The following is a 72,089-nucleotide window of genomic DNA, read 5'->3' on the forward strand; positions in this document are numbered from 1 at the left end:
TAAAAGAAATGTTCCAGTTCAAGAGGTAAATTTACAAATTATTTAGGCATGCTTTTGAATAACAAAGACATTCCATCCTTCCTGTAACCATTAAAAGCAATGAAATTAATGTTGTCCTGTAACCTTAGAATTTTTTGCATTCTGTCCTTCCCTCACCCTGCCCCCACCATCAATTAGCCTTAAACTCTAGAACATTAGATAAATAGGAATTTCTTTCTTTCTTTTCTTTTTAAAAATTAGATAAATGAAGATGTTTACAATATTTTTGAGAAAACCCAACTTTTATCATCATCCTACAAGCACTTAAATATACTATTACAAATATTTGCAAGCAGAATCCCAGGTTCCAATGTATTTACTTTAAAATTTATAAAATATTTGTCAAGAATGGGATTTACTTCTTTTTGAAATCATAGTTTTGTAGTCAAATGTAGCATCTTCCAGAGAAAAATATTTTTTAGTCAGTCTATAATCAGAACTAGTGGCTCTTTGAAAACATTGCTCTGATCATGAGATACTTATGAGATTCAAAATGCCTAAGTTTTAGATGACTATTTATTTGAATCCTGAATGATTTGGTCTAATAATCCATTCAGTTTTTGATTCAGTAAATGCTCTTGAGTGTCACTGTATCAGTCACTGTTAGTTTGCATTGATAGCAGTTCCTCACCTGCAATTGACTCTTATTTGCAATATCATTGACCCTCAGGTAGCTGCACAGTCAGATGTACAAGTATGCTATGTTGAAAATTTTCCCCATGCATAGATATCCAGATTTGCAAAACATTTCATTGAAATAATGACTGTTGGCAGTACCAAAGGATTATGAAAACACTTTGCAAAACTTTCTTTTCCAGGCAAGGTGTGAGATGATATTGACTATGGATTTTGTTACTTTGCAGTTAGTAATTTTAAAGAAATGATTACCCTTTGAAGCAGTGGTAAAATCAGATGAAAACACTGGGTATTCTCTATGATTTTTCCAAAGTATTACCTTCTTATATCATGTAAAATATAGAACTGTGTTCAGAATACATTGATAAAATAGTGTACATCTTATGAAATGAAATTTGGATCTCTTGTTTTGATTTATGAGGGATACCTGTTTTCATGGCTGTGTATTCTCTTTTCTCAGATTGCAGCTTACTGCTCCCAACAGAAATCAATTACAGGTTACCAGAATGTTAAGACCTGAAATATCCAACTTCACAGAAAAGATTTGCTGACTATATCATCGGAAATCCTGGTAAGTTCATGCTTAAAAATATTTTTAACAATCCTTTTTAATTTTTACTTAACTGTTGCTTTGTATTAGAGAATTGGGATAATTCTTAGGTGAGGGAAATTGTGCTAAAAAGCAACTACTTTACCACATTGTCAGTTACGTGGCCCATCTCTTAGGCTTCAGTATGTTATCTCATTCTTATCCTGGATATCATTATTTAATCTTCACTGAATCCATTCAAGCTTATTTATCTTTCTAGATTTCTCTTATCTCTTGGATATCAATTTCCAGTATTCTATCCAGCTCTGATTTCCTGAACAGTAATAAGTGGAAGTGCTCAGTTCTGCTAATGACTTATGTCTTTTACTGTATAGAATTAAGCTTCCTTTTGCAGGATGTTATTCTTTTATACAAGACTTTTTCTCTTTCTTTTGGTAATCAGGGATGGAAGAAAGAACACTACCCCTTTAATTAGAATACTTAATTTCAAATACTGTCTCTGACACTATATCTTACCTGTATAAACTTGGGCAAGTCATTTAACTTCCCTGGGCTTCAGTGTCCTCATCTGTTAAATGAGGCTATTTGACAAGATATTCTGTATGGTCCCTTTGACTTCAGTTTAATGAACATATTCCATTCTTTCCCTTCCTTTCTGATATTTAATGTCTTATCCTGTGTGATTTTGATTGGTGCTTTTTGGCACATGATCTAACTATTCCTTGTAGTATTATTTTTCTTTGACCCAGAATATTTGGAATTTGATAATCACATTTATTTGTATGTCAGATTTGACATTCTTTCTGTTTTCACTCTGTCTTGTGCCTTAAGAGGTACAAGGTACAGTAGTTCTAGGAAATTATCTTTGTTTTCTTAAAATATTGTATCCAGGTTTGTTTGCTTTTTAAATCCCTTTGCTTTGGGGGGAACTGAATAATGCTTAAATGGTCCTTATTATACTTTTCTCCAAGTCAGCTTAAAAATTAGTGATACCTTTTTGTTTTTATCTTGGCCATCATTACCTATAATTCCCTAGATCCCCTAGAATGAAATCTTTACTTGTGACAAAGAAATGAAGTTGAAAAAAATGATAGGGTGTCCAAGATAGTTGTTTTTAATAATAGACATCTGTTGTTATTCTTATTTTTAAGTTCTTTTGACTTTGCTCTAATCTTTCTTGTTTTGTTGTTCAAGTTTAAAGTTCTAAGTCCTCCCTCCAGCATAACTGCTTCTTTGGTAAGGCTTTCTGTTTTATGTTTTAAGCTTTTTATATGCTTTCTAAATTTTTCCTCAAGAACTCTAATTTTTCAAAAAAAAATTTTCTTCCTTTTTCTTAACTTATTTTAGTATGTCTTTTACACCCTCTTGGAATTCTTCTGACCAATTCATTGCTTTTTTTTTCTGGAGTGACACTTGTAATCATTACAGATTTATTCTTTTCTTTTTTTTTAAAAAGCAATAGGGGTTAAGTAACTTGCTCAAGGTTACACAGCCAGTTATTTCTGGGTGTGGTGCTAAGTATTTGAGCCCGGATTTGATCCAGGTCATCGCGACACTGGAGCCGGTGCTCTTACTTGCTGAACCACCTGGCCACCTGATTTATTCTTTTCTAATGGAGTTTTTTTCTGGGGTTCTTTTAACTCATACTTATTCATTTCATTTGAGATTTTCTTATGTTCCCTTATTTTTTTTTCAGGTTATCCTTCTTCCCTTTTGATATTTCTATGTAACTATGCTCTGCAATTGCTGGATTTTCTAGCATGCTGCATCTTCAGCACAGGAATCAAGATGTGAGTAGAGCTCTGATATCAGTCATGCAGAGCTATCAGTCTTTGGCCTAGATCAGAGCAGTCAGCAACTTCAGCTGATTTCCAGAGGTCTCCCCTCTGCACTAGCTAAGAGCAGGTTGGTAATAATTTGGCATTGCTAGTGTGGTCCATTGTTGTGTATGTGTGTGCAAGTGGGTGTGCATGTGACTGTGACTATTTCGGACAAAGCTTGGAAACTAAATAACTGTTTTTTTTGTTTTTGCTTTTTTTGGAGGGGTAAAGGTAGGGCAATTGGGATTAAGTGACTTGCCCAAGGTCACATGGCTAGTTTTGTGTTAAGTGTCTGAGGCCAGATTTGAACTCAGGTACTCCTGACTCCAGGGTTGGTGCTCTATTCAGTATGCCATCTAGCTGCCCCATACATTTTCAATTAATGCCTGAGTATTTGACAGTTACCACTGTTATAGAACTTTTGGGATGTGCATCTGATAATTGAGTACAATGAATGCCCTCTTGTTCCCAAAGACTTTTATGACCTAAGTTTAGTAATTAATATGAACACATTGAAACACAAAAGCATCTGTTCTTCTACACTTCTTTAAGTTTTTGTTGCTTTATTACTGGTCTTAATTTGTTAGTGGCTGCTTGGATTTTCCCTTGTCACTCTGCTACTTACATCTCAAAGGAGCAAATATGGACTTTAAATCACCTGTGGTTAGATTTTGCTTATGTTTTGGGCAGAGTAAAAGTGAGAAAAAATACTAGAGAGAAAGCATATCTGGGATGCTAGGAGAATTGTGCTGGAACCAGTTCAAATTGTCTTGTCAGGAGCAGTTGTTAAATTTTTGGTGTGATCACTTAAACTTGGAAATTTGACAAACACTACAATTTCACGGCTTGCTTTATTGTTTTTGATTGTTTCAACTTAAAAAAGTGATAGAATTTTAATAGTTCAGATTACACTTAAAAGTGTGTCAGTGGTACATATATTTCGAGAGTTGCTGATGATCAGCACACCCCTGGATGCTAGGGACACAACAATTTGTTTTTACTGATGTTCTTTAAGTGGAATCTGTTTCTATAGGCATAACTAAGTAGTCTTTTAGGACAGTATAATTTTTCAACTTTACAGAAATTGTGTAGTTTTGTAGCAAAAGTAACATGTTTTCTTTTCTCTTTTTGTACTGATGTTCGAAACATAGTCGTTTAATTATAAGGCTTATTGGAAAAGTTTCTCAATCACTGATCCCATCTTCCATAAGTTATTTTTTAGGACTTGATTTGGCTTTAGAGTAGAATTACAGCAGAAAGACTATATAGACTGTGTTCCAACTCTGAAACTGCTTGGGTAGGAATGCATATTACATAAATGTAACCAGGATATCTTGTTGTTCAGTTGTGTTTGACTCTTCATGACCCTATTTGAGGTTTTCTTGGAAAGAATACTATAGTGTTTTCCCATTTCCTTCTCCAGCCTGTTTCATAGATGAGGGAACTAAGGCAAACAGGATTAAGTGACTTGCCCAGGGTCACATAGTTAATAAGTGTGTGAGGCCAAATTTAAACTCAGATCTTCCTAATTCCAGGGCTGGCACCACCAAGCTGCCCCTGTGTATCTTCAGATCATAGAATGATAGATCTGGAACTAGATGCCTCCTAATCCATTGTTCTCATTTTATAGATGAAGAACCTGAAGCTCTGAGATGTGAAATGACTTGGCCAAAGTCACCCAGTAGCAGTTAGGAATTAAACTCAGTTATATGATGACAAGTTTAATGCCATGTTTACTGTCTTTCATACTGTTTGTACTTTCCTGAGACAGCATTGAGCAGGTTTCTGAGTTTGCTGAGCAGCCCACAATACTATTAAGTTCTTCCAGCTATCACCTTATCTTAAAGCCATGTAAACTCCCTTCTCATCTTTAACAGTCTCAAGACTTCCCCCCTTCAACATCCTTTCATTGTGAATACTGTCTTTTTTTCTTTAAAATCATATGAAAAACGCGTTTAGAGAGTTGACATGGAAGATGGGAATATAGGGTATTTCATACATAGGCCTTTTGCTGTTGGAGAAGCTCCATTTGATGGCAACCAAGATGGTAAAGAGACTTGGCAACATTTGACATGGTCCATTATAGGAACTAGGGATGTTTACTTTAGAAAAGAGAAGGCTTAGGAGGGAAGGGATAGGAGTACTCAGATATATGAAGAGGTGTTATATGGGAGGAAGGTCACCCTAGAGCCAGAATAATGATAGAAGTTGCAATGAAACAAGCTGAGACTTGATGGGAGTGGAAAACTGAAGTTCTTCAAGTGAAGTGTGGGTCATTACTTGTCATAAATGTTTTAGAGGGCAGTTCCTGTAGAGGTATGTCCTATACTGTGAGACCCCTGAGGTCCCTTCTGTCTCTGAGATTTTTTTTTAGTTTTTCACTTTTCATTACTGTAACTTATTCTTCCAAAATTAATTTGCATTTATTAAATGTTATTTTTGTGTAGACCAATGTACTAAAGATGTCATTAGAATGTAAATAGCATAGTATACATTTCAAACTCTTTAGTAGCTGAAATGATAACAGGAAAATGTAAACAAGCATATTTGAAGGACATATGTACAAAATAAGCAAAAGTACATTTATACAAACAAAAAACTATGTGTAGGCAGTCCTCAGTTTATGATGATTGACATGTATGGGGCTACCAAATGAAGCTGTATTATTGCTTAGTATGTTTTCACTGTTGTATCTTAAAATTGATACAGACCAATGAGGTATTGGTCGAGAAATTGGTGACCCAGTATGGGGTAAGAGCTGGATTTCAAGTACAGCAACTGTTGAAAACTCATTATTCTGGAGGATTTTTTTTCTCTGGAGCAATTTGCAATCTCTTATTTTATCTGTTGATAACAGTAAGCTGCTACTCAGTCCAGTTTTACTTGAGCTGTTTACTGATTGTAAATCTAGACCCTACAAATTCTATCAAGTCATTTTGGCTGGTAATATTCTATCTCAGAATAACTGAACACAACAGCCTCTATAGCAGCATTTTTGTTGTGTGGTCTCATTGGGCAAATAGAGATCTGACAATAACACACTTCAGCTCACTTCTAGAAGTCCTGGTTTATTCCTTGCCAACATGCTTGATTGTGTGGAAACACAGTCTGAAAGAGGGAAGGTACCAGATGGAGCATTTTGAATGTTATCCTTTCTATCATCCAAATGATTACTGGAAGACTCTGTAGAAAACAAGTGCAGTAACAATAGTTTCATAAATCTGCCTGATAAGGCCCCTAAAATAACACTAATTAGGCATCTCATGTGAATCCAATTTCATGGAGCTTATTATGTTTAGTATTTGTTTTCACATCTTTGTCTTTGTTCACTTAGAGTATCACATATTGAAATATTCAGAAACTGGGCCCCAAACTCCTCAGATATTGTGTTTTCTATTAGAATTATCCCTTATAGATTCGTTTATGAAGATAATTAGGTGGCATAATTCATGAATTGCTGAACTTGGAGCCAGGAAGACCTGAATGCAGATTCTGCTTCCAAGAGTTGTTAGCTGTGTGACCCTGGTCAAATTATTTAACTTATCTCAGGTTACATTTCCTCATCTTTAAAATGAGTGTAATAATAGTACTTCACAAGGTTTTTGTGAGGATCAAAAGTGGTAGTATATTCAAAATGCTTACAAATCTTAAAGTCTATATGAATGTTAGTTATTGTTTTTAACAATGAGGAATGTCATGTGTACAAATAGCTTAGGGTAGTGTATAGGTAATGCTGAATTACACTGGGCTGATTATTGTTTTTAGTTTCTTTTTTAAAAGTGGATTTTATTTTCAGTTCCAAATTCTCTCCCTTCCCCAACTTATTCCTCACCCATTGACAAGGCAATAAATAAAAAAATCCATTACAATTATGAAGTCATGCAAAACAAATTTCTGTATTAGCTGTGTTCTGGGGAGGCAGCGAAAGAAAAAAGAAAGAAAAAATATGCTTCAGTCTATTCTGAGTCTGTCAATTCTCTTTCTGGAGTTAGATAGCATGTTTTATCTAGTCCTCTGGAATTTTGGTGAGTCGTTAGATTGCTGATTAAAAGCCATCTTTGCCAACATATTATTTTTTTGTCAATGATCTCCTCCTTAAAAAAAACTTTCTTGGAAAGACAGTTGAGCTTAGGCATGAGTTTTTAGTTTAATAAGTAGAATGATCTTGAGAAAGATGTACAATATCAGATAAGGCAATATTAGCTTACTAATTAACTATTTTCATGCATCAGAATTCTATCTTTTTATAACTTCTTCAAAATTACTTATAATATGTAATTGACATAAAATAAACCTGTCTCATTTTACTAGTGTTCATTATAGAAAGACAATGCCTTCAGTAAATCAAAACATGACAGAATGAATTGTGTCCTATAAGGGATAGAATAATGTGAGACAAATCTACTGTTTTCAGCCTTACAAGCTAGTTGGGGTATTTACACATTAGTGGTTGCATGTACTCTCTCTTGTGAAATGCCTCCAAATAAAAGAGCAAGTTTTAATTTCCTTTAATTATATTTCACCTGTTTCTTCATTGACAAAATGTAGAAGATGGTTCAAATCCACATTTTGTAATGGAGAGAGAATATAATCGAGACTAGCTCCCTTAGAATTTGCAACACGTTTAGTGGTCACAGAAACTATATGTGATAGGCTGATGCCAGAGATCCTCTTATAGTAACTTGCCCTCTTAGTTTTCTCTCTCTTGCCATAGGAGAAAGTCTAGTTAGGGATTTATTTTGAGAGTTTATTTGCTAAGGAAATCTTACATCTTATAATACTATTCTGTGTCAAGGTTAACTAAACCTTAGTCCATTATTTCTTTTTTTAAATTAATTTGCTTTTAGTTTTCAGCATTCAATTTTATAATATTTTGAGTTTTAAAAATTTCCTACTTCTCTCCCCCTGGAAGACAACATGAAATCTGATGTAGGTTATACATATATAATCATATTAAACATATCTTCACATTAGTCATATTGTGAAAGAAGAACCAGAACAAAACAGGAAAACCATGAAAAAGAAAAAAGGAGAAAATAATATGCATTCAATCTGCATTCAGACTCCCAAGTTCTTTCTTTTTAAAAATTTTTTTGTCTTTTATTTGTTTACTTTTAGTTTACAAGATTCAGTTCCACAATTTCTTGAGTTTCAAATTTTCTCTCCCTCCCTCTCCTCCCCCCACCCATGGCAGCATACAATCAAGTATAGGATCTGCAAATACTTTCACATTAGACATTAGTCAGGTTATAAAGAAGGACTATATCAGATGGAATGAACAATGGTAAAGAGGAAACAAAACCAAACAGGAAAAAGAAAAAGAACATGTAGTTTGCTTCAGTCTGGATTCAAACTCAGTTCTTTCTCTGGGTGTAGACATCTCTCTCCATCATGAGTCTTTTGGGGTTGACTTATAACCCTGCATTGCTGAGAAGAGTCCAGTCTATCAAAGTTGGTTGTCACACATATGTTGTGTCTGTAATTGTGTACAAATTTCTTCTGGTTCTACTCTTCTCACTCAGCATCAGTTTGTATAAGCCTCTCCAGGTAAATATGAAGTCCATCTGCTCTTCGTTTCTTATAGCACATTAGCATTACATTATATGCATATACCACAACTTGTTCAGTCATTCCCCAATTGCTGGGCACCCCCTTAATTTCCAATTCTTTGCCACTACAAAAAGAGCTGCTATAAATATTTTTGTATATATGGGTTTTCTTCCCATTTCTATGATCTCATTCACATGCAACCCTAGAAGTGGTATTGCTGGGTCAAAGGGTATGAAATTATTTATAGCCCTTTGGGCATAATTCCAGATTGAACTCCAGAATGGTTGCATAAGTTCACAACTCCACCAGCAATGCATTAGTGTTCCAATTTTTCCATATCCTCTCCAGCATTTGTCATTTTCCTGTTTTGTTATCTTAGCCAATCTGACTGGTAAGATGTGGTACCTCCGAGTTGTTTTGATTTGCATTTCTCCAATCAATAGTGATTTAGAGCATTTTGTCATATGCTTACAGATATCTTTAATTTCATCCTCTGTAAACTGCCTGTTCATATCCTTTGGCTATTTATCAATTGAGCAATGACTTTTATTCTTATAGATGTGACTCAATTCTCTGTACATTTTAGAAATGAGTTCTTTATCAGAGACATAGGTTGTAAAAATTCTTTCCCAATTTTACACTTCCCTCTGTAATAGTAATGAAATTTAAAGATCCCCCTGTATTGGCTTGGTTTTTGGTTTGATTATGTTAAAACCAAGAGCTTGTGAATCCCACTTGTGGGATGGACTTGTTAACATGAAAAGAGAGGGCTGAACTGGGTGGAGCTGGTGACATAAATTTAGAGAGACACAAGAAAGAGAGAGGCAGAAGAACTTTTTGGAAGCAGCACCTTTGGAGGCAGAGAGAGATGGAGAGAATTGCTGAGGGCCACTTTGAATTGCCCAGGACTTTTGAGAGCTTCCACCCAGAGCTGCCAAGGACTGAGGAGACATGGCTGTTATGCTGGTACTTTGTCTGTCTGTTTTGATGTTGTTTTGCCAGATTTGTCCACTGGTGAAAGACAGTCCTGTTGTTGCAGAGGTCCTGGAGCCTTGCTGTTGGTTCAGAGCTACTGAGACTATTCTCCAGACAGAGAGTGAATTCTGTCCACTGGTGAAGGACAGTGCTGTTGTTGCAGAGGCTTTGGAACCTTGCTGTTGGTTCAGAAGCCCTGAAGAAGGATTTTATTTTTTTTTTTAAGCAATTGGGGTTAAGTAACTTGCTCAAGGTTACACGGCCAGGTGTTTCTGGGTGGGTGCTAAGTGTCTGAGCCCAGGATTTGATCTCCAGGTCTTCTCAACACTGGAGCCGGTGCTCTTACTTGCTGTGCTACCTGGCCGCCCCAAAGAAGGATTTTCTTGTTGTATGTTTACAGAAATCCTGGAAGAGGGTTTTGTTAATGTTTTTAGGGGTCCTAGGACTGTTCTGCACACAGGGAATGAATTAATGAAGACACTGACAATGTATCTTGTGGACTTGCTAAGCTTTGTCTCCCCTGGAACAAAGATTGCTGAGAACTTGCCTCATGTCAAGATGAAGAAAAGACCTCTCTTTGGGTATTAAATGCTGTGATTAATCTTGTTGTAACTCTGGGGTAGATTCAGTTGTGATCCAGGTGTGGGGAACTTTTGATTCTTTTGTGCTCTGTGATTAAACAAATGAATGTACTTTACTTATGACTGGAAACTAATCTCCATTTGAGAAGAGAGGCTTTGTGATGGACTAAATGAATGTACAGCCTAGGGGTGGAGTAGTACTTAGAAGAGGGTCTTTGGGATTGATTAAATGAATGTAATGTCCAGGGCTGGGGTAGTACCTGATAAAATCACACTTGGTAGTGCTGTATTTTGAATTATGTTATATGTTGATTCTCTCTGTTCTTAATTTTTCACTGAATAAAATGGAGAGCACCTATGCTGGTATTTTGAACCTTGGGAAGTTGCCTTTGCTTGGCATTACACCCTCCTAATCTTTGTTACATTGGCTTTGTTTGTACAGAAGCTTTGCAATTTAATGTAATCAAAATTATCCATTTTGCATTTTATAATGCTCTCTATTTTTGGTTTGGTCATAAAGTCTTCACCTCTCCACAAATCTGACAGGTAAACTATTCTTTGCTTTCCCAGATTGCTTACAGTATCAGCCTTTATACCTAGATCATGCACCCATTTAGACTTGATTTTGGTATATGGTTTTAGATAATGATCTATGCCCAGTTTCTGCCATACTATATTCCGGTTTTCCCAGCACTTTTTGTCAGATAGTGAGTTGTTATCCTCAAAACTGGGGTCTTTGGTTTTATCAAACAGTAGATTACTATACTAATTTACTCCTGAATCTTGTGTACCCAATCTATTCCATTGATCCACTACTCTATTCCTCAGCCAGTACCAAGTAGTTTTGAAGACTGCTGCTTTATAATACAAATTAAAATCTGGTATAGCTAGTCCACCATCCCTAGCATTTCTTTTCATTAATTGCCTTGATATTCTGGACCTTTTGTTCTTCCAAATGAATTTTGTTACTATTTTTTCTAGCTCTATAAAGTAGTTTTTTGATAAATTGATTGATATCCACTAAATATATAATTTTATTTAGGAAAAATTGTCATTTTTATTATATTAGCTCAACCCAGCCACGAGCAAAGTTCTTTCTCTGGATGTGGATAGCATTTTCCATCATGAGTCTTTTGGAATTGCCATAGATCGTTACACTGCTGAGAAGAGCTAAGTCTATCAAAGTTGGTCATCATAGTGTTGTTGTTACTATGTCCAGTGTTCTCCTGGTTGTGCTCACTTCACTCAGCATCTATTCATGTAAGTCTTTCTAGGTTTTTTCTAAGTCTGCCAGCTTATCATTTCTTATGGAACAGTAGTATTCCATGACATTCATATACCACAGTTTGTTCAGCTATTCCCCAGTTCATGAGCATCCTCTCAGTTTCCAATTCTTTGCCACCACAAAACGAGCTGCCAGTTTTGTACATTGTGGGTCCTTTTCCCTTTTTATGATCTCTTTGGGATACAGACCTAGTCGTAGTATTTTTGGAACAATGTGTATGCAGATTTATAGCTTTTTGGTTATAGATCCAAACTGCTTTCCAAAATGATTGGATCAGTTCACAGTTCTACCAACAGTGCATTAGTGTCCAAATTTTCCCAAATCTTCTCAAACATTTATCGGTTTTCTTTTCTGTCATATTTGTCAATCTGATAGGTGTGAGGTGCTACCTCCAAGTTGTTTTAATTTGCATTTATTTCATCAGTAGTTATTTAGAACATTTTTATGTAACTATAGATTGTTTTAATTTCTTCATCTGATAACTGCCTATTCATATCCTTTGACAATTTATCAATTGAGGAATGACTTGTATTCTTATAAATTTTACTCAGTTTTCTATATATGTAAGAAAAAAGGCCTTTATCAGAAACACTGGTTGTAAAAATTGTTTCCCAACTTTCTGCTTTCATTCTAATCTTGGTTGCCTTAGTTTTGTTTCTGCAAAACCTTTTTTTAAATTTAATGTAACCCAAATTGTCCATTTCACATTTCATAATGTTCTCTGTCACTTGTTTGACCATAAATTCTTCCATTCTCCAAAGATCTGATAGATAAACTATTCATTGCTCTCTTAATTTGCTTGTAGTATCACCGCTTGTGTCTCAATCATGTACCCATTTTGACCTTATCTTGGTATGAAGTGTAAGATGTTGACCTATGCCAGTTTCTGCCATACTATTTTCCAGTTTTCCCAGCAATTTTTGACAAATAATGAATTCTTAACCCAGAAGCTGGAGTCTTTGGGTTTATCAGACAGATTAATATAGTCATTTATTTTGTCTTGTGTACCTAAGCTATTTCACTGATCCACCACTCTCTTTCTTAGGCAATATTAAGTAGTTTTTGATGATTGCTGTTTTATAATATAGTTTTAGGTCTGGTACAGCTAGGCCACCTCCCTTTGCACATTTTTCATCAGTTGCCTTGGTATTCTTGACCTTTTTTTCTTCCAGATGAAATTTATTACTATTTTTCTAGCTTTATAAAATAATTTCTGGTAATTTTATTTGTATGTCACTGAATAAATAAATTAAATTAGGCAGAGTTGTCATTTTTGTTCTATTGGCTCATCCTATCCCATGAATTAATATTTTTGTAATTGTTTAGATCTGACTATATTTGTGTTAAGTGCTTTGAAATTTGTCTTGGCAGGTAGACTTCCACATATTTTATATTGTCTACAGTTATTTTAAAGGAACTTCTCTTTCCATCTCTTGCTGCTGAGATTTGTTGGTAATATGTTGAAATGCTGATGATTTATTTTATATCCTGTAACTTTGCTAACTTTGTTAATTATTTCAAGTAGTTTTTTAGTTGATTCTCTAGGATTCTCTACGTTTACCATCATGTCATCTGCAACGAGTCAGTTTGTTTCATTTTGTCCTATTCTAATTCCTGCAATTATTTTTTCTTCTCTTATTGCTAAAGCTAACATTTCTAGTACAATATTGGATAATTGTGGTGATAATGGACATCCTTTTTTTGTTCCAGATCTTATTGGGAAAGCTTCTAACTTATCTCTTTTTCATATAATGCTTCCTGGTGGTTTTTGATAGATATTGTCTTTTTAAGGAAAACTCCATTTGTTCCCAGGCTCTCTAGAGCTTTTAATCGGAATAGGTGTATTTTGTCAAAAAGCTTTTTCTGAATCTGTTGAGATAATCATATGATTTTGGTTAGCTCTATTATTGATCTGGTTAATTATGCTTATAGTTTTTCTAATATTGAACCAGTCTTGCATTCCCAGTATAAACACCACCTGGTCATAGTATGTTATCCTTGTGATAAATTGCTGTAATCTCTTTGTTAATATTTTATTTAATATTTTTATCTCAATATTCACTAGGGAAACTGGTCTATAATTTTCTTTATCTGTTTTGGCTCTTCCTGGTTTAGGTGTCAGATCCAAATTTGTGTCATAAAAAGAATTAAGTAGGAGTCCTTCTTTGCCTATTTTTCCAAATAGTTTATATAATATTGGAATTGATTGTTCTTTAAGTGTTTGGTAGAATTCACTTCTAAAATCTATTTGACCCTAGACATTTTTTCTCAGGGAGTTCATTGATGGTTTGTTCAGTTTCTTTTTCTAAAATGGAGTTATTTAAATTAAAATAAAATTTAAATTTTATTTCCTCTACTGTTAATCTGGGCCATTTATATTTTTAAAAATATTCATCTATTTCACCTAGGTTGTCAGATTTATTGGCATACAGTTGGACAGAATAGCTCCTAATTATTTAGTTTCTTCATCATTGGTGATGAATTCATCCTTTTCATTTTTTATATTGGTAATTTGGTTTGCTTCTTTCTTTTTTTAAATCAAATTTACCAAGGTTTACATATTTTATTGGCTTTTTAAAAATAAAACTAGTTCGTAGTTTTATTTATTTATTCAATAGTTTTCTTTCAATTTCATTAATTCCTCCTTTGATTTTCAGAAATTATAATTTGGTATTTAATTTAGAATTTTTAATTTTTCTCTTTCTAGATTTTTTAGTTGCATGCCCAATTGATCTGTTCTTTCTCTGTTTTACTTATGTAAGCATTTAGAGATATAAAATTCCCCCTAAGTACCACTTTGACTGTATCCTATAAATTTTGTTAGTTTGTATATTTATTGTCATTCTCTTTGATGAAATTATTGATTGTTTCTAAGATTTTTTTGTTTGACCCACTCATTCTTTAAGATTAGATTATTTAGTTTCCAAATAATTTTTAATCTGTTTTTCCATATTTTTATAAAAATCTCACAATCAAATGCAGACAGGCAGAAATATTAAATGCATTATTTTCAGATCAATATACAATATACATATCACCTACACAATTTTTGTTTTCTCCAGAGATCTATCATATCTAACTTTTATAAAATTCTATTTATTTTCTTAATTCTTTCTTGTTAATTTTGTGGTTAGATTTATCTACTTCAGGGAGAGGAAGGTTGAGCTCCCCCACTAGTATAGTTTTGCTGTCTGTTTCCTCCTGTAACTCAGTTAATTTCTCCTCCAATAATCTTGATGCTATGCCATTTCCTTCATATATGTTTAGTATTGATAGTATTTCATTGTCTATGACCGGGCTTCGTAAACTTTTTCTGCTCGCAACTCCTTTTCGTGTTTTGGCAACATTCCTTGGCATTGTGTGTTTTGAGGGTATGCACAGTGTGAAGCATGCATGCTTTGTGCTCAGAACCAAGATTGTAGTGAAGTTGTGCAATGCAACACAGGGAAGCATTGCCAGAAACACCTCAGATTCATCACACATTTCATTTTTAATTAATTTTTGGTCATTGCATGTTCAGAAAACTTTTACCATATGGAATCACAACCTGCAGTTTAAGAAGTGCTGATTTATGGTACCTTTTTAGCAAGATATAGTTTCATTCCTTATCACTTTTAATTAGATCTATTTTTGCTTTTGCTTTGTCTGAGATCAGGATTGCTGCCTCTGCTGTTTTTTTTTTTTTTACTTCAGCTGAAGCATAAAACATTCTGCTCTAGCCTTTTACCTTTACTTTGTGTTTCTCCCTATTTCAGATGTGTTTCTTATAAACAACATATTGCAGGATTCTAGTTTTTAATCTATTCTATTCCTTACTTCTGTTTTATTGGAGGGTTCATCCCATTCACATTCGTAGTTATAATTACTAACTGTGTATTTCACTTCCTTCTATTTCCCCCCCCCTTATAGTATTTTTCTCTCTTTTTGACCTTTCCTCCCTCACCAGTGTTTTGCTTCTGAGCTCCACCTCCCTCATTCTGCCCTGACTTCTATCTACCCCCATCCCTTTTCTTTCCCCTTTCCACTCCTACTCCAGTACAGGGTATGATAAATTTCTATGCCCTCCTGAGTGTGTATGTTATTCCCTCTTTGACCCAAATCCAATGAAAATAAGGTTCAAACAATTGTTACCCTCTCTCTTCTTTTCCTCTAATATAATAGGTCTTTTTTTGCTACTTCATGGGATGTGTTTTATCCAGTTCTGCCTCCCACTCTCCTCTTTTCCCAGTACAATACTTTTCTTACCCCTTAATTAATTTTTCATATCATCACATCAAAGTCAACTTATATTCACTCCCTCTATCTATGTATACTTCTTCTAACTGTCCTAATAGAGATAGAGTTCTCAGTAATTAGGAGTTTCATCTTCCCATGTACGAATATAAACAGTTTACCTTATTGAATAACATTTTTTCTTTCCTGTTTACATTTTTATGCTTCGCTTGAGTCATGTATTTGAAGGTCAGATTTTCTGTTCGGTTCTTGTCTTTTCATCAGGAAAGTTTGAAAGTCCCCTATTTCATTGAACTTCCATCTTTACCCAGAAAGATTATGCTTCGTTTTGCTGAATAGTTGATTCTTGGTTGTAATGTAAGTTCATTTGCCTTTGAGAATATCATATTCCAAGCCTTCCTACCCATAAATGTGGAAGCCACTAGGTCCTTAGTAATTCTGACTGTGACTTCTTGATATTTGAATTTTTTCTAGCTGTTTGCAGTATTTTCTCCCTGACCCTATCATTCTGGAATTTGGCTATGATATTCCTTGGAGTTTTCATGTTGAGATCTCTTTCAGAAGGTGATTGGTGGATTCTTTCAGTGATTATTTTACCCTCTGGTTCTAGGATATCAGGACAGTTTTCCTTGGTAATTTCTTGAAAGATCATGTCTAGGCTCTTTTTTTGTTTATGACTTTCAGGTAGTCCGTTAATTCTTTCTCATCAATCTATTTTCTATGTCAGTTTTTTTTTCTGATGAGATATTTTCATTTTCTTCTATTTTTAATTCTTTTGATTTTATTTCTTGGTGTCTCATGGAGTCATTAGCTTCCACGTGCCCAATTCTAATTTTTAGGGAATTATTTTCTTCATTTAACTTTTATACCTCCTTTTCCATTTGGTCAATTCTGCTTTTGAGGAGTTTTTTTTTTTATTTTTACAGTGGATTTTACCCCATTTGTCCAATTGTATTTTTAAGGAATTTTTTTTTCTTCAGTCAATTTTTGCCCTTCCTTTGCCAAGCTGTTGACTCTGTCTTGCATACCTGCCATTTCTTTTCCCAAATTTTTCTTGTTCCTTTCTTTTTTGACTTTTAAAACACTTTTGAGCTCTTCCAAGAGGCTTTTTGGACTTAAAATCAATTTACATTCCTCTTTGAGGTTTCACATATAGGCATTTTGATATTGTTATCCTCTTCTGACTTTGTGTTTTGTTCTTTACTGTCACCATAATAGCTTTCTATGGTCAGGGCTCTTTTCTGTTTCTTGCTCATTTTAGCCTATTTCATGGCTTTTAAAGTTGAGTTCTGCTCCTGCTGCAATGGAGGCATTGTCCTAAGTTTCTTGTGCTGGGGGCCAAGAGACTGCTCACTGGCTTTCTGCTCCAGGGTCTCAGATCCTGGCGACTTGCCCACTGCTCTGGGGTAGCCTGGCTTATTTTGTACCCTGGGTTCTGGAGCTGGCAGTTTGCCTTCTGTGATGGGACTGAAGACCTCATAGCTGGCCTGCTGTGATATTGGCCTGCTAAGCCAGAAGGATAGGTCCTTAGTTATTGATCTGTGTTGGGGCTAAGAGCTTTCCACTGACTTGCCCAGGTATCATCTGTGCTGGACTGTACTCCCCTTTTTTCAAGTGAGACAAACTTTTCCTGAAGTCCCTCAAAGTTATCTTAAGCTTTAAAATTGTTTCACTATGTCTTTTTGTGGGTCCTATATCTTCAGAACCCATTTAGAGGCCTTATTTAACATTGTTTCCAAGGGAAAGTGGAGAAAGCTCAGGCAACTTCCTGCCTTTTCTCCACCATCTTGGCTCTGCCAAGTTTTAGTTTTAGTTTTTTTTTAGGGATGCAGGTTTTTCATACCCCTAGTACTAGACTAAAGAAAACTCTTCTGTATTATAATCATTTCCCTTACAGAAGAAGAACCCTCAACTCAAGATTAAGTTCTTCAGGAATACAGAACAAACTCCCAGATAAGCAGTGCCATAGGCATTAAAATCTGTGTTGACACCAAATTTTTCCTACTATCTGTGCTCAGGATTTCTTTCTTAAGCCACTGTCTGATATAGCATTAGAAAGTCCTTGTTACTCTGATTCAATTTTAGATTACTAAAATGCTTTCCTTCAGATTTCTTGTAGGAACTTCCCCTTTAAAGAAACCATCAAAGACTTTTTATATCTGACACACTGCAGTTTTGTTTTTGAAATATTTTTTAAAATTTTCAGTAGATGGCATTTGTATTTGTATCACATTTATATCTGATTATATGCCACCCACTTCATCTCTGATATAATAGGCTTTCTTTTGTAATATTTTTTTATCTAAAAAAATTGATCTAAACCAGCCAGCATGTTGATCACGTTTGCAGTATTTATCCACATTGTCCCCCTCCTTATGTCAGAAGGAGAATGGTACATTTTTTCAGCTCTTCTCTTGACCTGAAAGTTTTCTGAAGCCTGAGATTGTTTTGGGTATTCTTTGCAAGTGATTTGGAAAGGAGAAATCAGGGAATAATAACCTATAGTTGGAAATGCTTACTTAACGGCATCTCTATCTATCTCAGCCTTTCATTCCATTTTTCTACCTTATTATGTATACATGGCTGGCAGCAAGCTTTGAGCTTTTCCATACATGTGGATAATAGCTACCATGTATATAGTAGTACTTTAATATTTACAGTATTATCTATAGTATTTATAGTGTTAGCTATATTAATGCATTTTAATTAATTCATTCATTTTCCCACAACCCTATGATGTGAGTATTATCACTGGTATGATTCCTGCATTATGTATGATGGAAATGTGGCTCAGACCATATAGAACTTGATCTAGAGCTCTTCTTGTCTTTTGGTTCAGCATCCTTCCCAGTAATAACTTTTAGTAGCTGTCTAACTTCAGAATTTACTTTTATTTTTTTTTTTTACTAACTTGGGAGTTGGGTCTCACTGCTAGAGATGAGAAAGCACGGGTGGGTTGAGAAAGTGTGTGTGCCCTCTTGGAAAATGAGTGAGGCCACAGATATACTAAAGTACCGAAAAAGTAAATTTAGTTAACATAAGCTAGTTTTCCCAAGGCATAATTACCCTAGGTGAGCTTATCATTAAACCTTCATGTCTGTGAAACTAAGTCCCCATATCCTGAAGTAGAGGTAAGTAAGCCCTGTGATTTAAACAACTAAAACTTTATGGTCTGGCTGACTAGGCCACATACTATTGATATACCATAGAGAGTAGAAAGTCTTTATTGCATTGTGCCTTAGCTTTATCATACTACTTTTATGTAGAGAGAAGTTTCAGAAGTGTTACCTTGGATAGACAGGACCTCAGGATAATTTTCTACCATATGTGCATGAGTAGCAATCTGGCACAGTACAGAGAAGGCAAGTTTTGGAGTCAGGAAAATCTGAGCTCAGGTTATGCCTCTGATACACAGCTCTCCTATGCATGTATCTTCTTCATGGGATTATGAACAAGCCATCTGACCTCTCAGTGCCCTAGGAAGTTTATTTATATTTTGGTGGAAGTAACTTCCACACTAGAAGTTGCTTATACTGATGAAATCAGAAGTCAGAGTCTACTACCTTGAAGTAATAATCTGTACTGAAAAATTCTTTATGTCAGTGATATCATTGATTCATTCAAGTATCTATGAAGATACACCACATTTCAGTAGCCCATGAGAATACTAGAAAGAACAAAAAACACAACTTCCCATGCTATCTAGGGTTAAAAAGACACTTGTTATATATTGGAAGTAGGTCTTTAATATTAATGTACAATATTAATTTACATTTTGAAAAATAAGAGATAAGACAGTTTCATAAGATGATGAATGTACCTTCTTTAAAATATTTTTCTTTTCATCTTGTTTTAGGTATTTCTATTTTTAAAGCCCTTGACAAATTGTTAAATACTTAGCACTTGATACTTACTGATGGTGCCCAACTTTTAAGCCATAAAGTTCGTTTAGAGTCATATAGAAATACAGAATTCATTGTTAGCTGTGGAGAGAGACTTGTTTTTCTAGTATCCCCCCTGGCCTTGGAAAACTTATGTAAACCTTTCTATGCTGCATGTGGGAGATCAATTCCTCTCTACCTAAGGGAAGAAGACATTCAATGGGAAACTGGCATTTGGTGATTCCTGCTGGCCTAAAATGTAATCCCTGAAATTGGATTGCTGGAGTACAACCAATTATATTATGTCTTCTGAGCATTTGCCATGCCCTGGGTTCAATTCCCATTTGAAAAATAGGAATACAATGACGATTCCTCATTCTTGAATTCACACTTTTAAACAGTAGTCTTAGAGTAATAAATTATTTCTGTTGTCCTCACTGTATGGCTTTCCATCAAGAGTTAGGGAAATGTTTTAAGAATTTGCAGTAGTTTTCAGCAACTCACTACCCAGTTCTTAATGGAAGAGTACAGAGGAGCTCCTTCAGTTAATGTCAGATGCATTACCTCCAATCACAAAGGAACTCAGTGCTAAGACATTCTTATTTTTGTAAAAGCCCTTAAATATGGTCAGTGAATCTACTTCTGTCCATTCATGCTAGAGTTCCAAATTTAGTAATGGCCTGATGTGTTATTGCCACATTAGTCCTCTACCATTTAAACAAATGACATTTAAAAATGTAGCTCTTAGTGTGAGCTAAAGGGTATAATGGTTAATTCAAGCAGAAAGAACTTGTATTAGTAATAGCATTACAGACTTGATTCATGACCTGCCCAGCAACTCTGCACTCTTTCTTTTACCCTATCTGGTGCTTCTTCAGCTATGAAGCTAAATTTTGTATGCATAATATGTATACATCAGAAGTGCTTAAACTATATCCACAGAAGAGAAAACTTGCCCATCAGCTGGTACGTGATGTTTCATGGAATTAATGAATGGGGCTGGGGGGAACTATTTAAAGCAGGTAGGGTCTTCAGAAAATGGATACAACTCAGTGGAAACAAAGATCAGTATAATTTGATGATGTAGCATTCTTCCCTAGTAATAACATGTAGGTAGTAAAAATTAATTGAGAATAAATACTCTTTTATTAAGTTGAATTAACAGTGTTTTTTTTTCTAATCTCCATCCAGAAGGTTAAGTAAACTTATTTTTTAACTAGTTTCTTAATAACGCACGAGTCAAGTTTCTTCATTTTTTCCCATTTTTTTAAATTCTGGACTTAACAAACATCAACTAGGTAATTGCTTCCATATATTTTTACAGTAGAACAGAAGGGATTCTACATGAAATTGGGTATCTCTATTGTATCCAGATTGCTTTTCTTTTTAAGTTCATTATACATTTGATGTGATACTTTCTGCCATATCCTAAGTTCTCTTTTATTGTTGTTAAGTCATTTCAGTCATGTCCAACTCTTCATGACCTCATTTTGAGATTTTTTTGGCAAACATTCTGACTTGGTTTTCCATTTCCTCCTCCAGCTCAGTTTTATAGATGAGGAACTGAGACAAACAGTATTAAGTGACTTTCCCAGGATCACATGGCTAGTCTCTGATGCTATATTTGAACTCATGAGGATGAGTCTTCCTGATTCCAATCCCAATTCTCTGTCTACTTCACCATGAAACTGCTCCCCTAACTCTCCTATTCTTCCACAACCCCTCCCCAAATTAAGGGGTCAAAAAGCTTTGAAACATTTATACATGGTTAAGCAAAAGAAGTTCCTATATTGTCTATGTGCAAAAAATATGTGACTTATTCAGTGACTTGTGTCCATCACCTCTTTGTCAGGATATAATACGTGTGCTTCATCATAGGTCCTCTGGGATTATGATCCATTTGTCATCTTTTGTAGGCCTTTCAAAACTGTCTCTTTTTTTTTGCTTTTTTGGAGGGGGGAATACAGGGCAATGGGGGTTAAGTGACTTGCCCAAGGTCACACTGCTAGTAAGTGTTAAGTGTCTGAACCTGGATTTTAACTCAGGTCCTCCTGATTCCAGCTCCAGTGTTCTATTCACTGAGCCACCTAGCCACCCCTAAACTGTTTATCATTAAAATTTTGTTATTGCATAAGTTGTCCTCCTCATTCTACTCTCTTCACTAGCATCAGTTCATATTTGTTTTCCCACGTTTCTCTGAAACCATCTATTTTGTCATTTCTTATGGTACAATAATGTTCTATTCCATTCACATGCCATGATTTGTTTATCTCTTCCCCAACTTATGAGCACCACCAGCCAGTTTCTTTGCTATAACAAAAAGAGCTATTATATAAATATTTTTGGAGATGTGAATCCTTCTATTTCTTTGATCAAGAGGGATATGAATATAGTAGTTGTATTTGGGGGCCAAAGGGTTTGCACAATTTAGTGACTTTTATGACATAGTTTCAATTTTTTCCCCCAGAAGGACTGGACTAATTCTTTGCCCCACCAATGGTGCATTATTAGTGTACCTCTTTTCCTGCAACATTTCCAACAAGTATCTTTTTGGTCATCTTTGCCAATCTAATAGGTGTAAGGTGGAACCTCAGATTTGTTTATTTTTTTTAATATTTTGCTTTTTGGAGAGGCAATTGGGGTTAAGTGACTTCCCTAAAGTCACAGAGCTAGTAAGTGTTAAATGTCTGAGGTCGGATTTAAACTCAGGTCCTCCTGACTCCAGGGCCAGTGCTCTATTCACTGCACCACCTAGCCACCCCCTCAGTTGTTTAAATTTGTATTTTTACTTGTTAGTGAATTGGAGTTTTTCATGTTGTTGTTCATACCTTGGATTTCTTTGAAAACTGCCTGCTTGTATACTTTTTTTTTAATCTATTGGGAGCAACTCTTGTTCTTACAAATTGTAATAATTTGTTTATCTTAGATATGAAACCTTTATCAGTGAAACTTCCAGCCTAGATTCTTTTCCACTTAACTATTGCCCTTCTAACTTTAGCTACATTGGTTAAATATTTGTGGAAACCTTTTCTCATTTTATGTAACCAAAATCGCCAATTTTATTTTCTGAGATTCCTTGTAACTGTTGTTTGATCACAAACTGTTCTACTATCTATAGGTACAAAAGGTAGTTTCTTCCATGTTATTTTAATTTGTCATATGAACTTTTTCTAACTGTGATGTATCTATTTGGAGCTTTTCTGAGTCTGTGGTGTGAAATATCTATAACTAAATCCTACCAGATCCCTTTTCATTTTTTCCTGTACTTTTTTTTCTCAAATAGTAACCCTTTACCCCAATAGCTAGAGTTTTGAATTTATCAAACACCAGACCATTTGCGTTTATCAAACACCAGTTCATTTACTTCATTATGTTGTGTACTTCAGCTTTTTTTTTAAGCAATCAGGGTTAAGTAACTTGCTCAAGGTTACATGGCCAGTTATTTCAGGGTGTAGTGCTAAGTATCTAAGCCTGGATTTGATCCCCAGGTCATCCTGACACTGGAGCCGGTGCTGTTACTCGCTGAGCCACCTGGCCACCCCTACTTCATCTTTTCTACTGATTGAACTCTTTTGATGAAAAAATAATACCAAATCTCATTCTGTAATGAAACTTCAACAGTTTCATTGGTATGGCACTGGATAAGTAAAGTAATTTAGTCAGCATTGGCATTTTGTAAAATTCACATAGCCAACCCACGAGAAATTAATATTTCTTCAACTTATTTCAGTCTATCTTTATTTCCATAATGTTTTGTAATGTGTCTTCATGTGTTTGTATTGACAGATTGAATTCCAAGTATTTTGTGCTCAAAATTCTATTTTGAATAGAATTTCTCTTTCTATGAATTCCCAGCCATTGTTTTTTGTATAATATACAGAAACACTGATTTATGTGAATTTATTTTATGTCCTACAAATTTGATCAATTTGTTAATTTTAAAATTACTTTCAGTTGATTCTCTAGAGTTCTTTAAGTAAATCATTTCTTTTGCAAAAATGATAGTTTGGTTTCCTCGTTTCTTATGCTTTTTGCTTGGATTTCTATTGTTTTTTTTTAATTTTGGTCTATCAAGCATTTGTAACATGATAGCAAATAAAAGTTATGATAATGCACATCCTTACTTTAACTCCTGATCTTATTGTGAAGGTCATTAGTCTTTCTTTGATATGTATAATATTGATTTTTTTTGTTTTACATAGATATTACTTGCCATTACCATATTAAGAGAATATCTGCTTATTCCTATGTATTTTTTTTTACTGTTCTTAATATAAATAGCTGTTAAATTTTGTTGCAATATCTATGGATGAAATCATGATTTTTTAGTAATAATTTATTATGCTTATGGCTTTAACATATATTGAATCTGCATTTCTTTCATATAAATCCAGTATTGTCATGGGTTGTAATCTTAATAATGCATTGTCTCTTTGCTAGTATTTTATTTACTTTTTTTTCAAATGCTTTATTAATTTCTGATTTACATCATTCATTTCTGCCAGATTTTGAGTTTCAAATTTTCTCCCCGTTTTTCCCCTACCCACTGCCCCAAAATAGCAGTCCCACAGGATATCCCCTCCTCCAATCTGCTCTCTCCCATATTTTCTCCCATACCACATTCGACTTTTCCAGTAAGGCATGGTGGATCTCTATGCCTCAGTGCCTGTATAGCTTATTTTCCAATTACGTGTAAAATAGTATTTATAAGAGTGTGTGTGTGTGTGTGTGTGTATTAAACATTTGATTTTAAAACTTTGAATTCCAGATTCATTCCTTTCCTCCCTTGTCACCCATCCTTACTAGGAATATAAGCAGTTCAGTATGGGTTGTACATGTGTAGCTAATGCAAAACATTAACATAGTAGATATAATGTAAAATGCTGACTGTATTTCCCTCCCTCCTATCCCACCTCCCACTTGTTCTGTTCTCTACTTTGATCCTGTACCTCTTCAAAAGTGGGTGCTACCAACTTCCCTCCCCCCGAGCCTGCCCTCCCTTCTATCATTCCCCCCTCATCCGCTTCCCCCCTACTCTCCTGTAGGGTGAGATTCCATATTTGATGTGTATTTCATTCCCTCCTCAAGTCAAATTCAGTGAGAATAAGGTTGATCCATTCCCTTTTGCCTTCCTATTCTTCCCCTCTATTGTAACCATTTTCCCTTGCCTATTCTGAGACAATATACCCCATTCTGTCTCTCCCCATCTCCTCTCACATTTCTTTCTAACCTCTTAATTTCATCTTTTAAGTATCATCCCTTCCTATTAAATTGGTCCTGTGCCCTCTATCTATGTATACCTGTACACATATATACAAACATTCACATGTGTATTCATATGCCCATATACACTCATATATATGTATTTCTATTCCCTTCAACTATTTTCATACTTAGAAAAGGTTCTTCACTTACAATTATTGTTTTTTCTATGTGGGAATGTTAATAGTTCAACTTTGATAAGTTCCTTATGTTTTCTTTTCCCTGTTTACCTTCTCATGCTTCTCTTGCTTCTTGTATCTGAATGTCATATTTTCTATTCAACTCTTGTTTTTTCATCAAGAATGGTTGAAAGTCCTCTATTCCACTGAATGACCATATTTTTCCCTGTAAAATGATACTCAGTTTTGCTGGGTAGGTGATTCTTGGTTTTAATCCCAGCTCCTTTTCCCTCCAGAATATCACATTCCAAGCCCTTCGATCCCTCAGTGTAGAAGCTGCCAGATCCTGGGTTATCCTGATTGTGTTTCCACAATATTCAAATTGTTTCTTCCTGCCTGCTTGTAATATTCTCTCCTTGATCTGGGAATTTCAGAACCTGGCTATAATATTCCTAGGAGTTTTCTTTTTGAGATCTTTTTTGGGAGGTGATCGTTGGATTTTTTCAACCTCTCTTTTGCCCTCTGGTTCTAAAACATCAGGGCAGTTTTCCTTGAGACGTTCTTGGAGGATGATTTCTAGGTTCTTTCTTTGATCATGGCTTTCAGGTAGTCCAATAATTTTTAAATTATCTCTCCTGGATCTATTTTCCAGGTCAGCGATTTTTCGAATGAGATATTTCACATTGCCTTCTATTCTTTCATTTGTTTGGATCTGTTTAACAGCATCTTGATTTCTCATAAAGTCATTAGCTTCCATTTTCTGCAATCTAATTCTGAAGGAATGATTCTCCTCAGTGAGCTTTTGAGATTCTTTTTCCATCTGGCAAATTTGGCTTTTTAAGGCATTCTTCTCCTCATTGCCTTTTTGAGGTTCTTTTGCCATTTGAGTTAGTCTATTTTTAAGGTGTGATTTTACTCAGTCAGACTCTCATTTCACAATTTTCTTTCATTGTTCTCATTTCTCTTCCCAATTTTTCCTCCACTTCTCTTATTTGTTTCATAAGGTCCTCTATGTACTTTAACCGGCTCGTATTTTTCTTTGAACCTTTTGGTGCAGGAGTTCTGACTTTGTTGTCTTCTTCCTGTTCCATGCTTTGATCCTTTATTTCCCCAAAATAGAAGTGTAAAGTTGGGGTTCTCTATTTTGCTTCCTTTGCCTGCTCATGTCGCCACTTAGTTACTTGGCCCCTGAGATTTTTGCCACAGTAGGACTCTGCCACCAGACAGGGGAGCTTTGTCCCAAATGCTGAGGTTTTCTTAGCTGCCAAAGGTATTATTTGGGTGCCCTCTCTGAAGCCTCCACATGCTCTGGCAAGCTGGTCACACACCCCAGGAACTCCACCCTGGACTGCAATCCAGATCCAAGCAGGTTAAAGCAAGAGTGATTACCCCTCAGACTGGTCACTTGGTCCTCCTAAAGTCAGCAGGCCAGGAGCTAAAGCTTCCATGTGGGAGCGACTACACAGCTGCAGCTCTTCAGCAGCTTCTCGCCCTGGGGGAAGAGGCTGACACACTCCCAACTACTGGCTCCCAAAATCCACACTGCACTGACCTCTCACTTTTTCCTTTGCATCTATGTGTTGATAATTCTGGAAACCACCACAGCTGCTGGTGATCTGAAGTTCCTCCAGCCAGCGGCTGGTCAGGCCCACCCTGAGGCTAAAACCTCTGGCTTGGGTGGGTCTGGGGTCGTCTCCCAGAGAGCTGTGCTGGCCAATTCCTGCAGGCCTGCTGGGCTGTCCTCAGCATGAGGTTACTGTCTCTGTTTCATTTTGTGGGTTCTGTAGCTCCAAAGTTTGTTCAGAGTCCCATTTTACATGAATTGGGGGAGGTGGAAGCCAGAGCCCCATGGAAGTCCTGTTTCTCCTCCACCATCTTGACTCCCATATCTTTTTAAAAGAGAAGTGGCTGTAAGGTCAGCTGCTATATGTCTGTTACTCCTCTCTGACTTTTGAGTAGTACCTTGCTTATTTTCGTGTTCTAGGAATTAATTCATCTACCATCAGTGTTAAACATGCGAGCATTAAAAAAATTATGAAAAATAACTGGCTAAGTTTTATTAATGTGATCTCCACAGAGATTTTGGATTTGTGCCAAAATATGGTGTATGCATCACATTCCAGAAACTCTTGTTATAAATCCAAAAACATTCTTAAATGCAGGGATCCTAATAATACTTATTCTCTTGCTCATAAATGTGGATACCTTGGAGTTTTTTGTTTTCATTGGTAAAAATTAAAATCATTTTGTGAACCTAGGTCATGTAACCTGTGGTTTGAACTCTTCTTTTTGAAGCGGAAGGTCTTAAAATTGCTAAAGAGCCATCCTTTCCGGTTGGGCCCATATGATCTAAATAATTTAGAAAAGTAGTTTTGGTGGGTCAGCTAGGTGGTGCAGTGAATAGAGCACCGCCCCTGGAGTGAGGTGAACCTGAGTTCAAATCCATCCTCAGACACTTAACACAACTAGTCTTGTGCCCTTGGACAAGTCACTTAACCCCAATTGCCCTACCTTCCCTCTCCAAAAAAAAAAAATGAAAAGTAGTGTTGGGCAAAGTTGAAATTTGGCTCCTTGTAATGCCAAGCAAAGGCAAATTCCAAAGGTTCGAAATACTAGCATAGCTGCTCTCAGTTTTGTTCAGTGACAAATTAAGAACAGAGAAAATCAAAATATAGCATTCACCAAGTGTAATTCAATAATTTCTAAGCACTACTCAATCCCTGAGCAGTACATTCATTTAGTCAATCACAAAGTCCCTCTTCTCAAATGGAGATTAGTTTCCAATCATAAACAAAGTACATTCATTTGGTCAGTCACAGAGCACAAAAAAAGTCAAAAGTTTCCCACCCCTGGATCACAACTGAATTACAATTATCCTCAGTTAACGCCAAACACCTTCTCAAAAGGAGCAGTAGAGAGCACAAAGGCCATCTATCCCTGAGTTACAACGAGGTTAAGATATCACCACAGCATTTAATACCCAAAGAGAGGTCTTTTCTTCATCTTGACCCAAGGCAAGTTCTCAGCAATCTCTGTTACTGGGGAGACAAAGCTTAACAAGACCACAGTATACATTGCCAGTGTCATCATTAATTCATTCTCTGTCTGCAGAACAGTCCTAGGACCCCTAAAAACATTAGCAAAACCCTCTTCCAGGATTTCTGTAAACATACAATAAGAAAATCCTTCAGAGCTTCTGAACCAACAGCAAGGTTCCAGAACCTCTGCAACAACAGTACTGTCCTTCACCAGTGGATGCAATTCATTCTCTATCTGCAGAACAGTCTCTGGACCCCCAAACCAGCAGCAAGGTTCCACGACCTCTGCAACAACAGCACTGTCCTTCACCAGTGGATGAATCTGGCAAAACAACATCAAAACAGACAAAGTACCGGCATCACAACCATGTCTCTTCAGTCCTTGGCTGCTCCGGGTGGCAGCTCTCAAAAGTCTTGGCAACTCAAACTAGCCCTCAGCAATCCTCTCTTTCTGCTTCCATGATGCTGCTTCCAAAAATTCTCCTTCCTGTCGTCCTCTGCTTGTGCCTCTCTAAATCCATGGCACCAACTCCTCCCAGTTCAGCCCGCTCTTTTCACATCAACAAGTCCATCCCACAAGTGTAATTCACAAGGTCTGGGTTTTAACACTCAACCCGAAAACCAAGCCAATACAGGGGGATCTTTAAATTCCATTACTATTACACTCCTCCGTAGCATGGCTCAGGTGCTTGTTATTCTTCCAGTTCTGGGACCATGGGCTTTATGCCTGGTGTAGGAACTTGTAATGTTCCTCCTGAAAACTTGGATCATATGTGCCACTATTCATGAAAGATATTGCTTAGGCCAAGAGGTTCCTCAGTTACAGAGGAACCTGGGGTCTCTGAATTCATTTAAATATTTGAGTATTTTAAATATTTTGACAACTGTATTTCATTATGTTCGGTTTCCTTTGTGATACTATATTTTTTTTACTTTATGCATTTAAAAACATTTTAAGAAGGGGTCTGTAGGTTTCTTCCATCTGCCAAAAGGACCCGTGTCACAAAAATGCTTAAGAATACTTTCTCTTTTATTTTTTCATAGTTTGGCTAGGTACTCTTTACACTGCAGTATTTCTTCTCTCACTGCCTTCTCATTGACTGCCATCTTTTGGACCCAGTCTTTGCCACTGCTTCTCCATGGCTTCCATTTCTGGCGCTGGTTAGTACCCAAAGGTCTGGACTAGTTAAAATGGAGCAAAATCCACTTTCTTCTTCTCCAATTTCTAGTCTGTCTCAGCTCTCCCTGGATCTCTTGAACTGCTTGACAGACCCCTCTGCTTCTTTTTATAGGCTTATTAAAGTAAAAGATCTTAAATACATCATAGCCTGAGCAGTCCAATACTTAGATTGAGTAAGTTCACAGGGAGCATTCTACCTATCAAGAATACTCCGAATCTTTCACATCAGCTTAATAAATCATCCGCTTCGGATAGTTGTACCTTATTTTTAGGAGACACAGGGTTCTTCCCACATATTTAAAGTCTCAAATAGCCACTCTCCTTTAACCTAATCAAGTTGTGGTTCTCCTCATCAACCAGATGCACTTAGAAGGGGTGTTTACAAAAGGTACTAATTACTCATCAATTGCTTTAAAAAACCAAATCATTATTAGTAAATATTGTGATCAAGGCTGTATTTAAAATGATGCATTTCTTTATGAGTTCCTAGTTAAACCAATGTGATATTTTATGTACTAGGAAAAGGATCAGAAGATGGAAATCCTCAAATCAATTTCTCCTGTGACCAAATGAGGGTTTGGGAAGCTGAAAAATTGATGCATTTATCTATTCTGACATGTAGTACTTAAGTGGAAAACTATTTCTATGTGGTATTTTTCCAGAAGAAAATCTTAGGCAGATTTCATTTTTTGGCTAAGTTTTAAGAAAGTGGTTTGAACAAAGGGTTATTCCCTGCCATGTAATTTTAACTACATTATCCAGACCTTTTTTCCCCCTCAAAAGTATAAGGGAGGTGTCACACTGGATCTGAATTTGCTTTCATTGGAATTTTCATTTTTTGTAGTTCCTCCCAAATTTCTTTCTTCACATCCTTGCTGTAACTAGGATAGGCAGCAATGAGGACAGAAATAAGCATTTATCAAACTTTTTAAAAATTGTTATTACTATGTACCAGACATAGGCAAAAAGAAAGACAGATTGCCTTCAAGAGCTAATATTCTAATGGGGGAGGATAGCACTCAAAAGGAAGCTGAAAATTGGGAGAAGGGTGACTGGAGAAGGAAGGGATGAAGGTACCCAGCTCATTGTAGGGGCATTGAGGGCCATGATGTTGAAGTACAGAAAATAAGGGGAACAAAGGTGGAATTGCTTGACCACTTCATAAATTGGAGGCTGTATGAGAGTGGTAGGAATGAGTCATTGGAGTCTAACATAGAGGACACTAAAAGTATTGTCCTAGGGGTTTTTCCTCCACTTCCTAACTCTACCCAGTGACTGCATCCCATTTGAACTGTCCTCTTTTCCCCCCAACCCAAGTGCAAAAATTTCTAATTCTAATTGACCACATCTAATATAATAAACAACTGTACTTCCAAAAAATTATTTTATTACTCATCAAGAGCCATCCTCAACCATTCATTGAATCTAGAATTTCCCAGCCTCTTCTCCAGTTTTTTTTCCTTACTACCAGAATTAGAATAGTTGGGAAGGACTGGGAGGAACACATGACCTTCTCAACAAAACTTTCAACTAAAATCAGTTATATAATTATTTTTTTCTTAGTACATAGCTGATCTTTTGAAGGTAGGGGCCCGAAATTTATTACTGAAAATGATGACTCAAACTAATATCATATCTAAATTCATGAAATCACTTTGGAATTCCTTTATCTGGAAGGATTCTTCTAGGTTTTTCCTAGCACATATAATAGTTCTGATTTTGGGGGCCTCTATGACTTTTCTCAGTAATTTTGAGCATCTGGTATTTTTAACTTGTTTGGTATTAGCATTCCCTTGTGTATGCTGTATTACATTTTTTACTTTCTCCTATTTCTCTGTTAAGTTGAGATAGTTTTCTATAAGCCCTGCTCCAAGCCTGGGCCCCAGAGCTACCATTTAAGGGAATCAACCCTATGGAAGTGGAGTTTACTATCTCCTCATGCCTCACCAACTTTAGACCATGTGATAAGTCAGCCTAGCTTAAGCAAGGAGACATCTTTCAGGAGAGAAAAGGGCCTATGTACCATACATTTCAGACTACCACCACCACCTCAAAAACTTTGACCAAGAACAGACCTGCACAACTTGTCAGTAGGTAGGGGCCAAAATTAAAATAGGCTAAATTTCTTTAGGCCACAGATAGGTTTATAGCAGTTTACTTTCCAAGTAAAGGTATACTTTCTTTCATTACCCCTTCCCCTAATTCAGTAGTAGAAGTGGAGAAATTAGAGTCTTCCCTGCTCTCTAATTGCAATTTCAGTCTTTCAATATTATTACTCACTGAAACCTATCCTCTTTTAAGGTTCACACTATTGAAATTTATCATAGAACCTAGACATTTCTCTTCTTTCCCCAGTGAGTTCAGTGCCAATTTATAATCTCTTCTTCTCTGATACTTGCCCTCATACTAGGGTGTATCTATCTATCTGTCTGTCTGTCTGTCTGTCTGTCTGTCTGTCTATCTATCTATCTATCTATCTATCTATCTAGCTATCTATCTATCATCTATCTATCTATCTGAATATATATTAATTAGTCTTTCTTCAAATTCCCTAACTTCCCAGGTCCTTAGTCTGCTCTTTTTCCATGATCTGCTACTCCACTCCACATCAGGTGTTACACAGAAATGATCATACCTTTGACTTTGCCATCATTCACAAGTATTCCATTCCTGTGTTCATGAAATCTGATCAGGATCTTTAATCCTTCCATCTTTGTTATATTCTCTATGATCTCCATTCTCTCCTTACTTTAGTTCCTTCTCTGTATTGGCTACTTTCTCTGCCCTAATATATCATAACCCCTTATTAAACCAGTTTAACTCTCTGCTCCCTTCTATTGTCTGATTGCTTGTTCCCTTGTTCTATCTCAGATCATGACCTTGCCAAAAGCCAATCTTGGATTACTCCTAGCATCTGCTTCCTTCATTTATATTCATATGAGGCTTAACAGAGATAGTGGACATCATTAAGTCATGCTGACTGGGTCCACTACAAATTTATGTTATTTAATTTCAACTGAAACCTCACTCCAGCAAAGCATTCCTAAAACTCTTCTCTAATCATTTCCCTGTCTCCCTTTTAATGGGAGCTATCCCCAAATCTTCTTGTTTCTTCTCATGCCTCCTACTACACCTACCTACTACCTTCTCGGCTAAGGACTTTGATTTATAATTCAGCCAAAATTCAAGGCTTTTGGCTAAGATAAGAGCTCTTGCTTCTCTTCTCATTCTTAGTTCCCATCGCTACCATTTTCCCGTTCTGTCTCCTCCTCTACTCCACAAGAAGAAATGACTCTTTTCCTTGCTAAGGGCACCCTTTTTATATGCACCCTTGATCCTATACTCTCCAAAATTGTCCAAAATATTGTTCCCACTTATTTTTTTCCATTCTTTCATCTTTAAATTCTCCTTCTTTGATAGTTCTGTCTTGGTTGCCTGCAAGTATCTCTATGTTGTCCCATCCTTATAAAACCTACACTTGATACAAGCATTCATAATAGCTACTGTCATTTATTTTTCCTCCTCCTTTTGGCTAAATTCCTTGAGAGAGTCTTCCTTACTAAGTTCTTCCACTTCCCCTGTACTCTTTTCTAAACCTTATGCAATATGGGTCATCGTTCAATTTAAAATGTACTCTCCAAACTTACCAGTGATCTCATATTGCCAAATCCAGTAGATTTTTTCAGTCCTCATCCTTCTTAACCTCCTTGCAACATTTGATGTGTTAATCACCATCTTCTCCTGACCATGCTATTCCCTAGATTTTTGTGACACCGTTCTCTTCTGGTTTTCTTTCTATCCATCTCATTCTTATTTGCTGGATCTTCATCCATGTCTCCCGAGACTTTCTTCTCTCCTTATAGTCTCTCACTTGGTTTTCTTTTCAGCTTATGGGTTCAGTTATATTTATGAAGATGATTCCCAGATGTATTCATCTAGTCCTACTCTTTTCTCATCTCTTGTCTCACCTCACAAACTACCTTTTGGTTTTCTATCTATAAATGGATATACTATGGGCATTAACATCTCAACATGTCCAGAACAGAACTCATCTTTATCCTTCAACTTGTTCCCCTGCTATCACCCTACCCTTCAAATTTTTCTAATAATATCAAGGGTACCAAAAATTTCCTACTCACTGAGATTCACAGGCATGGTGTCATCCCTACTCACATATCTGTTTTGTTGTTTGATCCTGTCTATCTTTAGAATATTTTCCCTATACATCCCTTTCTCTCTTCTCACACAGCTACCACCCTAGTTCAAGCCCTCTGATTGATCTCCCTCTTTCAAATCTTTCTCCACTTTAATGGATCCTCCACTCAACTATCAAAGTGAGGATTTTACTTTTTTTTTTTTACTGGTATACCTATTTTATTAACCTGATAAATTCAAATACATGCTTTATCCCAAATACAAATCTACCCATATGATTCTTTATATGAACACTATTCCATAATCCTCCTTGGTGGAAGGCAGCCTGGCATTGCAGATGGAACAACAGACATGAAATCAGAAAGATGAGGTCTCACCCTATCTCTGATTCTTACTGACCAGGGAAAGTTCTTTAACCTCTTTGTGAACCATGTTTTTATTTTAAATTTTATGTTTATTTTTAGGTTGCATCATTTGTTGCCATAAGATTTTGAGTTACAAATTTTCTCCCCATCTTTCCCCTACCTACCACCCCAAAACAGCGATCCCCCTCTATATCCCCTCCCCCAATCTGCTCTCTCCTATATTGTCCAACACCCCCCCTCTGACTTTGCAGTAGAGCAAGATGGATCTCCATAACCCAGTTCCTGTATATCTTATTTCCCAGTTGCATGTAAAAAAATAATAATATTTTTTAAACATTTGATTTTACAACTTTGAATTCCAGAATCTTTCCCTTCCTCCCTCGTCACCCACTGTTACTGGGAAGGTAAGCAATTCAGTATAGGTTGTACATGTGTAGCTATGCAAAACATTTCCATGATGGATAAATTGTGAAAGGCTGACTATATTTCCCTCCATCCTATCCCCTCCCACTTGTTTTATTCACTACTTTGACCCTGTCCCTTTTCAAAAGTGTGTGCTTCCAACTTCCCACCCCCTGAACCTGCCCTTCCTTCCATCATCCTACCTCTCATTCCCTTTCCCCCTATTCTCCTGTAGGGTGAGATACCCTATTTAGTGTGTATGTCATTCTCTCCCTAAGCCAAATTTAATGAGACTAAGGTTGACCCATTCCCTTTTGCCTTCCTATTCTTCCCCTCCTTTGTAACAGTTTTCCCTTGCCTCTTTTATATAAGATAATTTACCCCATTCTATCTCTGCTCCCCTCCTCTCATTACATTCCTCTCTCACCTCTCAATTTGACCTTTTAAGTATAATCCCTTCCTATTCAATTGGTCCTGTGCCCTCTGTCTATATATACCTATACAAATATATACACACCATCACATATGTATTCATATGCCCATATACCTTCCTATATAGACATATATATGTAGGTATACACACAGACATATACATACACATACACACACATATATGTGTGTGTGTGTGTGTGTGTATACATGCATTTCTATTCCCTTCAACTATTCTCATACTGAGAAAAGTTTCATAAGTTACAATTATCACTTTTCCATGTAGGAATATAAATAGTTCAACTTTGATAAGTTCCTTATGATTTCTTTTCTCTGTTTACCTTCTCATGTTTGTCTTGCCTCTTGTATCTGAATGTCAAATTTTCTATTCGACTGTGGTTTTTTCATCAAGAATGCTTGAAAGTCCTCTGTTTCATTGAATGACCATATTTTCCCCTGAAACATCATACTCAATTTTGCTGGGTAGGTGATTCTTGGTTTTAATTCCAGGTCCTTTTCCCTCTGGAATATCATATTCCAAGACCTTTGATCCCTCAGTGTAGAAGCTGCCAGATCCTCTGTCATCCTGATTGTGATTCCACAATATTCACATTGTTTCTTCTTGGCTGCTTGGAATATTTTCTCCTTGATCTGGGAATTCTGGAATGTGGCTATACTATTCCTAGCAATTTTCTCTTTTAAATCTTTTTTAAGAGGTAATTGGTGGATTCTTTCAACCTCTATTTTGCCTTCTCATTCCAAAACATCAGGGCAATTTGAAGGATAATTTCTAGATTCTTTTTTATTTTATCATGGCTTTCAGGTAGTCCAGTAATTTTTAAATTATCTCTCCTGGATCTATTTTCCAGGTCAGTGTTTTTTCCAATGAGATATTTCACATTGCCTTCTATTTTTTCATTTTTTTTAGATCTGTTTAATAGAATCTTGATTTCTCATAAAGTCACTAGCTTCCATTTACTCCAATCTAATTCTGAAGGGATTATTCTTTTCAGTGAGCATTTGAGATTCTTTTTCCATCTGGCAAATTCAGGTTTTTAAGGCATTCTTCTCTCCATTGGCTTTTTGAACCTCTTTTGCCATTTGAGTTAGTCTGGTTTTTTTTTTTCAGGGTCATTCGGGTTAAGTGACTTGCCCAAGGTCACACTGCTAGTTTTATGTTAAGTGTGTGAGGCCAGATTTGAACTCAGGTCCTCCTGAGTCCAGGTCTGGTGCTCTATTCTCTGTGTGACTTAGCCACCCCTATTTTTTCAGGTGTTATTTTCTTCAGTCAGGTTGTTGACTCTCTTTTCATGATTTTCTTGCATCATTCTCATTTCTCTTCCCAATTTTTCCTCCACTTCTCTTATTTGGTTTTCAAAATCCTTCTTAAGCTCCTTTAGGGCCTATAACCAGATCATATTTTTCTTGGAAGCTTTTGGTACAGGAGTTCTGACTTTGTTGTCTTCCTCCCATTCCATGCTTTGATCCTTTTTGTCCCCAAAAAAGGAATCCAAAGTCAGATTGCTGTGCTTTCTTTGCTTCCTTTGCTTGCTTGTGTTATCACTCTATTATTTGACTTTTGAGCTTTTTGCCACAGTAGAACTCTTCTTCCAGAGAGGAGAGCTTTGTCCCAAATTGCTGGGGTTTTCTCAGCTGCTGGAGGTATTAGTTGGCTGCCCTCTCAGAAGCCTCTGGCACACTGGTCACACACCCCAGGACCTCCAACCAAGACCACAATCCAGATCCAAGTATGTTAAAGCAAGAGAGATTACCTATCAGACCGGTCCCTTGGTCCCCCTACAATCTGCAGGACAGTATCTTTGAAACAGCCACGTGGCAGCAGTCACCACTCCTCAGCCTCTTCTCCCTCCAGGGGCAGAGGCCGAACCACACACTTGGACCCCCTGTTTCTCCAAAGTCCACACTGAGCTTACACTTTGTCTTTGGAATTTATGGATTGATAATTCTGGAAACTGCCATAGCTACTGGTGATCTACTCTCTGAAGTCCCTTAAACCAAGGCTGGTCGGAATGCCCTGAGGCTAAAACCAAGGGCTCAGACAGGGCTGGGCTCAGATCTTAGGATGCTGTGATGAACCCTTCCTGTCTGCCTGCTAGGCTGTCTTCAGTGGGAGGTTTGTTTCTCTCTGTCACTTTGTGTGTTCCATAGCCCTAAAGTTTATTTAGAGTCATTTTTTAATATAGGTATTTGAGGTGGTTATGGAGGGAGTTCAGGGAGTTTTCCTGCTTCTATGTTGTCATCTTGGCTCCGCCTATCATCTGTTGTAAGCTTAAAAAAAACCAAGGAACTTGGAATCATAGAATCTCTGAGTTTTAATGGACAGCAAAGGTCACTTAGTTCAACTGAAAACAGAATTCCTTCTTTTAAGTGCTTAAACATGAGCTAGTGTTCACAGTGACTTCTATGCTGGAGGTGCAATGGGGTTTTTGGAGTTTAGTGTATTCAATTTACTTCACTTCCCAGTTCTCATTAAATTCCTCTTACTAAAGATTTCTTATGTCAAACTGTTTGATCTATGAGAGGAGATGCTGGATGGGAACTCCAGGCAAAGGATTGAAAAATGACTGACCCATAACAGCCTCCCGAATTCTGCTTCCTACTGCAGTGGGAGTAGGGGAATTTTGCTCATTAAGGCTTGTGTTTGCCTCCAGTGTAGCACTATACATCTTCTTTTTGGGACAAAAGTATATTTCTTTTAAAGGTTCAGTTTTGCCAGGATACAAAGTAACTAATATTCTTTATTACTTAAGTGTTTAATAAGGCTAGCTGACATAGCCTACTCCTCTGGCATTTTGTACTCACACAAACTGTACAAAGGCCTGAGGAGAGAGAATGATATGGTGTCTTTGAACTTTCTTCATTCTTTACAGCATCTGTTTCTCAGACCAATTTGAAAATATTATAATATCATGTTAAACATTTATAATGTCTTCAAGCTTTCAAATAAGGTATTACTTAATGAAATTTCTGATTAATTTTAAAATTTATTTTCAATTTACCCTATGCTATAAATGTTAAAAACTCATTTGCATTTTCATCTTGAGTCTAATGGGAAATGACATAAGCCATGGCTGTGGCTATAAGGTGGAAGAAGCACTTGGGATTTGGGAACCCTGAATGTTGGTTTATCTTCTCATCTATATCTATGCATTGCTTTTCTGAAGTTATAAGTAGTAGAGAAGATTTCTATCTTCTCTTTCTTAGTAACCATCTATTATTCCCTATGTACTGTCAATGTACCAGCTGTGCTAGATGTCCTTTTGTCTTGCAGCCATCAGACCCAATCTCCTTGGCTTCTTCTTCTATTGTACCTTTTCTAGGCTGCACCAATATTTCATTCTGAGAGATATAACTTCATGTTCAAAGAGAACTGTTTCATATAACTGATCTTTGTTTAGTTCTGCAATAATTCTCTGAAAATAAATGGTTCTTTTGCCCCCTTCCAATTCCCTTGTTTCCATTTGCATAAATATACCTTTTGGGAAGATTTCTGTCTTCATAAAAATATACAGATTACAAAATAAGTCAAAAGCTTTGATGACTTTATCATAAATGAGGCTTATGTAATCAGTAATTTAAAATTTGTAAAGTGTTTTATGCACATTACTTTTTGGGGGTGCTCCCAACAACTCAGTGATGTTGGTACTCCAGATCATACTTATTTTACAAATAAGGAAATGGATTCATTGAGGTAAAATGATTTTTCTCTGATTTCATAACCAGTAGGTGTCACAAGGGATACTTGAACCCACCTCTTTTTGACTTCAAGTCTAGCTCTCTGTCTACCCCTACCATGCTTCCTCTGAACAAACAAGAGAATTTAGTTATTAGTTGCAGCATAAAGAAAAAAAAACACATGTCATATTAGCTTGAAGAAACATTTAGAATACATTTCTGGTGTTGTAATTGTGTGGAAAACACAGAAACAAATGGAACCATAAGAACCTGGATAATGCTTGGTGTAATTGATAAGGACAGTTGCTGTTATAATGAATCCATTGAGAGGAAGGGAAACAAAATTCCCCTGATAATAGTTGGTTTGTGAGTAATTCAAATGCCAGAAATTAGAGAGATTTACCGTTGTGCAGCCATTACCAATAGCCCTTCTCAGGTCATGCTACTTACTTCCTAAATATTCAGTTAGGAATGGAAAGGAAGGGAAGTTTTCTATTTCTCAATGCTGACATTTCTGTAGTATTTCTTAAGGGCATTTGTTCATTCTGAATGATGTTTGCAATCATAACTTCACTCATGGGAAATTCTGCACCAAGTAAAATGCCAATTTGACTTGCAACATATATTTCTACCTCCTCTGGCTTCTTTTCCCCTGTGTTTACCCCTCCTCCCTTTTGCTTCTACTTCTTGCCATCAAACTTTGCTTTCTCCTTGAATCATGTAGGACTGTCTTCCACACCATTAATATTTATTTATTTTATTTTATTTTTCTCAATTGCATGTTAAAAAATTTTAACACTCATTTAATTTTTTTTGAATTTGATATTCTCTCCCTCTTTCCCTTCCTCCTTCCTCTCCTCCCTCCTTGAGAAGGCAAGTTGTTTGATATAGATTATACATGTACAGTCATGAAAAACATTTCCATATTAGCCACGTTGTAAAAGAAAACTGACAAAAATGAAGAAAAAGAAATTTTATGCTTTTATCTTTGTTAAGACTCTATTAGTTCTTTCATTGGAGGTAGATAGCATTTTTATCACAAGTCTTTTTTTTTTAAAGCAATTGGGGTTAAGTAACTTGCTCAAGGTTACACGGCCAGTTATTTTTGTGTGGGTGTTAAGTATCTGAGCCTGGAACCAATCCCAGGTTTCCCGAATCTGGGGCCGGTGCTGTTACTCACTGCGCCACCTGGCCACCCCATCACAAGTCCTTCTGAATTGTCTTGGATCATTGTGTTGTTTAGAATAGCTAAGTCCTCCACATTTGATCATCCTACAACATTGATGTTACTATTTACAGTGTTTTCCTGGTTCTGCTTACTTCACTTTGAGTCAGTTTATGTAGCTCTTTCCAGGTTTTCCTGAAAGCATCCTTATCATCATTTCTTATAGGACAGTAGAATTCCATCACCATCCCATACCACAGTTCGTTCAGTCATTCCCCAATTGATGGGCATCTCCCAATTTTCATTTCTTTACCACCACAAAAATAACTGCTAGACATATTTTTGTACATGTTGATCCTTACCCCTCCCACCTTATTTATTTTTATCTCTTTGGCATACAGACATAGTAGTGAAATTGCTGGGTCAAATGATATGCATGATTTTATAGCCCTTTAGGCAAAGTTCCAAATTGCATTCCAGAATGAATGGATCAGTTACCAACAATGCATCAGTGTTCCATTTTTTTTCTACATCTTTTCCAGTATTTGTCATTTCCCCTTTCTCTAATATTAGCCAATCTAATTGGTATGAGGTGGTACCTCATAATTGTTTTAATTTTCATTTTTCTAATCAATAGTAATTTAGAGCTTTTATATGACTATAGATAGGTTTGAGTTCTTCATCCAAAAATTGTCTGAAAAAAATTGTTCATGTCTTTTGACCATTTATCAACTGGGGATTGACTTCATATTCTTATAAATTTGACTCAGTTCTCTATGTAATTGAGAAATGAGGCCTTCATCAGAGAAACTTGTTGTAAAATTTCCCCATTTTCCTGCTTTTCTTTTAATCTTAGCTGCATTGGTTTTGATTGTGCAAAACTTTTAAAAATTTACTGTAATCGGGGCGGCTAGGTGGCACAGTGAGTAAAGGGCCAGCACCGGAGCCAGGAGGACCTGAGTTAGGTTCCAGCCTCAGACACTTAACACCCACACAAAAAATCTAGCCGTGTAAACTTGGGCAAGTTACTTAACCACAATTGCCCTCCAAAAGGCAAAAAACAAATTAAGCATTTACTGTAATCAAAATTATTCATTTTATATCCCATGATCATCTCTATTGTTTCTTTAGTCATAAAATCTTAGCTTATCCATAGATCTTATACATAAAATTTTCCATACTCCCCTGTTTTGCTTATCATACTATTTTTTTATGTCTAAATCATGAATCTATTTTTACCTTATCTTACTGTATAGTATGAGATGTTGGTGTATACCTATTTTCTACAAAACTACTTTCCAGGTTTCCCTGTAATTTTTTCTCAAATAAGGAGTACTTATTCCCAAATCTTGGATCCTCTCATTTGTCTAAAACTAGATTACTATGGACATTTACTACTGAGTATTGTATAACTAATCTATTCCACTGATCCACTGTTCTTTTTCTTAGCCAGTACCAGATTTTTTTTGTTGATTACTGTTTTTTTTAAAATATATCTGGTACTGCTAGGCCACCTTCCTTCATATTTTTATTGATTCCCTTGTTATTTTTTAAAATTTATTTCATTTTAGTTCCACAATCCCTTGAGTTCCAAATTTTCTCTCCCTCCCTCACCTTTCCCCCATGGCAGCATTCAATCAGATATTGGTTCTACAAATACCTTCACATTAAACATTAGTCAAGTTGTAAAGAAGGGTTATAACCAATTGAGTGAACAACAAGAAAGAAGGAAATAAACAAAACAAAACACAAAAGAGAGAGAGCAAGTAGTTTGCTTCAATCTGCATTCTGACTCTGCAGTTCTTTCTCTGGATGTGGATATCCCTTTCTATTATGAGTCTTTTGGAGTTGTCTTATAACCTTGTATTGTTGAGAGGAGCCTAGTATATCAAAGTTAGTCATCACAGACATGATGTGTCTGTATATCATATCATTATGTACAAAGTTCCCCTGGTTCTGCTATCCTCACTCAGCATCAGTTTATATAAGTCCCTCCAGGTTATTATGAAGTCTGTCTGCTCCTCATTTCTTATAGCGCAATATTATTCAAATTAAATTCATATACCACAACTTGTTTAGACATTCCCCAATTGATGGGCATCCCCTTGGTTTCCAATTCTTTGCCACAACAAAAACAGCTACTATAAATATTTTTGTATATATGGGTCCTTTTCCCATTTCTATGATCTCTTTGGGATACATCCCTAGAAGTGTTATTGCTGAGTCAAAGGGTATGTTCTTTTTATAGCCCTTTAGGCATAGTTCCATATTGTTCTCTAGAATGGTTCGTTCACAACTCCACCAGCAATCTTCCTCTTCAATATATCCTGTATTTACTTACCTTATTACATGTTTTATCCTCCAGTGAAGGGTAAACTTCTTGAGGGCACAAATGTTTTAATTTTTGGCGTTGTATCCTCAGAACTTAATATAATGCCTGGCACAAGATGATTCTTAATAAATTTTGATGGAATCTAGGGTCACATCTGTCTACTTGAACAGCCTCATCACAACTTTTATGTCTATTGAGCATTAGATGACAAGATAGAGTTGTACAATTTCAAGTCAAACATCATTGAAGTGACATTCGTTATACCACAACTCTGGTTTGTTAACTACACATAGAGAATAAGCGAAAACAAGATGCCCAAGGACCTTCTGTATGGGCAGCTAGCATGGAGGCAGAAGTAAGGATGACAGAAAAAATGCTTTTACAAGTCTGTGCCACTTAGAGTAACATGCCATTGTTGAATTGACTAGGAAAAACAGCAATAGCAGATGAACCAAGTTGTTATGATGCTATTAGATATAAAAGGGACAGCTCTTTCTGAACAAAGGTTTTGAGCCATTTTTGAGATGTATGTAGCAGAAATCAAGTTTTACATGTAGATCATCTAAAAAAGTATTTAGCACATAGTGATCTTTCCATTCACACTTGGGCATACATTTAGTAACCATTTATATGTAAATGTGATTGTGTATGTGTGTGGTGGGGTGGGAGGGAAGTAGAGGGATATAATCTACTGTTTAACAGATATCTGTGTGACAGATTGCATCTAGGTCCCAATTATTGTAAATAATGAATCCCATGAAGTGCTCGTATTTATCCAAATGGGCACCATTCAAAGTTATAATTATATAAAATATAATAATTAGTTCCAGACGAATGCAGATATGCAGTGTGAATTAAAATAATGCAATAGCTTCATAGGATTTATTATTAGCACTAATCCAGGGCTAGCTAAAATGTCCAGAATTTTTCTCACCTGGTTACTAGCATTGTTAGTATTTTGTTAAAGGCCATTATTTTAATCTCCTCAGGTCATGTGCATTTTATGAGAGTTCTTATTTATAGTGTATAAACATACATTAACTCACGAGGTTATTGTGAGGTTCAAATCAAATAGGAAGTCTGACAAAATGCATCAAATTTGGTGCATTTTGCCTTGTGAGGACTGTGTCCTTCTTTAAGAGATTGAAAAAGGAGAAATGGTTCCTTTTATGACAACCAAAATTCACGAGGATCACTGGACTATGATAGAGAAAGATCAGGACCCAGAACTCAAGAACAGTGGGAAAAGCAGTGCCCTTCAATATCATTGGTCTTGTTTAAGCCCATCCCTCACAGTCATCATAAAGGGAAACAACTCCTATGTATAAGAGCCAAAAGAGGTCCATCATTCCTGCCACCATGGCTGATCAAGTGAAACGGGGAAGCTATGCTAGCACACCTGAAGCAACAAGACATCCTAAATTAAAGATTTATGGGTCAGACTCCTTTCACCATCTTCCCTTCAACCTTGGTGGAGACATCCCAGGTTACAGAGCACAAGAGCCTAGAGAAGAACATTGACCCCATGATCACCAAGTCCTCTGCCAAACTGTCCCTCATGGCAGGTGAGTACCCATATGAAGAGACTACCAGACAATTGTTTCTACAAATTCTAAAACCCCTGACTCTTTGACACCTGTAGCTACCAAAGACCTGGAAAAACTGACTTTTACCACCACAGTTCATGGGACTTTCATATGGTTTAATATCAGAAACAGATAAAATTTTATGAATGGAAATGACATTTAAAAAGAATTATTGCCTATCTCCCAGAGTAGTTGTGAAGATCCCAATATAATATTTGAAAAATACTTTAGCCCAGTGATTAACACAAAATAAATACTTAATATATGTTTGTTTCCTTTGTGTTAGCACTGCTGAATCCTAAGGTTCATTGGATATGTTTATGTGATTTATAGCTAAAACCTGCAGTGTATTGTCTTATGTGCTTAACACATATTAAGTGCTTATAGCTCTTTGCATTCATTCTTAATATTATTTTGTCAGTGTGAAAATTGAGGCTTAAAGAATCACAGATTGGGAGGCCAGGTGGTACAGTGAGTAAGAATGCTGGCCCCAGCGTCGGAAGACCTGGGATTGTTTCAGGCCTCAGATACTTGGCACCCACACAAAAATAACTGGCTGTGCAACCTTGAGCAAGTTACTTAACCCCGAGTGCTTTAAAAAAAAAGAATCACAGATTTTCAGAGTCAGAAATGATCTTTGCAGACTTCTGCTACAGGTCACATCTGATAAAGAAAGCTTTCCCCAGCATACACAAGTGATCATTTAGCCTTTGGCTAAAAGATCTACATTTAGTAGTAAAATCCACAAATTACTGTAGCATCCAATTTTACTTTTGGGTAAATCTAATCACTAGAAAATTCTCCCCTGCCCCCCCCACCCAGTATAAAGTCTAAATCAGCCTTTCTGTAGCCTAATTTTTCTCAGAAACAGAACAAACCTATTCCCTCTTCTCTGTGATAGCCATTCAAATACTTGAAATCAAAGATGGTAGAGTAAAGATGTGGATTCGCCTGAGTTCTCCCACAATCCCCCCAAATGCCTTTAAATAATCACTTTAAAGAAATTCTAGAATGATAGAAAGATGGAACTGAGCAATTTTCCATCCCAGGACAAATTAGAAGGTCAGCAGGAAAGGTTTGTTGCACCAGGGTAAGAAAGGAGCATTGTCCATCATAGGCCACATCAGCCTGGGCTCAAAAAACCAGGAGCAGGTCCCAGCAAACTGAAGCAATAGCAGCAGTGGCAGTTTCCAGAACTCTCAATCCAAGGATGGTAAGAGGATTGGAAGATAGGTAAGAAGATTTACAGGGGTCCCTATGCTGGCACCAGAGGCAAGACTCAGTTGAATTGCTCATACTTGGATCTAGGTTACCATCCTGGGTCTTAATACCAGTGTGGGGAACACTAACACAGCAGAACTTGTGCCTATAAGGGAGTAGGAACCCTTATCACACTTCCAGGGTAGAAAAGAATGCTTGTGACTGTTCACAAACCAGTGCACAGGTCAGGAGAATAGTAAACACACCTTTCCCTAGATCATACCACCTTGGAAGAGTAAAAAAACTTACAGGTCCCCAGAATTATCTCTTAAAACAGCTGCACAAAAAAGTTGAAGTTTAGGACCATGCCCCCTCCACTTTGGAAGGAGAGCCTTGTTTTAGTATAGAGTTAAAAGGAAAAAAAATAGACAAAAATGAGCAAAGAACAGAAACAAAGTCTTTTTTTTTACTCAAATGCTTTATTAACTTCTAGTTTATATCATTCATTTCCGCAAGATTTTGAGTTACAAATTTTATCCCTGTTTTTCCCCTACACACCACACCAAAATAACGATCCCACTGGAAATCCCCTCCTCCAGTCTGCTTTCTCCCATATCTTCTCCCATACCTCCTCTGACTTTCCAGTAGGGTATAGTGTATCTCTTATGCCCCAGTGCCTGTATATCTTATCTCCCTGTTATGTGTAAAATAATATTATTAATAATATATATACATATATTATTTTAAAAATATATACATACATACATATATATGATTTTAAAACTTGGAATTCCAGATTCATTCCCTTCCTCCCTTGTTACCCACCCTTACTGGAAAGATAAGCAATTCAATATAGGTTGTATAAGTGTAGCTATGCAAAACATTTCCATAGTAGATAAATTGTAAAAGACTGACTATATTTCCCTCCATCCTATCCCACCTCCCACTTGTTCTACTCTATAATTTGGTTCTGTCCCTTTTCAGAAGTGGGTGCTTCCAACTTCCCTCCCCGCCACCTGCCCTCTTTTCTATCATCCCACCTCTCATCCCCTCCCCCCTACTCTCTTGTAGGGTGAGATACACTATTTAGAGTATATATCATTCTCTCCCTTACCCAAATTCAATGAGAATAAGTTTGACCCATTCCCTTTTGACTTCTTGTTTTCCCCCTCCATTGTAACCATTTTCCATTGCCTCTTCTATATGAGATAGTTTACCCCATTCTGTCTCTCCCCATGTCTTCTCATTATATTCCTCTCTAACCTCTTAATTTCACCTTCTCAGTATCATCCCTTCATATTAAATTGGTCCTCTGCCCTCTATGTATACCTGTACACATATATACACACATTCACATATGTATTCATATACCCATATACCCTCCTATATAGACATATATATGTATGTGTGTGTATGTATATACATTTCTATTCCCTTCAACTATTCTCATACTGAAAAAATCTTCATGGGTTACACTTCTCATTTTTCCTTGTTGCAATGGGAATGTAAATTTTTAAGATCTTCCCTTCCCCTAGGTTAAGTGTACCTGGAGGCTGTTGTGGGAGGCTTTTTTCTCAGGAGATACATTTTGATTGGGCAGTGGGTCAAGAGGTTTGTTACATTCTCTGAGCCAGGAGAAGGCTATATGAACCCTGTTGTGAGGCTTTTTTAAGGCTCACTTTGAGAAACTTTGTGTGATTTGATCAGATGAGACTCTGGGAAGCCGTTGAGAGTCCCCTGGCTTTGAAAAACCCAGATGTTGATGGTAACTGTGATTTAGTATGGATGTAATGGTTGGACAGTTTGGAAACCTGTCTGCTTCATATGTTTCTATGTCTTGATAATTCTGTCTGTATACTCTGAAGTTCGGGTTGCTGACCTTTTTCCCCTGAGCTAGGTAAACGATATATGTTTGACTGATTAAAGTAAGCTTGTTAGCCCATTTTGAGTTGCTTTCCTTTACAAAAGCAGGTCCAAGGACCTGTGTTTGCAGACACCCTGGGGATGCTGGGGTGCTTGCCACTACACTTTTAGGGATGTAAATAGTTCAACTTTGATAAGTTCCTTATGATTTCTTTTCCCTGTTTACCTTCTCATGCTTCTCTTACTTCTTGTATCTGAATGTCAGATTTTCTATTTAACTCTGGTTTTTTCATCAAGAAAGCTTTAAAGTCCTCTATTTCATCAAATGACCATATTTTCCCCTGAAATATGATACTCAATTTTCTGGGTAGGTGATTCTTGGTTTTAATCCCAACTCCTTTGACCTCTGGAATATCATATTCCAAACCCTTCGATCCCTTAGTGTAGAAGCTGCCAGATCCTGGGTTATTCTGTTTGTGTTACCACAATTTTCAGATTTTTTCTTCTTGGCTGCTTGTAATATTTTATCCTTGATCTGGAAATTCCATTACCTGGCTATAATATTCCTAGCAGTTTTCTTTTTGGGATCTTTTTCAGGAGGTGATGGGTGGATTTTTTCAAACTCTATTTTGTCCTCTGGTTCTAAAATATAAAGGCAATTTTCCTTGAGAATTTCTTGGACGATAATTTCTAGGTTCTTTTTTTGATCATGGCTTTCAGGTAGTCTAATAATTTTTAAATTATCTCTCCTGGATCTATTTTCCAGGTCAGTGGTTTTCCCAGTGAGATATTTCACATTGCTTTCTATTTTTTCACTTGTTTGGATATGTTTAATAGTATCTTAATTTCTCATAATGTCACTAGCTTCCATTTGCTCCAATTTAATTCTGAAGCAATGATTCTCTTCAGTGAGCTTTTGAGATTCTTTTTCCATCTGGCAAATTAGGCTTTTTAAGCATTCTTCTCTTTATTGCCTTTTTGAGCCTCTTTTGTCATCTGAGTTAGTTTATTTTTTAAAGTGTTATTTTCTTCAGTCAGGTTTTTGACTCTCATTTCATAATTTACTTGCATCATTCTCATTTCTCTTCCCAATTTTTCTTCCACTTCTCTTATTTGGCTTTCAAAATCCTTCTTAAGGTCCTCTGTGGCCTATAACCAGCTCATATTTTTCTTCGATGATCTTGGTGCAGGAGTTCTGACTTCACTATCTTCCTCCTGTTCCATTCTTTGATCCTTTTTGTCCCCAAAATAGGAGTGTAATATTGGGTTGCTCTGCTTGCTTTGCTTCCTTTGCTTGCTCATGTTGCTACTCAATTACTTGAATTTTGGGCTTTTTGGCACAGTAGAACTCTGCTTCCAGACAGGGGAGCTTCATCAAAAATGCTGGTGTTTTCTCACCTGCAGAGGGTATTAGTTGTGTGCCCTCTCTGAAGCCTCCACATACTCTGGCAAGCTGATCACACACCCCAGGACCTCTACCCTCGACCACAATCTAGATCCAAGAAGGTTAAAGCAAGAGCAATTACCCCTCAGATTGGTTGCTTTGTTCCCCTACAGTCTGTAGGCCAGAAGTTGAAGCAGCCCTGTGGTTGCAGCTGCACAACCACTGCACCTCAGCTGCTTCTTGCTCTGGGGGCAAAGGCTGACTACACTACCAGACTACTGGTTCCCAAAGTCCAGACTGTACTGACCTCTCACTTTGTCCTTAGTATCTATGTTCTGATAATTCTTGAAAATGCCACAGCTGCTGGTGATCTAATGTCTCTCCAGCTAGTGGCTGTTCATTCCCCCCCCAAGGCTAAGTCTTCCAGCATGCTGGGACTGGGGTCAGCTCCCAGAGCAGTGCACTGGCCATTTCTTGCCAGCCTGCTGGGCATTTCTCAGTGGGAGTTAGCTTATCTGTGTCATTTTGTGGTTTCTGCAGCTCCAAAGTTTCTTCAGAGTCACCTTTTACATGAATTGGAGGAGGTGGAAGCTGATGCCCCTTGGTAGTCCCCCCCCCAAAAAAATCTTACTATAGAGAGTTGTTATGGTGACAAGGAAGATCAAGTCCACATACTCAGAAGACAATGAAGTAATAATTCTTGCACTCAAAGCCTCATAGAAAAATATGAATTGGTTCCAGGGAATGGAAGATCTCAAAAACTATTTTTAAAATCAAGTAAGAGAGGTAGAGGGAAAAGTGGGAAGAAAAAGCAGAGTGATGCAAAAAAAATCTTTAAAAAGAGTCAAAAGCTTGGTAAAGGAAACATAAAAATACTGAATAATATAACACCTTAAATAGAGAATAAGCTAAATGGTAAGAGTCATAAAAATTCAATGGAGAAGAATGACTTAAAAAGCAGAATTTACCAAATGGAAAAAACATATGCAAAAATTCACTGAAGAGAAAAAAAAAACTCTTTAAAAATTAGAATTAACCAAATGGAAAGGGAGGTATGAAAGCTCCCTGAAGAAAATAATTCCTTAAAAGGTAGAATTGGGCACATGGAAGCTCATGAATTTATGGGACATTAAGAAACAGTCAAACTAAATGAAAAGAATGAAAAAAAAATAAAATGTGAAATATCTCACTGGCAAAAAAACAAAAACAAAACAACTGACCTAGAAAATAAGTCCAGGAGAGATAATTCAAGAAAGATTGGACTATCTGAAAGTCATTATAAAAAAAAGCCTTGACATCATCTTTCAATAAATTAACAAGGAAAACTGCTCCGATAGTCTAGAACAAGAGGATAAAACAGAAATGGAAAGAATCTACCAGTCACCTCATGAAAGAGATCCCAAAATGAAAACTCCCAGGAATATTATAGCAAAATTCCAGAGTTCCCAGGTGAAGGAGAAAATGCTGAAAGTGGCTAAAATACCCAATTCGAATATTGTGGAGCTACAGTCAGGATAACGCTAGATTTAACAGCTTCTACATTAAAAGTTTGGGGGCTTAGCATATAATTTTCCAGAGGGCAAAAGAGCTAGGATTACAACCAAGAATTATTTCCCCAGCAAAACTGAGTATGATACTTCGGGGGAAAAATAGACATTCAGTGAAATAGAGGACTTTGAATCATTCCTGATGAAAAGACCAGAGCTGAATAGCAACTTTGACTTTCAAATTACAAGATACAAAAAAAAGCCTAAAAAGGCAAACAGAATTTACAACTCATAAGTCATTCAATAAGGTTAAACTGTTTATATTCCTACATGGGAAAATTATATTTATAACTCCTAAAAACATTCTCATTATTAGGGCAGTTTGAAGGAGTATGCATAGACAAAAAACAGAGGTGTGAGTTGAACGTGATGGTATAATTATCTAAAAAGGTAAAATTAAGGAATGAGGAAGAAGAAGGCACTGGGAGAAGGGGAAAGGGAGAGGAAGAATGGGATATATTATATGACATAAAAGGTTTGAAAGAGATTTTACAGTGGAGAGGAAAATGAGGGAAGAGAGAAGAGAGAACATAAACCTTACTCATCAGAATTGGCTCAAAGAGGAAATAATATACACTCAATTGGGTATAGAAATCTATCTTACTAAACAGGAAAGTGGGAAGGAAAAGAAGATAAGAGAAAGGGAGGAGCTAGTAGAAGGGAGGGAAGTTCAGGGGAGGTAAAAGTCAGAAGTAAAACACTTTTGAGAATAGACAGGGTAAAAGGAGAGAGAGTAGGATAAATGGGGGGAAGGTAGGAGAGTAAGCAGGTTGGAGAGAAATACACAGTTGATAGTCATTAATGTGAAAAGAAAATTATAAGTTTCTCTGATAAAAACTTTATTTTTCAAATATAGAAAATTGGGTAAAATTTATAGAAATAAAAGCTATTCCTGAATTGATAAATGGTTGGAGGATATGGACAGGCATTTTTCAGATCAAATAACCAAAACTATCTCTAGTCATTTGAAAAAATGCTCTAAATCACCATTGATGAGAGAAATGCAAATTAAAATAGCTCTGAGTTACTACTTCACATCTGTGAGATTGGCTAATATGACAGAAAAGGAAAGTGATCAATGATGGAGAAGATATGGGAAGATTGGAACACTAATACATTGTTGATGGAGTTGTGAATTTATATAACCATTCTGGAAAACAGTTTGAAACTATACCCAAAGGATTATAAATCTGTGCATACCTTTTTCAATATCACTATATTAGGTCTGTATCCCACAGAAGTCATAAGAATGGGAAAAGGACCCACATGTACAAAAATATTTATAGTAGTTCTTTTTGTTATGGTCATGAATTAGAAATCAATGGGATACCCATCAATTGGGGAATGATTGAACACAATGTGGTATATGAATGTAATGGAATACTAGTATGCTGTAAGAAATGATGAGCAGAGTGATCTCAGCAAAATGTGGACTTACATGAACTTCTCTGCAAAGTAAAATGAACAGAACCAGAAGAATATTGAACTCTAATGTTGTATTATATTCTAGTATAAATAAGTTGGCTCATCTCAGCAATATAATGATCCAAGACAGTTTTGTAGGACTTATGATGAAAGGTGCTGTCGCTCTACAGAGAAAGAACTGGTAGAGCCTGAATGCAGATGAAAGATGTTCTTTCTTTTTTCTTCTTGCTTTTTGTCCATTTTTTTTCACAGAATGACTTACATAGAAATATGTTTTTGTGTGACTACAGATGTATAACCAATATGAAATTGCTTGCCTTTTCATTGGGGAGGTAGAGAGAAGGGATTTGGAGAATTTAGAACTCAAAATTTGAATAAAAAGAATGTTAAAATTGTTTTTACATGTAATTGGGAAAAATAAAATATTAAATAAGAAAAAAAAATACCTGAAGTCAGCTATTATGTCACTCACGCAATCAGTTCCCTAGCATTTATTTTTTTGCCATATTAAATATTTTGGTTTTTTTCCAGTTACATGTAAAAACAATTTTTAACAACCATTAAAGATTTTTGACTTCCAGATTCTCTTCATCAGTTTCTCCTTCCCCTCCCACCCCTCATTGAGAAGGAAAAAAAATTTGATATAAATTATACATGTACAATCATGCAAAGCATATTTCTATATTAGTCATGTTGTGAAAGAAAACACAGATCAACAAAAAAACTACAAGAAAAATAAAGTTAAAAAATGTATGCCTTGATCTGCATTCATACTCTATCATTTCTATCTCTATAAGTGGATGGTATTTTTCATCATGTATCCTTTGATATTATCTTAAATAATTGGAATGCTGAGAATAGCTAAGTCATTCACAGTTGATAATCTTATAAGCTTGCTGTTACTGTGGACAGTGTTCTCCTGGTTCTGCTTACTTCACTTTGCATCTATTCACATAAATCTTTCCTTTATCTAGCATTTATTAAGTGTTCTATGTTTAACATCTTCTTCTTCACACATACTAATACCATATACAGGATAAATTGGAGATAATCAACACAGGGAAGGCACTAGCCTTAATGTATTTTAAGTCTTCTCTTTTTCAAGCTAAATATCCAAAATTCGTATAACCAGTCTTCATAAGACAAACTTGAGGTCCTTTACCATCCTAATTATTCTTTTCTGGATATTCTCCAGATTATCAAAGCATTTCCTTAAATGGTTGTGCTAAGAACTAAAACATAGTGCGCTAACTGTAGTTACCTCCTTATTCCTGGAAGCAGTTTTTCTTTTCATGTAGACTAAGATTATTCTAGTCTTTTGGAGGTACCATAACATACTCTTAACTCACTGAGCTAGAATTCAATATTATGATGCTGTTATTTTAAAACAAATTGCTGTCTAGTCTTGCTTCTGCAATCTTGTACGTGAACGGTTTATTATAACCCAAGTATAAGGGCTTTAACATTTATTACCACTGAATTTCATTTTATTAGATTGATTCCACTGTTATAGACTACCCTCTTTTTTTGAACCCTGACTCTGTCATCTAATGTAGTAGTTAGCTTGACTAGCTTTGTGTAATCTTTATATTTGATAATTGAGCCATTTACATCTTTATCTAAGTTATTGACAAAACTGTTATATAGTATAGGGCTAAGCTTAGATTTCTGGGACTTTACATTGGATACCTGATTTCTGGTTGACATTGTCTGAGGACCAATTCTTGAGTCCAGCTACCTAGCCAGTTTTAAATCCATCTGATTGTCATATCATCTAGCCTCTTTGCAATCCTTCACCAACCTAGGTGTTCATGTCTTCCACGCATAGCATGAGATTTTATCAAGTGCTTTGCTGAATTCTAAGCAAAAACCTGACAATAATTATGGAATTCACTTGAATTAATAACCTATGTGTTTATCAGTTGTGTCCAACATTTTGTGACCTAATTTGAGGTTGACATAGCTACTAGTGTTTTGCCATTTCCTTCTCCAGTTTGTTGCACAAATGAGGAAGTTTAGGGAAATGAGGTAAAGTGATTTTCCCCGGGTCACACAGCTAGTAAGTATCTGAGGTCAGATTTGAACTCAGGAAGATAATTCTTTCTTACTGTAGGCCTTGCACTTTATCTGCTGCAGTGTTACCTCACTGCCTGGTCTAGTCTAGTAACCTGTCAAAAAGAGGTGTTCATTCTAACATGACCTATTTTTGATGAAGCCATGCTCATATTTATTGTTGCTCCTTTCTTTTATTGGTGATTGGTAACTATAGTTTAATAATATATTTTAGAATTTTGTACAGAGAGAAATGAGAAGACTTGTCCATGGTTAGACTCCTGGTGAGTGGCCAAAGTGGGATTTAAAACAGGTTTTTCCAGAATCCACTTCCTAAGCTTTAGTCACTGCTCTAAGCTGCCCCTCATTTGCATTAAATAGTAAATTCTCCATCATCTTGAGAATATTTTACTGACCCTGGTTTTATTCTGAATTGGCTACCATTAATAATACTGAGTACTGCTTCTCTTGTGATTTGTGTTTCAATAGGAATATTTAAATTGGTTACCTCATTAAATACTACTGAAGACTTAACTCAATATCTTGCAAGACACTGGTTATGGACAGAGGTCATTTGGGCTCTGTCATTGGAGTTTGCTTAATTCTTAATAGTTTTATTTCCAATTAGTTATTTTCCTTTTTTCTTTTGACTTCAGGGACTTGGAAGATATTTTATTTATGACACTTCTCTGATCACTTATTGCTAGCAGCTGATAACCTTTCTTCAGGGTTTGGAAATAACATTTCTTTTTTCAACTGTGTCTAGCATTGCCTTCATTCATCAAGGGAATTGTTTTCCTAAGACATGCTTTGAAGGTCACTCATCACTACTATATTCTCAGTTCATTGTGCATGCCTGCAGCCCTGCGGGTTCTCAATAAGTCTAATGGAATTTATGGTACTAAGGCCCTAAGGGAACAGAGAGAAACTGCCCCTTCAAGTTTTGATTTGTGGTAGGATTCCTAGAAAAAGGATTCATTGCAGACATTTCAAATTAAAAAAAAATAAAATTCAAAACTGAGCTTTCTATTACAATGGGAGACTTTGTTCACTTACATGTGCATATGGACCTGTATGCACTGGAATTCTAGTGAACTGTGGATGGCACATGTATGACAATGAATCAGGGTCAGGAATGCTTACACATGGTAGGAAATTGGTAGTCTAGGTTTGACTGAAGGTCAGAAACCAATTAGGTGCCTAGAACAGTGAATACCCAGGAGCTAAAAGTCATAATGAGTCAAGCAATAAGAAATCATTTATGCACACAGAAGGTGGGTCACCTAGAGATAGTGGAGGTCAGGGAAGGAAGGAGATTGTCAGAAACTGAGAAGGCAGGCAAATAACAGGAGAAGAGAACGTAGTTACTGAAAGGTAATGCAAGGTAAATAGTCAAAAGAGTTGGAAGTCATTATGGAATTGGGTTGATCATAGTATTAAAATGGCATGGTGAAAGAGGCCTTGTAGTACAATGGATAATAATGCTTGACTTGGAGTCATGAAAAGTTGAATTCAAATCCTGCCTCAAATGGTTGCTGGTTTTGTGACTCTGGGCAAGTTCCTTGTCTCTTTCATTCTCAGTTTTCTCATCTGTTAAATGAGGATAATAACATTGATTTTACAGAGTTTTTGTGAGAATCAAATGAATAATGCATTTAAGCCATCTTTTAAACCTTAAGGTACTAAAGCAAAATTAGCTACTATTATTATGTCTCTTCACTCTGATCCTTCCTACACATTGTTGCCAAAGTAATTTTCCTTAAGGGCAGATTCAGCCACCATGACTCTCCTACTCAGCTCTAATGGCTTCCTATTGCTTCTAGGATAAAATAGAAACTCCTCCATTTAGTCTTTAAAGCCCTGCACAGTCTGGCCTCAACCCATCTTTGTGGCCTCTTAGGGCATTATTCCTCATTCCATATTGGACAGACCAGCTATACTGGCCTTCTCTCTGTTTCCCAAATTGTATACTCCATCTTCTCTCTACTATCTCCTTGCCTTTGCACCGGCCATCCCACATGCCTGGAATGTACTCTCTCATTATGTGTGTCTCATATAGCTGTGTTTTCTCAGCTTGAGTACCTTCTGATTAATGTCTTTCTTGATTTCTACCTAACTGCTAGTGTCTTTCCTTTCAAACCACCTTCTATTTAACTACTTTATATATTTGTATGTACTTTATGATAATATATTTCTGGGGTGTCCCAGAAGTCTTAGTGCAGTTTTTTAGCTTTAATAACTTAAAAAGTATAAATGCTACACAGAGCATTTGAAAGATTTTAAATTTTAAAATGTTCATTTTTTATTAATTTATTATTTTTTTATTTTTTAATTTGTTTGTTTCCTTTTAGTTTACAGGATTCAATTCCACAATTCCTTGAGTTTCACATTTTGTCCCCCTACCTGCCCTCTCCCCCATATGGCGGCATGTAGTCAAGTATAGGATCTGTAAATACTTTCACATTATACATTAGTCAGGTTATAAAGACAGATTGTATCAGATGGAATGAAAAATGGTAGAGGACATAAAACCAAATGAGAGAAGGAAAAAGATCAGGTATTTGCTTCCACCTGGATATAAACTCAGTTATTTCTAGTTCTTTCTCTGGATGCACATATTTCTCTCCATCATGAGTCTTTTGGGATTGACTTATATCACTGCATTGCTAAGAAGAGTCCAGTCTATCAAAGTTGGTCATCACACATGTTGTGTCTGTAATTGTGTACAAATTCCTCCTAGTTCTGCTCTTCTCATTCAGCATCAGTTTGTATAAGCCTCTCCAGGTAAATATGAAGACAATCTGCTCCTTGTTTCTTATAGAACAATAGTATTCCACAGCATGCGTATACCACAACTTATTCAGCCATTCCCCAATTGATGGGCAACCCCTTAATTTCCAATTCTTTGCCACCACAAAAAGAGCTGCTATAAACATTTTTGTACATATGGGTCTTCCTCCCACTTCTAAGATCTCTTTGGGATATAACCCTAGGAGTGGTATTGCTGGGTCAAAGGGTATGAAATTATTTATAGCCCTTTGGGTATAATTCCAGATTGCTCTCCAGAAAGGCTGGATCAGTTCACAACTCCACCAGCAATGCATTAGTGTTCCAATTTGCCCACATCCTCTCCAGCATTTGTCATTTTCCTGTTTTGTCATCTTAGCCAATCTGACTGGTGAGATGTGGTACCTCAGAGTTGTTTTGATTTGCATCTCTCTAATCAATAGGTATTTAGAGCACTTCTTCATGTGCTTATAGACATCTTTAATTTCTTTCTCTGAAAATTGCTTGTTCATATCCTTTGACCATTTATCAATTGGGGAATGACTTGTATTCTTATAAATTTGACTCAATTCTCTGTATATTTTAGAAATAAGTCCTTTGTCAGAGACACAGGTTGTAAAGATTCTTTCCCAATTTCCCACCTCCCTCTTAATCTTGGTTACATTGGCTTTGTTTGTACAGAAGCTTTGCAATTTCATGTAGTCAAAATTATCCATTTTACATTTTATAATGTTCTCTAATTCTTGTTTAGTCATAAAGTCTCCCTCTCCACAAGTCTGACAGGTAAACTATTCCTTGTTTTAGGAGACTGCTTGCAGTATCAACCTTTATACCTAGATCGTGCACCCATTTAGACTTGATTTTGGTATATGGTGTTAGATAATGGTCTATGCTCAGTTTCTGCCATACTATATTCCAATTTCCCCAGCAGTTTTTGTCAAATAGTGAGTTCTCATCGCAAAAACCAGGGTTTGGGGGTTTATCAAACAATAGATTACTATAGTTGTTGACTTCTGAATCTCGTGTGCCTAATCTATTCCACTGATCCACTCCTCTATTCCTCAGCCAGTACCAAGTAGTTTTGATGCTTTATAATACAGATTGAAATCTGGTATAGCTAGTCCACCTTCCCTGGCATTTCTTTTCATTAATACCCTTGATATTTTGGACCGTTTATTCTTCCAAATGAATTTTGTTACTATTTTTTTCTAGCTCTACAAAGTAGTTTTTTGGTAAATTAATGGGCATGGCACTAAATATATAATTTATTTTAGGTAAAATTGTCATTTTTATTATATTAGCTCAACCCAGCCACGAGCAATTGATATTTTTCCAGTTAGTTAGATGTGACTTAATTTGTGTAATGTTCATGTTTCTTACTAAAATCCAACATAACCACCATCTTAACTATATATATATCACTTTATTTGGGGGGGTGTGTGAGGCAGTTGCAGTAAAGTGACTTGCCCAAGGTCACACAGCTAGTAAGTATCAAATATCTGAGGCTACATTTGAACTCAGGTCCTCCCAATTCCAGGGCCAGTGCTCTATCTAGTGTATCACCTAGCTGCTTTGCTATATATCACTTTAGACAATATTCAAATATTATAAAATGTTGATTAGCTGCTGTTCAGTGACTGAAATGAATCCATTTGTATTCCTAGTCTTAAGGTCATTCAGAGAACCAGGTTTTAATGCATATATGATGGTTTCACTGTGACTATGCAAGAAAAAATCTGATGGAGGTAGGTCAGTTGATCATGGTGGCTAAACAGAATCTCCTGTATTGTTTGAACAAGTGCCATCCAGAAATTACACAAATACAATTTTAATGGCAAATATAGAAGTAATTCATACCTTTTTTCAGCTATTGAATTAGCACCTTGTTTCAGTTTAAGTTTCTTTTGAACCTTATATCAAGTCTGTTAAGAAACAGAACGTGTGAACCCCACAACTTGTAAACCCTAGAACTCATGAACTCCTGCAACAGGAAGGGGAGGAGCTTATGACCATATAAAAAGAGAATTTCCAGGCTAGAGACAGGAAAACTAGGAGAAAACTTGTGGTATCCTGGCACTCTGTTCTATCTGTGTTTATGTTTGTTTGTGATTCTTTGTACAGAAGCCCTGGGACCTTACTGGAAGCCCTGAAAGAGGATTTTCTGGTCGTATGTTTACAGAAGCCCTGGAGGAGGGTTTTGGCGGTCCTGGGACTTTATACTGATGATTTATGCTGACCTCTTGGACCTTGTTTGTGGGTCCATGTTGATTTCCGTGTGGATGATTTGTGTTGAGTTCTCAGATCTTGTTGGTAGGTCTGAGTTGATTTCACAGGCAGCTAGTGAACTGATGATGGTTCTGGCAATGTGCATGAATATTATTGTGGCTCTGTCAAGCTTTGTCTTCCCAGAAACAGGAATTGTGAAAGACTTGATGTGCACTGGACACTGTGAACTTCAATATGGAATGGGAACTGGACGAAGAACTGGACAAGGAGCTGGACAAGGAACTGGGAGCTGCCTGCCTTTGAATCCAGGTGAAAGTTGGATTTGGGACCATGGAAGAGGAACCATAGAAACTGAGATCCAGCCTCAAGTTAAGCTTAAGGAAGACTTTACTTGGATACTGTATACTGACAGAAAAGATTATGATTTACTGTGACCTAGGGGTGGAGAACTTTGACTTTTGTACTTTGTAATTCAATTAAGGATTTTGTGATTGACTAAATGAATGTACTTTGTTGAAAATTATGTGACCACTTTAGTGAAAACTAAGTGGCCATTTTAGTGATAAGTTGTTGAGTTGTGACATGGTGAATGCTGAATTTTGATTTTCTGTGGTAAGTTGTAACATTGTGAATGCTTTGTTTTGATTTCTTATGAATGTTTTGCTCTGATTTGTTATTGAATAAATAGAGCTCACTATACTATGTAAGCAGAATCTTGAAAGCTGTTCTCAGCAGCAGTCCTCTGGGAAGCTGCTTGTGTGTGGCTTTGCAACAATTAATAATGCCAGGGTGCTGCATCTTATTAAAATTTGAAAAAAATATTTAGGGGTGGCTAGGTGGCACAGTGAATAGAGCACTGGCCCTGGAGTGAGGAGGACCTGAATTCAAATCCAGCCTCAGACACTTGACACACTTACTAGCCATGTGACTTGGGCAAGTCACTTAACCCCAATTGCCCTACAAAAAAAAGCAAAATAAAGCAAAAAATATTTAAAATGCAGAAAACTAAATAAATGTAAAAGAAATTTAAATGAACTTTTAATTGATTAAAAAAGCTTTATAGCATTTATACTTATGAAATTAAACTTAAAACTGCACTAAGACTTTTCAGACAACCTATATATGTCAGCTCTTCAACTTTTATTAAGTGACTTCTATGTTTCAGGCACTGTGCTAAGTGTTAGGGATACAAAGAGAGGAAAAAGACAGTCCCTACCCTCAAGGACCTTACAGTCTAATGAGGGAAGGCAGTATGCAAAAGGAAGCTGAAAGTGGGGAATAAAGTACAGAGAGTAGAGGTAGGATGAGAAAATCCAGAGTATAGCCTGGTGGGAAATGAAGAAATGACTGGCCTGGGGATCCTACTTAAATGGAAGTAATATAGGTTCTGGGAGGAACTCTAGGCTATGAAACAGAGGAATTATAAAGCCACACATAAGCAGCTTTCCAGAGGACTGCTGCTGCGAATAGCTTCAAGGTTCTGAATTCTCTATTTATTCAATAACAAATCAGAGCAAAACATTCACAGAAAACAAAGTACATTCATTCACAATGTTCACAACTTAATATTAAAATGGCCATGTTGTTTTCATCAGAGTGGTCACATAATTTTAAGCAATGCACATTCATTTAGTGAATAACAAAGTCCTTAATTCAATCATAAAATACAAAATTCAAAGTTCTCCACCCCTAGGTCACAATAAATCATAATCTCAGCACACAGTGTCCAAATAAGGTCTTCTTTCACGTTGACTCAAGACTGGCTCTCAACTTCCATGGTTCCTCTTCCATGGTCCCAGTTCCAACTTTCACGGATTCAAATGCAGGCAGCTCCCAGTTCCTTGTCCAGCTCCTTGTCCAGTTCTTCGTCCAGTTCCCATTCCATATTGAAGTTCACAGTGTCCAGTGCACATCAATTCCTTCACAATTCCTGTTTCTGGGAAGACAAAGCTTGACAGAGCCATAATAATATTCATGCACATTGTCAGCACCATCATCAGTTCACTAGCTGCCTGTGAAATCAACTCAGACCCACCAACAAGATCTGAGAACCCAACACAAATCATCCACATAGAAATCAAAACAGACCCACAAAGTCCAAGAGGTCAGCACAAATCATTAGTAAAGTCCCAGGACCTCCAAAACCCTCCTCCAGGACTTCTGTAAACATACGACCAGAAAATCCTCTTTCAGGGCTTCCAGTAAGGTCCCAGGGCTTCTGTACAAAGAATCACAAAGAAACATAAACAGAGATAGAACAGAGTGCCAGGATACCACAAGTTTTCTCCTTCTTGACTCTGCTACCACAAGAGTCCTCTTTTCAGGTCTCCTGTCTCTAGCCTGGAAATTCTCCTTTTATATGGTCATTAGCTCCTCCCCTTCCTGTTGCAGGTATTCATGACTTCTAGATTTCACAAGTTGTGAGGTTCACACTTTCTGTTTCTTAACAGACTTGATACAAGGCTCAAAAGAAACATGAGCTGAAACAAGGTGTTAATTCAATGGCTGAAACAAGGCGTGAACTACTTCTGTGCTTGCCATTACAGGGAAATGGGGGCCCCAGATCAGAAAACAGAGGAAGGGAATAAGTATTTATCAAGTGTCTGATGTGTGTCAGGGAGTGTGCTAAGTATTTCAGAAATATTTCATGTCATGATCGTCACAAGAATCCTGAGAGGAAGGTGATGTCATTATCTTCATTTATAGTTTGAGGAAACTGAGGCAGAGGTTAAGTGACTTCCCCAGGATCACATAGCAAGTATCTGAGACCAGATTAGAACTCGGATCTTTCTAACTCCAGACCCAGAGCTCTATCCATTGAGCCACCTAGATGCCTGTAGAAGGAACTGAGAGGTATGTGTTTTAGGGCTAAAATGATCTTTCACGATGAAGTTTCCTGGGGCATGATGGGAAAATCCAGAGGAGATGAAGAGGACATAAACACACACACACATATACCACACACACACATACACTCACTCATTTTTTTATTAGAACAAAAGCTATTGCTTCTTTTTTTTAAAGAAGCAAATGCATTTATTACTGAAATATTCAGTAAACACCAAGGTACCAGTTACTATTGTTGTATCACAGGACATGTGCAGTTTTATACCCTGTGGGCAAAGTTCCAGATTGCTCTCCAGAATGGTTGAATCAGTTCACACCTGCATCAACAGTACATTAGTATTAAATTTTTTCCCCGTATCCCCTCCAACATCTGTCATTTTTTCTGTCATATTAGCCAATCTGATAGGTGTGAGGTGGTACCTCCAAGTTGTTTTAATTTGCATTTTTCTAATAAGTAGTGATTTAGAACGTTATTTTATATGGTTATATATAGCCATTGATTTCTTCTTCTGAAAACTGCCTGTTCATATCACTTGACAATTTCTCCATTGACAGTTTAACTCAATGGCCTATATATTTGGGAAATTGGATCTTTATCAGATAAATTGCTGTAAAATTTCCACCCCTCCCCCCAGTTGTCTGCTGTCCTAATCTTGACTGCATTGGTTTCATTTATGGAAAACTTTTAGAATTTAATATAATCATAATTATTCATTTTACTTCTTGTAACCTTCTCATACCTAGTTTCTGCCAAATGACTTTCCAGTTTTCCCAGAAATTTTTGTTAAGTAGATATTTCTTGTCAAAAGGTTGGATCTTTGGGTTTATTAAACATTAGATTACTCTTGTCATTTACTACTGTGTATTGTGTAGCTAATCTGTTTCAATCAACCACTTCTCTATATGGTTTGGAATCTGGTACTTCTAAGTCACTTTCTTTTACATTTTTTCCAGATGATTCCCTTAATGTTCTTGATATTTTGTTCTTTCTGATGAATTATTTTATACTTTTTTCTCCCTCTATGAAATAATTTTGGTTTATTTATTGTTATGACACTGAATAAGTACATTAAGTAGAATTTTCATTTTTATTATATTGTCTTAGGTTACCCATGAGCAATGAATATTTTTCAAGTTGTTTAGATCTGTTTTATTTGTATGAAAAGTTTTTTTTAATTATGTTAATACAATCCCTGGGTTTGTCTTAGGATGTAGACTCCCAAGCGTTTTATATTTTCTGCAGTTATTTTAAATGGAATTTCTCTTTCTGCCTCTTCCTATTGGACTTTGTTGGTGATATATAGAAATGCTGATGATGTGTGTAAGTTTATTTTATATCCCTCAAATTTTCTGAAGTTAATTAATTTCCATTAGTTTTTAGCTGATTCTCTACAGTTCCCTAAGTATACCATCATCTGCAAAGAGTGATAGTTTTGTTTCCTCACTTACTATTCTAATTCCTTCAAATTCTTTTTCTTAATTTAATTGCTATAGTTATATATATATATATATTTCTATTTATATACATAATATATATTAGATATAGAAATATATACATTTCTAGTAGAATATTGAATAATAGTGGTGATAATGGACATCCTAGCTTCATCCCTGATCTTTTTGGGACAGATTCTAACTTATTGCCATTTTATAGATAACAATTGCTGATGGATTTAGATAGATACTGCTTAAGATTTTAAGGGAAATTCCTATTGTTTCAGTACTTTCTAGTTGTTTTTAAATCAAAATGAATATTGTATTTTGCCAAAAGTTTTTTTCTTCATATATTTTATAATCATATAATTTTTATTCTTTTTGTTATTCATATGGTCATTTATACTGAGAGTTTTCCTAATATTGAACCAGTCTTGCATTCCTGGTAGAAATCCCACTTTTTAATGGTATATTATCTTTGTGATAGAATGCTATAATTTCCTTGCTAGTATTTTATTTTATATTTTTCACCAATATTCATTAGGGAGATTCATCCATGGTTTTCTTTCTCTGTTTTTGCTCTTCCTGGTTTGGGTATCAGAACCATATTTGTATCATAAAAGGAATTTGGTAGGACTCCTTCTTTGGTTATTTTTCCATACAGTTTATAGAGTATTGGAATTAATTATTCATTAAAAGTTTTGTAGAATTAACTTGTGAAACTATCTAGTCCTGGAAATCTTTTTCTTAGGGAGTTCATTGAAGGCTTTTTCAATTTCTTTTTCTAAAATAGGGTTATTTAAGTATTCTGTCAATCAGGGAAATTTGTATTTTTGTAAATATTCATCTATTTCACTATTCACTGACAATCTATTTTCAGATTTATTGACATATAACTGGGCAAAATAGCTCTTAATAATTTCTTTAATTTCATTTTCATTGATGGTATATTCACCCTTTTCATTCTTTATAGTGGTATTTTTTTTCTTTCTTTTTAAAATCAAATTCACCGAATGTTTGATCTGTTTTTGGGTTTTTTAAAATAAAACAATATCTTAGTTTTATTTATTAGTTCTATGGTTTTCTTGCTTTCACTTTTATTAATGTCTCCTTTGATGTTCAGGATTTCTATTTTGGTGTTTAATTAGGGATTTAAAAATTGTTCTTTTTTTAGTTGATTGGTCTGTTCTCTCCCTATTTTATTGACTCAAGCATTTAGAGATATGTTTTCCCCTAAGTACTGCTTTGGCTGCATCCTACAAATTTTTATATGTTGTCTCATTGCTGTCATTATCTTTAATGAAATTATTTATTGTTTCTATGATTTATTCTTTGACATATTCATTCTTTTTTTGAAATTAATATTTTACTTTTCCCAATTATATTCAAAACAATATTTAACATTCATTGTTTTACTATTTTGAGTTCCAAATTCTCTCCCTTCCCCCCCACCCCCATTATTGAGAATGCAAGCAGTTTGATATATGTTATACATGTATAGTCATGAAAACATATTTCCATATTGGCCCTGTTGTGAAAGAACATAAAGACTAAAAAAATAAATAAGAAAAATAAAGACAATTTTTGAAAGTATACTTTGATCTGTATTTAGACTCTATAAGTTTTTTCTCTGGAGGTGCATAGCATTTTTCATTAGTACTTTACAATTATCTTGGATCATTGTATTACTCAAAATAGCTAAGTCATTCACAGTCATTCATCCTACATTATTGCTGATACTGTGTATAATATTCTCCTGGTTCTGATAATTTCACTTTGCATCAGTTCATTTAAATTTTTCCAGTTTTTTTCTGAGAGCATCCTGCTTGTCATTTCTTACAGCATGCTACTATTCCACTACAGGGTGGGTAGGTGGTGCAATGGACACAGCTCTGGTACTGGAATCAGGAGGACCAGAATATAAATATGACCTTAGACACTTGCTAGCTGTGTGACCCTGTGCAAGTCACTTAACTATCTTTGTCTCAGTGTCCTCATCTGTAAAAGGAAATGGCAAACCACTTCAATTATCTTTGTGAAAAAACAAACCCAAATTTGTTCAAGGAGAGTCAGACAAGACTGAAAGAACTCAACAACAACAACATTCTAACAAAGCATATATCACTACTTGTTCATCCATTCCCCAGTTGATGGGCATCCCTTCAACTTCCAAATTTTGCCTCCACACAAAAGACGTACTATCAATATTTTTGTAATATAAGCCTTTTTCCTTTTTGTTTTTTTTTTCTGTTTGGGATATGAACCTAGAAGTGGCATTGATGTATCAAAGAGCATATATGTTTGTCTAGCCCTTTAGGTATACTTTCACTTTGCTTTCCAGAATGGTTGAATCAATTCACAACTATTCTAATGATTCATTAGTGTCTCAATTTTCCCACATCACCTCCAGCATTTGTCATTTTCCTTTTCTCTCATATTAGCAAATCTGATAGGTATGAAATGGTACCTCAGAGTTGTTTTAATTTTCATTTTAATTAACTTATTTTTAATTTTAAATATTCACTTACAGAAGTTTTAAATTTTCTCCCCTCTCTCCCTCCGCATTCCCCAAAATGGCATGCAGTCTGATATAGGCTCTGCACATACATTCCTATTAAACATATTTTCACATTAATCATGTTGCATAGAAGAATTATAACTAATTTTCATTTTAACCAGTAATTATTTATGATATTTTCTCATAGGAATATAGTTAGCTTTAATTTCTTCTTCTGAAAACTGCCTGTCCATATCCTTTGACTGTTTATCAATTGGGGAATTTCTTGTAGTGTTAGAAATTTGACTCTCTTCTCTATTTGAGAAATGAGACCTTTATCAGAGAAGCTTTATTCAAAAATTGCCCCCCCCTTGCTTTTAATCTAAGACAAGTTCATAGTTATGACAATGAAACATGAGGCATCAATGTCAGAAGGGTAACAACCTTTAAGAATATTTTAGGTATCCACTGATTAACTTTACTTGCAGCTAATAAGTGATTTGGTGCAGCTAGGTGCCACAGTGAATAGAGCAACAGGCCTGAAGTCAGAAAGACTGAATTCAGTTCACATTGAGCTCCAGGACACAAATCCAGTGTAGACTGAGGAGGGAACCTGATCCCAGGTCAAAGAAAAAATCCTACAGACAGCCAAAAAATCCCAGTTCAGGTGCCGATGAGCCATAGTTAGGATCACACATGATTTAACAGCCGATGAAGGAATAAAGAATTTGTTATATGGTGTTGCAGAAGGCAGAGGATATTGGCTTACAGCTAAGAATAACTTATCTAGCAAAACAGTGTAATCATAATGGGAATAAAAAAATAGACCTTTAAAAAAATTAGATAAGGGCAACAAGACCTGGAGTCAGGAAGACTTATCTTCCTGCATTTTAAATATGGCCTCAGGAACTTACTAACTGTGTGACTCTGGGCAAGTCACTTAACCCTGTTTGCCTCAGTTCCCTCCTCTGTAAAATGAATATCCTGGAGAAGGAAATGGAACACCACTCTACTATCTTTTCCAGTAAAATGCCAAGTGATGTCATGAAGAATTGGACATGACTGAAAAAAAAAAACTGAACAACAAAAAGAAATAGAGGACTTCCAAGCATTTCTGATGCAAATACTAGAGCTATGCAGCAACTTTGAAGTACAAACACAGGATTTCAGAGAAACATAAAAACCTATACATGAAGAAACAATTCCAAAGGGCTTAAACATTTAAAACAATTACAAAGGATAAGTTCTTTACCTTCTAATAAAGGGAAATGATACTTATGTCCCCTCTGAGGCCTATCATCACCAGGGCTTACAGAGGGAATCTAATGAGATAAGGCCTGGGTGTGGTTCTATAATATCTTGATGTTCTTAAGAATGGAAAGAGAGGGGAAGAGAAATGCACTGGTTGAGGGAGTGGGGAAGTGGAAGGGAGTTTCAAGAACATTATCTCATATAATCAAGGTCTACAAAGTAGACATCCATGTAGAGGGTAGGGGAGAGCAGCTGACACTTAAAAACCTCACTCTCATCTGAAGTAGTAAAAGGAGGGAAGAACACACACCCACAGAGTGGGTACAGAAATGCATTTCACTCAATAAGGAAACAAGTGGGAAAGAGAAAAAATGGGGAAGGGAACTAGAGGGAGATTAGATTAAGGAAGTCATTGGTTCTAAACAAAACAAATTCTAAGGATATAAAAAAAAATTATAGCTTGTTTTGAGGTGTTAAAAGTAGGAATCTGAGGGGCATTCATTGGTTGGGGAATGATTGCACAAGTTATGATATATAAATATGGTAGAAAAAATATTGAAACAGAAGAAATTATAAGGGGATGATTTCAAAGAAATATGACAAAACTTATATGAAATTATGCAGAATTAAGTGCAGTGTGTAGAACCAGGAAAACAATGTATACAGTGTTAACATTATGTTAAAGACAACCAATTCTGCAAAAATTAGGAACCCTGATTTTGTAACCATCAGCCACAATTTTTGATGACTAATGATGAAACATGCCTACCCCAGCTACTGATAGATAGGTGAAGGACCAAGATTATAGAATTAGACACTTTTTTGGGCATAGCCAATGTAGGAAATGTTTTTTTTTTGCTTGATTATACGTGTATGTCACATGATTTTTTTCTTTCATTCTGTATTAGGGGAGGTTTTAGTGTGGGAAGGAGGGAAGGTTGATTTTTGTTGACCAGCCCCCGCCCCCCCAAGACAAAAAAAAAATAAATGAATTGTAGAAAAGCCTAGGTGATTTTTCTGCCAGACATTAATGTGTTAAGAAAGACCATGTAAGCAGAGGTAACTTGTTAGACTTTTCGTTTTAGTACAACCAGCCTGTTTGATTATATCATTCTGGTAATATTCATGAGACGAGTAACGTAATGACGTTTATAACTCACGAGGTGACGTTTTTCACGTTGTATTTAGTAAGAATTTCTTGATCATTCTTTAACAAAACTTCTCCTCAATATCCTCTCTTTGTGGAGCACTTTTTAAAGTATAATCCTTCCCTCTAAAAAGAAGAGGAACATTGACAGATACATCAGCTAAATCTGACAAAATATGCAGTATTACACACTCATGGTTCCCACCACTCCAAAGAAGAGAGGGAGATGAATTTACTTGTTTTTCTTTAGGGGTGGAATTTATCTTGGAGGTAGTGTGGCTAGTAGCAAGAGTAGTGTCATTGACTCTGGAGTTAGAAGACCTGGGTTCAAGTTTTGACCTTGACATGGGACTTTTGGTCAAATCACAACCTTTCTAGAAAGTCATTTTCTTTTTAGAGAGTTGTTTTCCTCATCATAATATTTTTTTCTAATTCTGCTATTTTGGTTTTCAGAGAGTTATTCATTTTGTCTTCTGTCTCTCATTTTGTTTTCAAAGTTCCTTTGGATCTCATCTAGGAGAGCCTTCTGTGCTTGGGACCCATTCCCTCTTGAAGTTTCAGCTTTGGGTGTGGAGTCCACATTGTCTCCCTCTGAGGTTGGTTCCTCCCTCTGAGGATAGTAGGACTCCAGAGTCTTTGTGTTTGTAGTCTGCTTTCTACCCATTTTGAGGCAGGGTCCTAGCCATTCCCTTCCTCTAGGATCCCAAGCCTTTACTGTAGAGGGTTTTGCCCTGGGGCAAGAGTTACTATGTTTTCAGGGTCAGAGGGGGAGTTTGGAGCAAGTGAGGTTCACTCTGTCATTCTAGTCTTTGGAGGTACTGAAAGGGGCTTTTTTTTTAATTCCTGGGCTATGAAGTGGTAGCCCCAGGAGTGTTTGCTGTTCAAGACAGGGGCCCCTGTATTTGCTTCTTACCTTACTCTTTCCAGTCCCAGCCCTTTGGTGATAGGCCTGGTAGTGGCCCTTGTGGTTGGTGGGAAGACTTGCCCTCCGAGTTGATCAGACCCCTTCCGGGCCTGCCTCTGCCGGCCGCGCCTTCCCGGCCTGCCTCTGCATCTGCCCTATTTAGCATTGTTTCATGGACCTAACCTTGGCCTTTGAATCAGGAAAATTTGTATTTAATATCCAGTGCCAATCTGTTGCCAGGTTTTGTTGATTCTCTTTCTATAGCAGATGGGAGATATCCCATCCATCCCATTGTCTCCACACATGGCCACTGCTTTAGCTCAGGCCCTCACCAACTTTCTGCCTAACCTTTTGTAGCAGTCTCCTAACTTATCCTTCTGTCTTCAGTCTGTTCCATTCCAAATCCATTCCCTACACAGCTGCCAAATTGATGTTCTTACAGTATGACACTCATGGGCTTAAGAAGCTTTAGTGGGTCCCTTTTGCTTTAAGAATGAAATGAATACTCATATGTGATTTAAAGCTCTTCAAAATCTGCCTGCAACCTTTCTTTATAGACATTTCATATTATTTTCTCTCATGCTGTATATTCTAGCCAAATTACCTGCTTACCTTTTTCTAAACATGACGTTCCACCATCTGCCTTGGTGCCTTTCTCTAGGCAGTTCTTTATCCCTGAAATGCCTTCTTCCTCACCTATACCTCATGGAATCCTTAGGTCCCTTCAAGGCTCAGTTCAACTTCTCATTCCCACTTCCAATAGTTCGTCTGCCCTTCCTCCCATTACTTTGTATGTATTGCATGTATGTGTATTAATTTATTTATCTGAGTACATGTTGTATCTTCAGAGTCTAGCACAGTATTTAGCATGTTATAGGTGCTTGTTAAATGCTTCTTAAAAGATAAATTCTAGTGAATACTTCAGCTGCTTATGATGACATGGTCACATGTTAGACCTCATCATCTCTTAGAATTATTTCTACCCATTTTGTATAGGAATCTGAAACTTGGAAATTTCCCTCTCACATGGCCATGTCCTTTTTATTCATTCTGTAACATCCATCTCCTCTGCATCTTTATATTTACTTCTTGTCATTTGACTCATCACTTTTCTTCCATGTAATCTCTGTCATTCTGGCCTTGTTTGCCTCTATGCTCAGCTTTGACCCTCTCGTCTATACTTTATTTTATAAAATTTTTGTTGATACTTTTATTTTTGCATCACCTACATTTCCCAATGTATACATCTTCCAACCCCATTCACAGAACTATCCTTTTAATAAGTCAAATTAACTAATACATTTTAAAAATCTGCCATGTTTAATAATCCACCCTCATATTTTCCTGCTCCTGTGAATAAGGGAAGGAACTGCATTCTCATACCTCTTTTTTGGGGCCAAGCTTGATCATTATAATTTCATGGTGTGTGGATGCTCTCACTTAACTTAATGTAATCATTATAAGGTGATGATGAAATTTTCAATGTGTTAACAGATGGGTTATGCTTACTGATCTCTTTATGAGGAGTGAATCTCTTTGACTGGATCCAGAAGTTGATTGACTAATCAAACATATTATCTTTGCCTATGGCTTTGAATAGCTGGACAAATTTAAGCAGTGGACGAGCCTAATAGTGGAGGACTACAAGTTAGGGAACTAAGGACTCCAGTCACAGAATTGAAACCAAGGCTCTAAGAAGAAATAATAACTAAGAAATAAGAAATAATTCTCGGAGGGAGTATCCTACTGACTCTACGCCATCAACAATGTCATAAGAGAGACTGAATCCACAGATAGCTAATGTCAAAGAGACTGAACTACTAATAAAATGTCCATTTAGTAATTACTGTAACCACCCCTGGCTTGTCAGGGTCCTCTGCTTTTTGAACATCCATTCATCCACCAAATACTTCGGTAGCTGAGGGTGAGGGAGGACATATAATGGTGATCCAGTTTATTGTGCCCATCCTTTTCCCTCCTCTACTCTCCCCTCACACCATCTTTCACCATTCGCTCTCTGTCTTTAGCCCATTTGTGGTGATACTTGGCCTTCCTTCAGTGGAAGATATGGTCTAGAATATATTCAGATTTGCAAAATAAATAAACAAGAACTTGAACCTTTTCCCTCTTAAAATTAACACCCCCTTCTACCCTACCTTTACCTCTAACAAATGAGTGACAAGAGACTCACTTTACAATTTACTTTCTTTTGCTTAGCTTCAGGAGCAAAAAATAAATGCAGCCTGCCCTATGACTTAAAAGAGCATCAAGTAAACCAAGACTGCTTCTTCCTTATCTTCTTTCTAAGTCAGGGCTTCTTAACCTTTTTTGTATAGTGGACCCATTTGGCAGTGTGGTGAAGTGTATGGTTCCCTTCTCAGAATCATGTTTTTAAATGTATAGAATAAAATATATAGTATTATAAAGGAAATGAAATCGTATTGAAATAGTTATGTAAAACAAACAAACAAACAAAACTCAATGAACCTTAGGGTGAGAATCTGCTCTAAGCTTTAAACTGTGGGTGAAAGTCTCTCCAGGGTAATGGAATTGGCAGCTTGAGAACACTGAGAAACATAAGCTTTCATATGTTTCCTAATATACTTCAAGTTTTCTTGAATTCCCTTTTCCTTTTTTTACCCTGGGAAATCTTAGCTAGAGTTACATATATACTTAGATATTGTCCCATCAGAGGAAACAGAGGTCCCTTCACTGCCGTTGAAACAAAGTGAGTTATTCAGCCTTAAGTTTTGTAATCAGATTTATTAGAAACATTATTTTTGTATACATAGATTCTTTTCCTTTTTTCTTTGTTCTCTCTGGGATATAGACCATGTAGCATTGTTGGCTCAAAGGATATGCACAATAAAGTAAATTTTTGGTCTTATTTACAAACTCCTTTTCTTATGGGGATTTGGAGAGGAGGGGAAGGAAGAGAAAGTAAATGTTTGATAATTTAAAAAAGTTTTAAATTTAAAAACAGTATTTTATTATATCAGATAGTTTTTTTGAATACAGAAATTCCTTTGTGTTAACCAAGCACCCCCATTTGACCACAGCTATCTGGGTATTAGATACTCTTGTGAAAATTCTCATAGAATGTTCTAGAAATTATCTCATAATGGAGGTTTTTTTACATTAAAGTTACAACTTAGAAGCAGAGTGTTTATCACAGGGAAGGGGAAAATGAAACAAATAAAAGTTATATTTTGTGATCTAAAACAATAACAGTCTCATACAACTTCAGGGGCTTTTAGGTTGAGGTTAAGATATTACAGTTACAGAGATTAAAATAATAATAGTTTGAGAATAAACTAAATTCTTACTACACATGTAAAAATTTTAATATTTTCTAATATCTTAAAGTATATATTAGAATTTGTATGTAGATTATTTTGTTTTGATTAACAGCATGTAGCTTATAAATTTAGAGATATTTGTAAATTTCTAGCTGAGTCTTGTATATGACTTTATTTTAATTTATCTATAATCTAAAATCCTGAAACTTTAGTTCCATAATCCACCATTTTATGTCTTTTAGAAGCTACGTGTATTTCTTTGTATGAAATTTCATTTCATTTTTTTCAAACTTGTATTGCAGAACAGATATTGTAGTCTTTTTTCTGTTCTGGGCTAAAATTTATTGATATTTGAGTCAAAGTATGAATTACATAACATTATACAAGTATGATTATCATACATATATAATGTTTCTTTATGAAAGTAGTACCAAGGGATCCAAAAATAGAACTATATCAAGATTTAAGGTCCCATTAGTTATTCTCATGAAGTTTTGACACTTCTAATCTCATATCAAAAAGTATATCATGAATATTTACAGTTAAGTCAGAAATATAAGTACAACATTCTTTTCCAATAAGGACACATACTCCACCCTTGTTTCCTAGTACAAACATCCATTAGCCATATTATTCTGAAAGACTGTTGTTCCAATGGGAACAAAAAATTCCTGTTATAATTGTGTAAAGGGAAGAAGTATCATTGCTTACTTGGTCTAGGAATCAAGATAAAAGTCTTATTTCTTTAGAAGTGTTAACATCTCCATAAGATGGGGATAATATGCCAGCATTTTTTTCCTTGAAACATTCTCTTTTTTTCTTATTTTACCTGGTAGAAGTTGAGTATGGTGATTTATAGCAGGGTTTAGTACCCTGTATAGTGCTTTCTTGTTCAGTTGGCCAGTTTAAGTAAGGTAAGTTTAAGTACCTTTAAGAGTTAAAGTGAT

Source organism: Petaurus breviceps, unplaced genomic scaffold, assembly GCF_028583685.1.
Source record: "Petaurus breviceps papuanus isolate PSGF00001 unplaced genomic scaffold, PetGlider_PUasm1.0 90881, whole genome shotgun sequence".
Lineage (NCBI taxonomy): Eukaryota > Metazoa > Chordata > Mammalia > Diprotodontia > Petauridae > Petaurus > Petaurus breviceps.